General features: G+C 37.3%; 2 protein-coding genes and 1 non-coding gene across 4 annotated transcripts; 2 read left to right on the top strand and 1 right to left on the bottom strand.

Annotated features, from left to right (window-relative positions):
• Window positions 1-31,907: 31,907 nt before the first annotated feature.
• Window positions 31,908-34,629, bottom strand: LOC104246452 (F-box protein SKIP27-like). Its single transcript, XM_009802262.2, has 4 exons — window positions 34,319-34,629; window positions 33,162-33,391; window positions 33,002-33,076; window positions 31,908-32,898 (listed from the first exon to the last, which is right to left on the bottom strand). The coding sequence occupies exons 2-4, from the start codon at window positions 33,357-33,359 to the stop codon at window positions 32,689-32,691; spliced, it is 483 nt and encodes a 160-aa protein (XP_009800564.1). The 5' UTR covers window positions 33,360-33,391; window positions 34,319-34,629; the 3' UTR covers window positions 31,908-32,688.
• A 15,992-nt stretch (window positions 34,630-50,621) lies between these two features.
• TRNAD-GUC (transfer RNA aspartic acid (anticodon GUC)) lies at window positions 50,622-50,693 on the top strand. The gene has a single exon. It is a non-coding gene; the product is annotated as a tRNA-Asp (tRNA).
• Window positions 50,694-53,186: 2,493 nt separating this feature from the next.
• LOC104246450 (uncharacterized) lies at window positions 53,187-59,786 on the top strand. Of its 2 annotated transcripts, XM_009802260.2 has the most exons (7): window positions 53,187-53,304; window positions 54,131-54,190; window positions 56,223-56,341; window positions 57,518-57,657; window positions 58,530-58,680; window positions 58,765-58,924; window positions 59,390-59,786. In XM_009802260.2, exons 2-7 carry the CDS (start codon window positions 54,178-54,180, stop codon window positions 59,479-59,481), a joined length of 675 nt encoding a protein of 224 aa, XP_009800562.1. In that variant the 5' UTR covers window positions 53,187-53,304; window positions 54,131-54,177; the 3' UTR covers window positions 59,482-59,786. The 2 variants fall into 2 exon arrangements, with proteins under 2 accessions (XP_009800562.1, XP_009800563.1); XM_009802261.2 differs by lacking the exons at window positions 53,187-53,304; window positions 54,131-54,190 and having other exon boundaries at window positions 57,514-57,657.
• The last annotated feature ends 1,162 nt before the right edge of the window (window positions 59,787-60,948 follow it).

The raw sequence follows: 60,948 nt of genomic DNA on the forward strand, positions 1-60,948 counted from the left end.
TTTGTTCATCGTGAACGCGATGGGGCTCGCGAACGCGAAGAAGGATCGCCTGGGCAGTGTATAAGTTTCAAATAATTTGTTCGGCTCATTTCATCTCATTTCCTCCATGGGAGCCGACCTAGGAGCGATTTTGGAGCTTCATCTTCATCATCCATATCAAGGTAAGTGATTCTCACATATTGCAAGTTAAATACTTGGACTATATATATATATATATATATATTACCATGGAAACTCATGGAAAATTAGTGAAAACTTGGGGTTTTGGTAGAAACCTAGAAATTGGTATTTTTGAATTTTAATCACGAATTTGGGCATGGAATTGAGAGTAAATTATATATTTGAGTTCGTGAGGTTATGGGTAAAGTTTATCTTCGAAAAAAATTTGAAATCCGGGCATGTGGTCCCGAGGGTAATTTTTATCGACTTTTCGACCGGGGTTAGAAATTGTTATAAATTAGATTATAATGGGTATTTGAGCATATATTAATGGGTTTGCACAATTTTTGGCTAGATTTAGAGCGTTGTGGATCGATTTGAATCATCGAAAGGGCTTAGAAGCCGGTTATGGAACTTCGGAGCGAGGTGAGTCACCTTTCTAACCTTGTAAGAGGGAATTAACCCCATAGATGAACTAAATGATTACGTGCTTCTATTTGTTGGGGCTACATATGCACGAGGTGACGGGAATCCATATGTAGCTACTAGATATTCCTATGTCCGGGTAGTTTTAGGCTTACATCATGCCTTATTGATATTGTTATTGATTTATATTTATTGCTTGCTTTGAGAGGTAGCGAGATTGAGTTTGCTTATTAAATATTTTGAAAAGAGTGAAATTGAAGAATATACAATTTAAAAGGTTTTATTTGAACTTCATATTTTCGAAAAGAATTGAGAAATGTTATAATAGCTTAAGGAAATCTATGTGTAACCGCGTCGCATGTATGTTTCGCGAGCGGGGTAGTTTCCTTAAAAAGCTACAAGCTCAATTTCCCTTGTTTTAAAAATAATCTAGAAAGAGATATGATTTAGATGTTAAAATTATGTTTGACCGTGTCGCAAGTATGATCCGCGAGAGGAGTGATTCCTTAAATTTATATTTGACCGCGTCGCATGTATGATTCGCGAGCGGGATATTTCCTTCTACTATCCTTATGGGATCGGCCGTTCGCCTCGGCAGTTAATAGATGCATCTATGGTTTGCATCGTTTGACCCTCAGCAATGCACAATTTACTTTATGTTGGATCGGGTCATACGCCTCGGTATTTCCTCTCTCTCTCTCTCTCTCTCTCTATATATATATATATATATATATATATATATATATATATATATATATATATTATCCTCATGGAATCATGTGTAATATCTTGCAAGAAGCCAGTGTATCTGAGTTTTCCTGATTTGAATTTTTATATTTCTATATATATATATATATATATATATATATATATATATATATATATGTATGTGTGTGTGTGTGTGTGTGTGTGTGTGTGTGTGCTCCGGTTACGGAGGGACTTACTAATTGAGAGCTTGAGTATATTGTAGAGAGGGGAATTGTACCACGTATTTTATACTTGCTTGTTTCATACATTTACTCTGTCTCATTTTTATTCACTTCTTTATTGTATCTGATATTATTAGACCTCTAGTAAGTGTCGAAGTCGACCTCTCGTCACTACTTCTTCGAGGTTAGACTAGATACTTACTGGGTACGCATTGTTTTAGTACTCATACTATACTTGTTGTGCATTTTTGTTGCACAGACACATATATGTCTAGTGGCCTAGTTGGGCGCAGCAGCATGGTTGATACGGAGGCCTAGGTAAGCTGCATCTCTCGAGACGACCGACAGCTAGCAGAGTCTCCTTCAGAGTATTGTATTTTCTTTTCTATCCAAATTTATATTCCGGATAGTTATTTTATTAGTAGATTTTATCTCCGAAAAATTGCTCATGCGCTTGTGACACCGGATTCTGGGGTGATTATGGGATATTCATTGTTGAAATTGGAAAATATTATTACTTAAATTGTAAAGTTCATCTGCTACTAGTGAAAATGAAGGAAACTTTATAATTTCAAAAATACTAGAATGAGAATTCAACTAACTTCTTAGTGTTGGCTTGCCTGACAATGGTGTCTGACGCCATCACGGCCTTTAAATGGATTTTGAGTTGTGACAATGTATTCATATGTTTTTGCAATATAGTTGACCTGTTATACTTCATGTATTCAATATATTGTATATATTTAACTGTATTCAATGTAATTATATAATTTCAATATATAAATCTATTTGTAAAGATACCATTAAAAATATTTTAGTAAAGATACCACTAAAAAAGAAAGGATATATTGAATCTCTAAAGATTGCTTTATTTTTGGGGTATTTTTCGGCTGAGAATCTTTTCTATAACTGAAAATACAAATTTTGCATGTTATAATTGAGTTTGTTGAGTTATATTAGGAGTTAATCGTGTTAATTGATTCACTTACCTTTTTTAAACAGTTGAAGATCTTTTTTTTCGCAGATTTTCATTACTGTATTCACAAATACAGCTCGTGAATACATATGAATACAGTTTATGTTTAGCTGGACTTCCTTATTTTTCGCCGAGTTTTGCTACTGTATTCATGAATATAGTAGCTTGAATACATTGAATACACTCTATAATAAGTGAAAACATAGCTATAGGAAGTAATTAAGTAAATGGTAGTTATAGCAAGTTAATAGCCACTAAACAATAGTCATTTCTGAAAATTCCTTAAAAAATAATATTATATAACCTCTTTTAAAATAATAGCTGAAATATATATATATATATATATATATATATATATATATATAAAAATTTATAGCTATCAAATATAAATAATTTCGACTAAGGGTTAATAGTCATCTTTATCCAAATTTATACTATCAATTTACACCTCATAACTTTATACACATAAGGAATGGAGAACCTATTTTAATGGGGATGCATCATATTTTTATGGAGGACGTGTTATGGTTATGAGATAGCCTTGTCGGGGTAACCTAAAGTGTTTATATTATCTCTATATAATAGTTATTTATTATAAAAGCCAAGTTATTTCTAATTTTTATGTTATGTTATAATATATGTTCTTTATAATAGCACCTCATTATAACAGTAAAAAAAATATCCAAACAAACGAGGCTGTTACAGAGAGGTTTGACTGTAATATTAATCTATCCTTAACAAAATTGAGAATGTTAAGGGATCATTTAAGGACATTTTCAGAATTGGATCCTTTTTTTATAAGTACTCTGCCGGATTTTAGGGTGTATTTTTATATATTTATCATGTTTATGTTGTATAATATGTTATTAGTTTAATAGTTGTAGATTATAAAATATTTTATGAATTCATAAGTAAACATGAAAATTTCTCTATTTTCTCTTCTATAACCCCTAAATATCTGTATCTAAAAAAAATCCTAACTCCCTCTCCATCTGTCATTTGTCCTTTTCCGTGTAATTCTAATTTCTAACTAACAATTGATACACTTCCGTCACGTACATTTGAATTCAATTTCAATCTAAAAACTTTGTTATTTGTATCTTTTCCCCTTAATCAACTTAGCATATTTAATATTTAGATAAAAATCATTTACGTCCCCCAAGTTTATTCTAAAAATTAAACTCATTCTCCAATTTTGAAGAATTATCATTTTCATCAATTCATCCTACGCAATGTCTAATTTATCCTTAACATTTTCAATTCGCCATACATGTAATACCTTTTTTTATATTATTTAGATATATTTTAATGTAGGTATTTATTCATAAGTTTATGTCCTATTATATAATTTAATCTAAGTTCACTAACATTTAAATAAAATAATTATATTATGAATGTATTATAAAATGTATTGCTTTATTATTATTATTATTATTATTATTATTATTATTATTATTATTATTATATTATTATTATTATTATTTATATTAAAATGCATATAATATATATCGGTGTGTGTGTGATTTTAAGTTCCACTATTTTTATTATTCTCTATATGTATATAAATATTTGAGTTTTGATTGTTATTACTAAAAAAATTCTAAATTATAATTAAAGTTCATGCAAAGTGTAAATAGATAGTTTTTGAAAATTTATTATAAAATGAACCTCTATTTTATGCCCGCTATTTTTTTTATTACCTGCATTGCATAATTTATAAAATTGTCACTCTTTTATTCTTAATTTTGTAAATAGATTGAGTTTTGATTGCTACTAATAAAATTACTGATACAAGTAAATTATTTATAGTAATTTTTTAATTTTCTTATTTATTTTACTATTGAACATCATTAACTTATATGTTTGACTACTACTTTTTACTTTTTTTGTTTTGAAAAAGCTTTTTTAATTTATCTATAGGTAAGTCGACAATATAATTTAAAATAAAAAAATCATTATATTAAAGAATAAAAATAAGAGATAAAAATACAAGAGGGTAAAATAGGTAATTTGTGAAATTATCTTTGATATGAGGATTAGAATGATAGTTGTCCAAAGTTGGAGGATGAGTTTAATTTTTAAAGTAAACTTAAGGGTGTAAATGATTTTTACCAAATAAGGTTTAATTTTCTAAATCATTAACGAATGTTAAAGAGATAATTTGTGTTTAGACTATTTCTTTTGCTTGAAACTATTTTCTTATTTGTCCGTTTAAAAAAGAATAGTACATTTCTATAACTTTTTTAATTGGAATAACTTACAGCTATACAAATATTATGTTTAAAATCATATGTTAAACGTTCTATTATATTTAAGACTACAAATTTTAAAAATTATTCTTTTTCCCCTTAAACTCCACATTAAATAGAACTATGCCAAACAAATTGTCATGACCTGGATTTTCCATCCTCGGGAGTCGTGATGACACCTACTAATGTGAGTTAGGCAAGCCAATTATTGAACAGATTACCTTTATCCATTTTTATACCTTTTTGCATTTATAAAGCAATAATGTGAAAAACAGCGAAAATTTCATTAAGCGGAAGAAATGTAGTAAAATATCTGAAATATGAATCTAATACAACTCTTTAAGCCTTAATCACCCAGAACGGGTGTCACAGTACCACAGACGATCTAAGAGTGCTAAAATACAAAGTCTGAAAATAAAGATACATTGTTTCCGAATCAAAGAAATGAAACAGGAAATAAAGGATAGAAGAGACGCCAGGGCTTGCGGACGCCTGCAGGTCTACCTTAGATCTCCGCGTGGACCGAAGGTAGCCACCCAAATGCTATGGTCCAACAGCTCCTTCGGATCTGCACATAGTGCAGAGTGTAGTATTAGCACAACCGACCCATGTGTTGGTAAGTGTCTAGCCTAACCTCGGCGAAGTAGTGGCGAGGGTAGGACAAGACTACCAAATGAACCTGTGCAGTTATATAATATAAAGCGGAAGATAAAACAGGAATAACCAAGTAAAGATGGGAGGGGGTACATGTTGTGGGAGGGGTATCAATATCAACAGTAAATCAAGAGTAACGGCATAAGGACGGCTTAGAATTCATGGCAAAACAATAAAAAACTTGTATCCAATCTATAAACACTTTATATCAACAATTGTTGCGGCGCGCAACTCGATCCCAATATATAACAACATTATTGCGGCGTGCAACCCGATCCATATTATTTATCACTATTGCGGCGTGCAACCCGATCCACATATATCATTGTTGCGACGTGCAACCCGATCCACATATAATATTATTGCGGCGTGCAATCCGATCCACATATAATATTGTTGCGGCGTGCAACCCGATCCACATATACAATCAACAACAATCATAACAAGAGTCCCGGCAAGGGATCAATAAAGAACTACACTATCCCAGCAAGGGAATCGATAGTATAAGTAACAACGTCCTGGCAAGGGAGAGACAGCTATAACCAAACTTGTTCCAACACCTAACTACCTCAGCTAACACCAATGCTCAGTCATAAGTAATTTCCAAGAGAATAACCATAATCCTTGCTCAATACAAAGAATCATCAACTTAAGCATTCGTATTACTATCTAAGAACACAATAAATTTCAATTCAAGACTCACGGTCATGCTCGACTCCAACGTATAGATACTCGTCACCATGCCTAAACGTGGTACTCAATAAGAAACAAGTAGCAAATAGGACACAACTCCTAATCTCTCAAGCTAAGGTTAGACCAAGCACTTACCTCGATGCCACGAACACAATTCACGTCGCAACTATCGCTTTACCCCTTGATTCAACCACCAACTCGCTCGAATCTAGCCACAAGTTACTTAATTACATCAATAAACGTTAAATGAATCAATTCTAATGCATGACAATGAGTTTTCTCAAGTTTTACCCAAAAAGTCAAAAATCGCCCCCGGGTCCACATGGTCAAAACCCAAGGTTCGAACAAAACCCGATTACCCATTCCCCCACGAACCCAAATATATAATTTGTCTTGAAATCGAACCTCAAATCGAGGTCCAAATCCCCAATTTTTAAAAAACCTAGGTTCTACCCAAAACACCCAATTTTCCCCATGAAAATCATTGGTTTTGAGTTGAAATCATGTTAAAAGATGTTAATGATTGAAGGAATCAAGTTAAAATTGACTTACAATCGATTTGGAAGAAGAGTTGTTCTTGAAAAATCGCTCTAAGGAGTTTGTGTTTTGAAAAGATGTGAAAAATAGTTGATTTTCGGCTAAGTATTGCAGGTATGGGCGAACCCCGACCTCTGCTATGTTCGCATTTGCGAAAGCAGTGTCGCATTTGCCACTGAGGTCTCGCATTTGCGACTAAGGGGGATTCCAGGCAGATGTCGCATTTGCGATAGACACTTCGCATCTGCGAAGAAGGCAGCCCAGGCCACCTCTCGCATTTGCGATACATTGCTCGCATTTGCGATACATTGCTCGCATTTGCGAGACAGGCTTCGCAAATGCGAAGCCTACAGGCCTGAAGCATACCAGCAATTCCCTAAGTTAAAATTTCACTTCGTGGCCTATCCAAAACTCACTCGAGCCCTCGGGGCTCCCAACCAAACATGCACACCAATCGAAAAATATCATACGGACTTGTTCGTGCATTCAAATCATTAAGATAACATCAACAACTAGGAATTTAGCATCAAAATCATGAAAATTTCTTAAGAACTTCAAATTTCCAATTTTCTCAAAAATGATCTGATTCACGTCGTTTCAAGTCCGTTTCTTACCAAATTTCACAGACTTATCTTAAATCACATATAAGAGTTGTATCGGGCGCCAAAACCAAAATACGGGCCCGATACCATCGAGTTCTAATCACAATTCATTTTCAAATCTCATAAATAATTTCAGAAAATAATTTTTTTAAAAAATTCATTTCTTGGGCTTGGGACCTCGGAATTCGATTCCGGGCATACGCCCAAGTCCCATATTTTCCTACGGACCCTTCGGGACCGTCAAATCACGGGTCTGGGTTCGTTTACCCAAAATATTAACCAAAGTCAACTTAATTCATTTTATAATCAAAATTTACCATTTTTCTTAGATTTTCACATATTAGTTTGCTGGCTATGCGCTCGGACTGCACACGCAAATCGAGGTAAGACAAAAAGAGGTTTTTAAGGTCTTGGAACGTAGAATTCATTTTAAAAACAAGTGATGACCTAAAAGGTCATCACATTCTCCACCTCTAAAACAACCATTCGTCCTCTAACGGACAGAAGAAGGAAGTACCTGAGTCGGGGAAAAGATGGGGATAAAGGCTCCATATATCGGACTCGGACTCCCAGGTCGATGCCTCAGCAGGCTGACCTCTCCACTGAACATGAACAGAAGGAAAACTCTTGCCGGTCTAGAATAGCTACCAACTCCTCCTCATAAGACAAGTCCTTGTCCAACTGGACTGTGCTGAAATCTAACACGTGGGATGGATCGCCGTGATATTTCCGAAGCATGAACACATGAAACATTGGATGTACGGCTGATAAGCTTGGTGGCAATGCAAGTCTATAAGCCACCTCTCCCACTCGATCAAGAATCTCAAACGGGCCAATGAACCTAGGGCTAAGCTTGCCCTTCTTCCCAAATCTCATCACGCCCTTCATAGGCGACACTCAAAGCAATACCCGCTCACCGACCATGAAAACCAAATCTCAAACCTTGCGGTCGACATAGCTCTTTTGCCTGGACTGAGCTGTACGAAGCCTATCCTGAATAATCCTGACCTTGTCCAAGGCATCCTGAACCAGATCCATACCCAACAACCGAGCCTCTCCCGGCTCAAACCATCCAACCGGAGACCGACACCGCCTACCATATAAAGCCTCATAAGGAGCCATCTGAATACTCGACTGGTAGTAGTTGTTGTAGGCAAACTCTGCTAAAGGCAAAAACCGATCCCATGAGCCTCCAAAGTCAATGACACAAGCTCGGAGCATATCCTCCAAAATCTAAATAGTTCGCTCGGATTGCACCTCCGTCTGAGGATGAAACGCTGTACTCAACTCAACCCGTGTGCCCAACTCTCACTGAACATTTCCAAAAATGCGAGGTAAACTGTGTGCCTTTGTCCGAAATGATAGACACGGGCACACCATGAAGATGAAAAATCTCCCGGATATAGATCTCAGCTAACCTCTCGGAAGAATAGGAGACCGCTACAGGAATAAAATGCACTAACTTGGTCAGCCTATCAATAATAACCCATACTGCATCGAACTTCCTCTGAGTCCGTGGAGTCCAACAACGAAGTCCATAGTGATCCGCTCCCACTTCCACTCAGGAATCTCAATATTCTGGAACAAACCATCAGGCCTCTGATGCTCATACTTAACCTGCTGACAATTCAAACACCGAGCCACATATGCAACGATATCCTTCTTTATTCTTCGCCACCAATAATGTTGCCGCAAATCATGATACATCTTTGCGGTGCCCGGATGAATAGAGTACCCGGACCTATGGCCTCCTCTAAAATTAACTCTCAGAGTCCATCCACATTAGGCACACAAACTCGACCCTGCAATAAACTCCATCATTAACTAAGGTAACCTGCTTTGCACCTCCGTGATGCACCGTGTCTCTGAGGATACACAAATAAGGATCATCATACTGCCGATCTCGGATACGCTCCAATAATGAAGAACGAGCGACGATGCAAGCTAACACATGGCTGGGCTCAGAAACATCCAACCTCATGAACTGATTGGCCAAGGCCTGAACATCCAAAGCAAGCCGCCTCTCACCGACCGAAATATAAGCGAGACTGCCCATACTGGCTGACTTCCTACTCAAAGCATCGGCCACCACGTTGGCCTTTCCCGGATGATATAAGATGGTGATATCATAGTCCTTTAACAACTCCAACCACCTTCTCTGCCTCAAATTCAACTCCTTTTGCTTGAACAAATACTGGACTCTTGTGATCCGTGAACACCTCACATGCCACGCCATACAGATAATGCCTCCAAATCTTCAATGAGTGAACAATGGCTGCCAACTCCAAATCATGGACTGGATAGTTCTTTTCATGAATATTCAACTACCGCGAAGTATAGCCAATGACCTTGCCATCCTGCATCAACACCGCACCAAGTCCAATACGAGATGCATCACAATAAACTATATAAGACCCTGAACCTGTGGGCAAAATCAACACTGGTGCCGTAGTCAGAGCTGTCTTAAGCTTCTGAAAGTTCGCCTCAACTCATCTAACCATCTGAACTAGGCACCCTTTTGGGTCAACCTAGTCATCGGAGCTGCGATAGATGAAAATCCCTCCACGAACCGACGATAGTAGCCCGCCAATCCTAAGAAACTCTGAATCTCTATAGCTGATACTGGTCTAAGCCAACTCTTGATTGCCTCAATCTTCTTCGGATCAACCTAAATGCCCTCTGCTGATACAACGTGACCCAGGAATGCAACTGAACTCAACCAGAACTCACACTTTCAAAACTTATCATACAACTGACTATCCCTCAAGGTCTGAAGAACCACTCTAAGATGTTGCTCATGCTCCTCCCGGCTACGGGAATTGATCAAAATATCATCAATGAAGACTATCACGAACAAATCCAAGTAAGGCCTGAACACTCGGTTCATCAACTCCATAAAAGCTGCTGGGGCATTTGTCAACCCGAATGACATCACCAAGAACTCATAATGCTCATACCGAGTGCGGAAAGCTGTCTTAGGGACATCGGATGTTCTAATCCTCAACTGATGGTAGCTAGATCTCAAATCGATCTTCGAGAAGACCTTGGCGCCTTGAAGCTGATCAAACAAATCATCAATCCTCGGCAATGGATACTTATTATTGATTGCCACCTTATTCAACTGCCTGTAATCAATACACATTCTCATCAATCCGTCTTTTTTCTTAACAAACAACACCGGCGCACCACAAGGCAAAATACTAGGTCTAATGAAACCTTTTTCAAGCAAGTCTTGCAACTGCTCCTTCAACTCTTTCAACTCAGGTGGGGCCATATGATACGGCAAGATAGAAATGGGCCGAGTGCCCAAAGCCAAATCAATACAAAAGTCAATATCTCTGTCGGGTGGCATACCCGGAAAATCTAAAGGGAATACCTCTGGAAACTCACGAACAATGGGCACAGAATCAATAGAAGGGACCTCAACACTAGAATCACGAACATAGGCCAAATAGGCCAAACACCCCTTCTCGACCATACGCTGAGCCTTCATATATGAGATAACATTACGGGTAGAATGACAAGGAGTCCCTCTACACTCTAAACAAGGTAAATCCGGCAAGGGTAAGGTCACTGTCTTGGCATGACAGTCCAAGATAGTGTGGTAAGGTGATAACCAGTTCATCCCCAATATGATATTGAAATCAACCATGTCCAGTAGTAGAAAATCTACACGGGTCTCAAGACCCCCAATCACAACTATAAAAGTGCGATGGACTCGATCTACCATAACAGAATCACCCACCGGTGTAGACACATAAACAGGAGCATTTAAAGAATCACTAGGCATGACCAGATACAGTGCAAAATAAGATGACACATAGGAGTACGTAGACCCTGGATCAAATAAAACTGAAGCATCTCTGCCACAAACCAGAACAGTACATGTGATAACTGCATTGGAAGCCTCAGCCTCAGGCCTGGCTAGAAGAGCATAACATCGGGGCTGGGCCCCACGACCCTGGACTACATCTCTGGGATGGCCTGCTGCTGGCTGGCCTCCACTTCTATCGGCCTGAGCTCCACCTTTAATACCTCCACCTCTAACACCTCTACCCCCATCCCTAGCTAGCGGGGCGGGTGTTAGAATACCTGGTGCCTGAACCATAGTACGGGAACCCTGCTGCTGCGACTGAGTACCCACCAATCTCGGACAAGCCCTCCGGATATGCCTATACTCACTGCACTCAAAACATCTACCTAAGTGTTGTAGCTGAAAAAACTGAGACTGACCCTGGCGACCTAAATGACTATCCCGAAAACTCTGGAGCGGCGGTGCACTGATAGGAGCTGGTGGTGCACTGTAGAGATGCTGATCAAAATACTACATCTGAGGACCACGGCCACCTAAGGCACTATGAGAAACCTAAAGTGCTGATTGAAAAGGCCTAGAAGGATGGCCCCTACCATACGAATCTCTACCTCCTGACGAGGTACCACTGAATCTGCCTGAATGATGAGGCATCTTGTCCGACCCATGACCACCTCCCTACGATAAAACCATCTCAACTCTCTGGGCCACAATGGCTGCCTCCTGGAAAGATATCACACTCCCAGTCTCCCTAGGCATCTAAAAACTAATCGGCTGAATAAGTCCATCAATGAACCTTCTCACCCCCTCTCTCTCTCTCTCGGTGGGAAGTATGATAAGAGTATGATGAGCTGAGTCGATGAATCTGGTATCATACTGGATAACAGTCATAGAACCCTGCTGGAGATGCTTAAACTGCCTTTGATAGGCCACTCTCTAAGTGATGGGGAGAAACTTCTCCAGAAATAGCTGAGTAAACTACTCCCAAGTCAAGGCTGGTGATCTAACTGGTCTAGCCAAGCAATAATCTCTCCACCAAGTCTTAGAGGATCCAGAGAAGCAAAAAATAGCAAAATCGACCCCATTGGTCTCAACTATCCCCATGTTCCTGAGAACCTCGTGACAGCTGTCTAGATAATCCTGGGATCCTTAGAAGATGCACCGCTGAAAGTAGTAGTAAAGAGCTTGGTGAACCTGTCCAACCTCCACAAAGCATCGGCAGACATAGCTTCTCCATTACCAGTCTGAGTTACCACACCCGGATGAACCGATCCAACTGGCTGAATTGTTGGAGTTGGAATTGGGGAGCTACCTGCTCTGGAGTGCGAGTAGCAGGAGTCTGTCCCCTTCTCCAGCATGAGAGATGGCTGGTACTACAGGAAGCAAGCATGTCCGGGTAACACTCTCCATGAGGCCCACTAGACGGACCAGAGCATCCTGGAGTATCGGGATAGCAATAAACCCTGTTGGGACCTGAGTTGGGCCCATCAGAACTGTTGGGGCTGGAATCTTATCATCAAAATCAATCTGAGGCTCCGCTGCTGGTGCTGCTGCTCTGGGCGGAGCTCTGCCCCTACCCCGGCCTCTAGCACGACCTTGGCCTTGCCCTTTGACCCTCATGGGAGTTGCTACTGGGGGCTCGGGCTGCTAGTTAGTGGATGAGGAAGCAGGTGTTCTCGCCATCTACGAAAGAACAGAGTAGAAATTCAATTAGCATTGAGAAACCAAACTACACGACACGAAGGAATAAATGTGAAGTTTTTCCTAACTCTGTAGCCTCTGAGGGATAAATATAGATGTCTCCGTACCGATCCCTCAAACTCTACTAAGCTTTTCTGTAAACTATGAGACCTATGTAACCTAGAGCTCTGATACCAACTTGTCACGATCCGTATTTTCCACCCTCGGAAGTCCTGATGGCGCCTACTAATGTGAGCTAGGCAAGCCAATTATTGAACAGATTACCTTTATCCATTTTTATACCCTTTTGGCATTTATAAAGAAATAATGTGAAAAAAAGCGGAAGAAATATTGTAAAATATCTGAAATATGTATCTAATACAACTCTTTAAGCCTTAATCACCCAGAACTGGTGTCACAAGACCACAGACGATCTAAGAGTGCTAAATACAAAGTCTGAAAATAAAGATACACTATTTCTGAATCAAAGAAATGAAATAGGAAATAAAGGATAAAGGAGGTGCCAAGGCATGCGGACGCCTGCAGGTCTACCTAGGATCTCCCCGTGGACTGAAGGTAGCCACCAAAATTGTTACACCCTATGTTTTCGTATGTTAGAGTATCCGTAAGTCAATTGATGTAAGCTCAGAAATGAGATCAACTTTGAAAGTACGTAAAGTAAGTTAATCCTTTTATAATGGAGGTTACAAATCTTTATGATCATGAATAACGAGTACCAAAAGGGTTGGAAAGCTTAGGCGTTAAATGAATTAAAGAAAATAAGTTTCGTCGAATGTCGACAAGTTTGGAATGTTATAACCTATACTTTTAGGGTGAGACAAGGGTGATTAACATGATGATGAGGTTATTTTATGAGTTATTTTAGTCGTATAATAGTCGTGTGATATGTTTTTAAGTCAAGCAAGTTGTGGAACAAAAGTTGGAAAAGGTCATCACAAGTTACATTCAAGAATGAGTTGAAACTTAGGTTAAATGTAGCTGAGATTTTATCCCAACATACTTTGAATCAAGGGATGATCTACATATAAAATTGAAGATCTATGAGTCTAGTTTTCAACTCATTAAACCTTTTATCAATACGATCTCGTAGTATAGAGATATTTGCATTTTTGCGAGACCGCGCAGCTAGTAGGTGACAAGTAGGTGCATCACCTACTTGCCAAAAAGAGAGGCCTCAACTAAGTCGGTCAAGATGGGAATTTTAAGGGATTATAAACTCAGTTATTTCACCTATCTTTCATTATAAGAAAAACTAATTGAAACCCTGCAACTCCTCCCCAAAAATCCCATACAAACCCTAGGGTATTCCGGGTGTTACGACGCGATTCAAGTGCTGAAAAGTCCGGACAACTTGCTAGTTTCTCTTTCTCCTTCTTGTAGCTGTTTTGAGGAACTTATTTTTGATGAAAAAGGACCAGGTTTCGTGGATTATACTCAGTACAAGGTAAGTTTATGCTTATCCTTCCATTATCTATGCGTTTGTGAGTTGTAACTTGATCGTAAAGAATAGACCTAGCTAGTTTCAAAAGAATGGTATGTTGTTTGTTCTTGTGTAATGGTTGGATGGTTGTAAAGTTATTTCTAAGTTGAATTCATGGCCGGTTTATTGGATAAGAGGTATAATGATGTACTTTTGGTTGTATTTCCCTATTTGAAAGAAAAGACAAGTCGAAACGTGTTTAAGTAAACTGAAAAATTATTTTTGAGTTGATGAACTTGTGGGAATATTTTTGGGCTGTTTCGTGTTGGTATTGGGTTGTCTCTTGTACTAATATTTTAATGGAGTTTAGAGGAGGAAGGTTGTGGAGAAACACCACATAAAGACAAGGTTGTTTCTTGGTCGTTCGTCGTAACATTTTCGGGTTGGTTGACACTATTATGGTTGTCGTATTGTGTATGAAATGATAGGGGTATGTTGGGCTGTTTGTGATTGTTTTGACTAGTATGAAGTCATATATATAGGAGAGGTTCTGTCCGTTTCATTGTAAAATAGGTTGTGGTCGATACATAATAGTTACGACGCTTAAACGATAACGAGAGTGTCATTTCTCTTATTGTAGACTAAGGAGCCGTGAAATTGCATAGCTTGAGGTTGGGAAGAATATACAAGGTATGTTAAGGCACTTACTTCTTTGTTTTGGCATGATCTAAAGTGACATGAACATAAACGGTACGCTAATTCATAACGGATCTACTCCTAAAAACTAAGGTTGTCCATGTTGTTCTTTCCTTATAAAGTTATTCTAAACAAATGCGTATGATCCTTAAATCCCACTAAGGTTCATATTGATGGTAGGGATGTCCATAATGTTAATCGAAGGTGCAATGAACTTACATCACTCCGAAAGGATTAGAACATGATTCCATGAGTCGAGCATGCATTATATATATATCTATTTTACTCTACCGAGCCGCGCTATAGTCGGCCGGGTATGGCACCTATTGTGCAACCACTAATCGGTTGGGTTTACCGAGCTCTACGTGGCCGGGTACGATTCTACCGAGCCTTATGATGGCCGGGTACGTTTTTACCGAGTCCTCTTTGAGGCCGGGTATGATATGATGATGATGATGATGCCCACAGAGGCGAATGTTTTTAAAAAGTTCATGTATATATATGTATTATGAATTTCATGTCAGTAGCCCCCAGAGGCACTCAAATGTTACAGGTTGTATCTCATCTATCTCTCTTTACATTACTGTTCTTGTTTATGCTTTCCTGCCTTACATACTCGGTACATTATTCGTACTGACATCCCTTTTGCATGGGGATGTTGCGTGTCATGCCCGCAGGTCCCGATTGATAGGTTGACAGTCCTCCTAGTAGGCTATCAGCTCAGCGAAGGTGTTGGTGCACTCCACTTGCTCCGGAGTTGCCTAGTTGGTCAGTATGCTTTGGATATATATTGATTGGTATGGCGGGGCCCTGTCCCGATCTTTATGATTTTATGTACTCTAGAGGCTTGTAGATAGATGCCAGGTGTAGGGACACTTGTATGGCCTTGTCGGCCTATGTTTTGAGTTTACAAATGGTCATGTCGGACCTTATAGGCATGTATGTCACCTATATAAGTTTGTATACCATTTTGGGTCTTCATATGTTGAGTATTCACTTATGTTTTATTCTTGTTATCTCATGACCGGTTTTCTGGCTCATTTACTCATGATAGTATGATAAGAAAGATATGTTACGTTGGTACTCGGTTCAGTAAAGCATCGGGTGCCCGTCGCGGCCCTCTGATTCGGGTCGTGACAAAAGTGGTATCAGAGCAGTTCTGTCCTAGGGATTCTACAAGCCGTGTCTAGTAGAGTCTTGTTTATGGGTGTGTAGTGCACCACACTTATAAGCAGGAGGCTACAGGGCATTTAGGACTGTCACTCTTTCTTCTTATTCTAGATCGTGTGGTAGAGCTCTGTTGTAAGAATTCAAACTCCTAAATTCGACTTTAGTCATAATACAATGATACCTACATTTAAAAAGATGGTTATTAAAAGATTGTATGTGGCTGTGAAAGTGTTGAGTTAGAGGAGCTCGATTTTGCATGATGCATATGATGGGTAAATATAAGGTCTTTAGTAGATCATGTGTGTATTAAGAAGTGTAAGCTTCTCGATAAGGAGCCTTAAGGCAAAGAATATCTATCCACCCTTAAAGGCAATGAAAGATTCAAAAGATAGATACAAGTTTCAACAAGTAAAAGGAGCAAGATGGGAAGGGTACAAGGCACCTAATTAATGAAGATTATCGGTATTTTCATCTCCGGCAGAAAAATATAAGCATTGTAAGTTACCCTCAACAGTAACAGAGGTATGTATAATTGACCATACCCATATCAAATATACCCTATTGGGGGCTAACATGTGTAGATTAAGAAAAGGAAGAGATATCAGGATCCGGTTGGGGTTAGGATAACCCATAATGGTGAATTGATTGTTTGTGTTAGTTGACAATTTCTGAAGGACAATGCAAATGTTCTAATAAATCTCCTTGTGAGATACCCAGATGGCGCACTCTAAATTAGTACAGCTAGATATGAGTACTATAAATATAGCCACTGGAAGCCTTGATGGGATAAATATTACCTTAGCAAGGCTCGTGTCCCTAGGAGAGAGAATTTTAGGCATCCCGAAGAGCCAGTGAGATAAAGCAAGGGGAGCTAAAAGCAAAAGAATGTCTTGTTGATGTTTTCAGAATAAAGTGATAGACATAAATGCTAGTAGGAAAATAAGAATAGAGTTAATGAAGAATTATGAGTAAGATGTCCACATGGATGATAACGGTGGAAAAAATATGATGATGAAAATGACAGAATTATAGAGTCTATAGTTAAGTGAAGGAAAATGATGAGAGGTGACAGGCCTTGAAACAACAAAGGAGTATAGGCCATAAAGTCATATCTTCTTTTTGAGAAATAAGTTCGCAACTCTAACGCGATTACCAGCAGGAAAAGATATACCCCAGAGTAGTAGAAATCAGTATGGGCTGGTAAACAAGATAAACTAAACGTGAACTAGGGACTAAATGATATGATAATAGTCGGCATCATGAGAATTTCAGAGGTTGCGTCCCGGCAATAATAGAATGGATGACAAAAGAATTCCCTTTAATGGTCATTCAGGAAGTCGCTTCCCTAAAGCAAGCAATATGAGCAAAGTTAAGCTTAAGGGACTATGTGAGCCAGTTACACTAAGTGTCATCCTCGCGAGCAAGGAATTTTAATATCCTTGGTACAAAAAGCATTACCACAAGGCGAGTAAGGGTAATCGATGATGTGAAAAGACGTCAAATATATAGAAGTAAAATATCTATTGGTAGATCGTCGTAGCTCCAGCTCTTAGTACTTCTCTAAAGGGAGGAATATGGAGTGATGTGGCATGAAGTCAGAATTTAGTGGTTCTACTAATTATGGAGTGGTAGAAGAATAATGCGGTAATATGAAAAAGGGATGAGATTGTACTTATTCAAAGCCTACAGGTATGCTACGATATCAGTGCATTATACAAACACGACGTCAAGGAAAGGAAGTACGGGTTCCTACCCGAAATGTCATTGATAGATCAGAGGCCAGTTCATGAGGTAAGTTTAAACAAAGGAAATAACCCAAGAAAGATTACGCGGAAAATTAATGTGAGGATAGGCCAACGAGTATTTGGGATTTGATTAAGGAAGAGCCCAGTTATGGCTAAATAGGAGGTTATAGACGAGTCAACAGACCATGCAAGATAAACGTAGTGAATCCTAATATAGTGAATTCAGTCTCGCAAATATGACATCATAAACCTTGAGAAATGCTCAGATAGGAGTTGGGGTATTTAAAGGTATTGTATAAGTATTACGGGAATAATGTAGGGTGCCACTAAGGAGATAATCAAAATCTGATTTTACAAGTAATCCTACGAGCACAACGGCACGGAGGTATGTAAGTAAGGATGTTTGTAGGCGAGTAAGAATATCAAAAAATTCCTTCGAGTATACAGTATAACAAGATCACAACTTTACAAGATCCAAAGATCTCCTAAGTACTACCACGAAAGACTAGCTGAGGAAATAAGGAAGAAGGTTTTCACCTAAGCATAGTGACCTAAAAAGGAAATGATCTTTGATATTGTAACAGCAGTCTCACTATAATATTGCATGCACTCCATAAGAAAGTGGCACCTATCATGGCTAATGAACAGAAAAAAAAGGAAAAAAAACATCAAAGGTGATACTTGAGAGCATACGAGTTACAGGGAATTCCAGTGTTCGTGGGCACTATGAAGAGCCAAGTATCCATGTAGCAAGTGGCAGAACGACCAGAAAAAGTAATTATTTACATTTAAAGACAGCTGAGAATGCGCAAAAGGGAATCTAAGGTGCTAGCAAGTTAAAGGAAGGTTCTGAGTAGAATAAATAAATATGTGTAGGTCGCAAGAGAAAGTATAGTAGAGTGAAAAGGTTTTGGGTAGATGTGAGTAAGGGTGAGAAAAGGTGAGTTAGAAGCTGATAAAAATAGGTAAGACCTCGGTATTAAGCCCATCAAACAAGAGAGCTGATGGTTTATATATATTATAAAAGGCTCAGTATAGCTTGAATTAACACGGAGGAGTCTAAGACTAGGAGCATTTAGAAGAGATGGAATGCTCCTCTGGTCATAATGTAAGGGTGTAATAGTGGCAAATTATAAAAGGATGATATATAGGCCTTCATTTGAGTAATGATTCAAAGAGAAGAGATTTCATGGATGGCACGGGACTAGGATACCCCCATAAGACGAATCACATTGGGATGCTATGAAATACGGTTATTGAAGTATAGTATTGTCCCTAGGTGGATTAGGAAAACCACTTCAAATGTTCCCCGATGAGACGTGAGACTTGTGGCAATGTATTACGTAAGAGGTTTCAAGTTATCAGTGGTGGATTATAGATTAACATTAAGGTAAATCAATAATAGATGGATAAAGATTTCAAAGTATGAGAGGAGATTATGATGTCATTCTTTAGATGAACAGTAATAAGGATTATACATATAGGATAAGCGGTGAGAGAGTAACCTGAAGTTGGGTGGCAGACCTCGATAATAGTAAACCAAAGTAAGAGTTATTGTATAATATGACCTACCTAGTTGTATTAAAGCCATAAGCATAGATAACTGAGGCTATGAAACAAGATATAGCAAAAGTCGTAAGTTTAACAAAGTACCGAGTGAAGAACTTCAGTATACCCATAGATACCCAGACGGACAACATATCAAGCTTTGTACATGTTTACAACATGCTACCAAGAGATTGGATAAAAGATGGAGAGAAAAAAAGAGTCTCATAGGCGCACATACAAGGAAAAAGTCGTACAGGCTGCATGACAAAAAAGAGCAACAGTTACGAGATTGGAAGGGGTCCGACCACAAGTCATGGTATGAGAAAGAGGACTAAAGGGGGAATACCCTAGACTTTGGATTTATTCAAAGAATAGTTGCCTACATGGCTAAAAGAGTATTAAAGTGTTCATAAGAGCTATGGGTTATGAAAATAATAAGTGGATCAGTCAACATTCGAGGACGAATGTTCTAAAGGGGTGAATGATGTTACACCCTATGTTTTCGTATGTTAGAGTATCCGTAAGTAAATTGATGTAAGCTCATAAATGAGATCAACTTTGAAAGTACGTAAAGTTAGTTAATCCTTTTATAATGGAGGTTACAAATCTTTATGATCATGAATAACGAGTACCAAAAGGGTTGGAAATCTTAGGCGCTAAATGAATTAAAGAAAATAAGTTTCGTCGAATGTCGACAAGTTTGGAATGTTATAACCTATACTTTTAGGGTGATACAAGGGTGATTAACATGATGATGAGGTTATGTTATGAGTTAGTTTAGTCGTATGATAGTCTTGTGATATGTTTTTAAGTCAAGCAAGTTGTGGAACAAAAGTTGGAAAAGGTCATCACAAGTTACATTCAAGAATGAGTTGAAACTTAGGTTAAATGTAGCTGGGATTTTCTCCCAACATATTGAATCAAGGTATGATATACATATGAAATTGAAGATTTATGAGTCTAGTTTTCATCTCATTAAACCTTTTATCAATACGATCTCGGAGTATAGAGATATTCGCATTTTCGCGAAACCGCGCAGCTAGTAGGTGACAAGTAGGTGCATCACCTACTTGCCAAAAAGAGAGGCCTCAACTAAGTCGGTCAAGAGGGGAATTTTAAGGGATTATAAACTCAGTTATTTCACCTATATTTCATACCAAGAAAACCTAATTGAAACCCTACAACTCCTCCCCAAAAATCCCACACAAACCCTAGGGTATTCCGGGTGTTACGACGCGATTCAAGTGCTGAAAAGTCCGGACAGCTTGATAGTTTCTCTTTCTCCTTCTTGTAGCCATTTTGAGGAACTTATTTTTTATGAAAAAGGACCAGGTTTCGTGGATTATACTCAGTACAAGGTAAGTTTATGCTTCTCCTTCCATTATCTATGCGTTTGCGAGTTGTAACTCGATCGTAAAGAATAGACCTAGCTAGTTTCGAAAGAATGGTATGTTGTTTGTTCTTGTGTAATGGTTGGATGGTTGTAAAGTTATTTCTAAGTTGAATTCATGGCCGGTTTATTGGATAAGAGGTATAATTATGTACTTTTGGTTGTATTTCCCAATTTGAAAGAAAAGACAAGTCGAAACGTGTTTCAGTAAACTAAAAAATTATTTTTGAGTTGATGAACTTGTGGGAATATTTTTGGGCTGTTTCTTGTTGGTATTGGGTTGTCTCTTTTACCAATATTTTTATGGAGTTGAGAGGAGGAAGGTTGAAGAGAAACACCACATAATGACAAGGTTGTTTGTTGGTCATTCGTCGTAACATTTTCGGGTTGGTTGACACTATTATGGTTGTCGTGTTGTGTATGAAGTGATAGGGGTATGTTAGGTTGTCGTGTTGGGAAGAATATACAAGGTATGTTAAGGCACTTACTTCTTTCTTTTGGCATGATCTAAAGTGACATGAACATAAACGGTACGCTAATTCATAACGGATCTACTCCTAGAAACTAAGGTTGTCCATGTTGTTCTTTCCTTATAAAGTTATTCTAAACAAGTGTGTATGATCCTTAAATCCCACTAAGGTTCATATTGATGGTAGGGATGTCCATAATGTTAATTGAAGGTGCAATGACCTTACATCACTCCGAAAGGGTTAGAACGTGATTCCATGAGTCGAGCATGCATTATATATATGTATCTATTTTACTCTACCGAGTCGCGCTATAGTCGGCCGGGTATGGCACCTATTGTGCAACTACTAATCAGTTGGGTTTACCGAGCTCCACGTGGCCGGGGACGATTCTACCGAGCCTTATGATGGCCGGGTACGTTTTTACCGAGTCCTCTTTGAGGCCGGGTACGATATGATGATGATGATGATGATGCCCACAGAGGCGAATGTTTTTAAAAAGTTCATGTATATATATGTATTATGCATTTCATGTCAATAGCCCCCAGAGGCACTCAGATGTTACAGGTTGTATCTCCTCTATCTCTCTTTACATTACTGTTCTTGTTTATGCTTTCCTGCCTTACATACTCGGTACTTTATTCGTACTGACATCCCTTTTGCCTGGGGATGCTGCGTGTCATGCCCGCAGGTCCCGATTGATACGTTGATAGTTCTCCTAGTAGGCTATCAGCTCAGCGAAGGTGTTGGTGCACTCCACTTGCTCCGGAGTTGCCTGTTGGTCAGTATGCTTTAGATATATATTCATTGGTATGGCGGGGCCCTATCCCGATCTTTATGATTTTATGTACTCTTAGAGGCCTGTAGATAGATGCCAGGTGTAGGGACACTTGTATGGCCTTGTCGGCCTATGTTTTGAGTTTACAAATGGTCATGTCGGCCTTATAGGCACGTATGTCACCTATATAAGTTTGTATATCATTTTGGGTCTTCATATGTTGAGTATTCCCTTATGTTTTATTCTTGTTATCTCATGACCGGTTTTCTGGCTCATTTACTCATGATAGTATGATAAGAAAGATATGTTACGTTGGTACTCGGTTGAGTAAAGCACCGGGTGCCCGTCGCGGCCCTCTGATTCGGGTCGTGACAAAAATGCTATGGTCCAAGAGCTGCTCCGGGATCTGCACATAGTGTAGAGTGTAGTATCAGCACAACCGACCCCATGTGCTGTAAGTGCCTAGCCTAACCTCGGCGAAGTAGTGACGAGGCTAGGACCAGACTACTAAATAAACCTGTGCAGTTATATAATATACAACGGAAGATAAAACAGGAATAACCAAGAAAAGATGGGAGGGGGGTACATGCTGCGGGGGGAGGGGGGTGTATCAATATCAACAGTAAATCAAGAGTAACGGCATAAGGACAGCTTAGAATTCACGGCAAAACAATAAGAAACTTGTATCCAATCTATAAACACTTTATATCAACAATTGTTGCGGCGCGCAATCCGATCCCAATATATAACAACATTATTGCGGCGTGTAACCCGATCCATATCATTTATCACTGTTGCGGCGTGCAACCTGATCCACATATATCATTGTTGCGGTGTGCACCCCGATCCACATATATCATTGTTGTGGCGTGTAACCCGATCCACATATAATATTGTTGCGGCGTGCAATCCGATCCACATATAATATTGTTGCAGCGTACAATCCGATCCACATATACAATCAACAACAATCATAACAAAAGTCTCGGCAAGGGATCAATAAAGAACTATACTATCCCGACAAGGGAATCGATAGTATAAGTAACTACGTCCCGGCAAGGGAGAGACGGCTATAACCAAAATTGTTCCAACACCTAACTACCTCAGCTAACACCAATGCTCAGTCATAAGTAATTTCCACGAGAATAACCATAATCCTTGTTCAATACAAAGAATCATCAACTTAAGCATCCGTATTATTATCTAAGAACACAATAAATTTCAATTCAAGACTCACGGTCATGCTCGACACCAACGTATAGATACTCGTCACCATGCCTATACGTGGTACTCAACGAAAAACAAGTAGCAAATAGGACACAACTCCTAATCCCTCAAGCTAAGGTTAGACCAAACACTTACCTCGATGCCACGAACATAATTCACGTCTCAACTATCGCTTTACTAGCGCTTTACCCCTTGATTCCACCACCAATTCGCTCGAATCTAGTCTCAAGTTACTTAATTACATCAATAAACGCTAAATGAATCAATTCTAATGCATGAAAATGAGTTTTCTCAAGTTTTACCCAAAAAGTCAAAAATCGTCCCCGAGCCCACATGGTCAAAACCCTAGGTTCGAACCAAAACCCGATTACTCATTCCCCCACGAACTCAAATATATAATTTGTTTTGAAATCGGACCTTAAATCGAGGTCCAAATCCCCAAATTTTTGAAAAACCTAGGTTCTACCCAAAACATCCAAATTCCTCCATGAAAATCATTGGTTTTGAGTTGAAATCATGTTAAAAGATATTAATGATTGAAGGAGACGAGTTAAAATTAACTTACAATCAATTTGGAAGAAGAGTTGTTCTTGAAAAATCGCCCTAAGGAGTTTGTGTTTTGAAAAGATGTAAAAAATAGTTGATTTTCGGCTAAGTATAAAAATTACAGGTTGCAGGTATGGGAATTGCGAACCCCGACCTTTGCTATGTTCGCATTTGCGAAAGCAGTGTCGCATTTGCGACTGAGGTCTCACATTTGCGACTAAGGGGAATTACAGGCAGATGTCGCATTTGCGATAGACACTTCGCCTTTGCAAAGAAGGCAGCCCAGGCCACCTCTCGCATTTGCGATACATTGCTCGCATTTGCGAGACAGGCTTCGCAAATGCGAAGCCTGCAGGCCTAAAGCATACCAGCAATTCCCTAAGTTAAAATTTCACTCTGTGGCCTATCCAAAACTCACTCGAGCCCTCGGGGCTCCCAACCAAACATGCACACCAATCTAAAAACATCATACGGACTTGCTCGTGCATTCAAATCACTAAGATAACATCAACAACTAGGAATTTAGCATCAAAATCTTGAAATTTTCTTAAGATCTTCAAATTTCCAAATTTCTCAAAAATAATCTGATTCACGTCGTTTCAAGTCCATTTCTTACCAAATTTCACAGACTTATCTTAAATCACATATAAGACCTGTACCGCGCGCCAGAACCAAAATACGGACCCGATACCATCGAGTTCTAATCACAATTCATTTCCAAATCTCATAAATAACTTCAGAAAATAATTTTCTTTAAAAATTTACTTCAACTTAATCATTTTATAATCAAAATTTATCATTTTTCACAGATTTTCACATATTAGCTTTCCGGCTATGCGCCCGGACTGCGCACGCAAATCGAGGTGAGACAGAAGAGGTTTTTAAGGCCTCGAAACGCAGAATTCATTTTAAAAACAGGTGATGAGTCATCACACAAATTAGGGCCTGTTTGGACATAAAAAATTCATTTTTTTTCAACTTTTTTAGTTTGGAATCGGTGTTTGGCCATGAAAATTTAAATTTCATCTGAAGTTGAATTTAAGAATCTTTCGAAAATTTGAAAAACTCCAAAAAACGGTTTTTCAAAATTTTACTTCAAATCACTTACAAAACTCAAAAAACAACTCCAAATTATATCCATCAAACACAAATCTAATTTTCAAATATTATTTTCACTTAAAAAAATATTTTATTTTTGCCCTCTAAATGAGTACAAACAAACTTCAATTAGACCTGACTCTACCTCTGGTTGGCTTGACTTTATGAAAGCTTGCAACAATCCCTAAATCTTAATTAAAGCCAATCAAGGCTTTAACAATGCCATGAAGGCCGCAAAGTCTTTACTTTTAAATTATGCTTTTTTTACGGAGCTTTAATATTAGTGGACTTCACGTGTTTAAAAGTTTTGAAAAAAAAAAAAAAAAAAGCTTATATGTACCCTTAATTATTTTATTAGTATGATTTAAAAATATCTTCGTATTTGGAACTTCATTAGGATAAAAGTTAACAATAAGAATTTTTTCTAATAATGAGAATAAAATTGGACCAAAAATATGATGGATGAGAAAATTGCTAAATTTCAAATTATACATGAGCAAATTTTAACTTGTGCTCCTGCCTCCTAGGCTAATTAATAATTACCGCCAAAAAACACTTGTACCGCATGGACAGAGACAAAGAATTTGTCTTAAACGAAATCTTAATTCAGCTTAAGATTCTCTGTTTTGTCTCATTTCATCTTAGGATTCCCTATTTTCTATTACTTTAATGTTTTACTAATTCGTGTTAGTTATTTTTCTGTTTTCCTCTCAACTTGGAATGTCGGAAAATTATGACAACTTGATATTATAATTAGAGAGTGAAAATAACACTCTTCGGTTGCCCCGTTGGTTTGGAGGGTGGTAATCCATATGGATGATCTAGGATCGAATTCTCCCTCCAATGTCTTCTGAGTTAAGTCTGTCGCACCGAATTTGCCTAGTGCGATTTATATCCCCTTTACAGTTTGCAGGCCATTACACAAGGAGAATTTATCTAATGCACATAAAGTACTCCCACAAAATGCTCACCCGAAAGGCAGACCCATTGTCAAGCTCCCATTAGCTTGCCATTAATTTTAAATCCACTAGTGATTACTAATAGGAGAACCAAACACTTATACGTTTTCAAACTACTTGCACACGTTTAGTAAATACAAAAAAGTATTTATGAGTTAAAATCAACGAAAAATCATAAACCGGTCACCTCTAACTTATGCTTTTTTAACTACAGTCAACCCTTCTATAATAGTCTTGTTTGATTCGATATTTTTTGATTTGGTGAATGACTGTTGTACCCCTATAACAATATTTGACATTTAAATATTTTTTGGCTTTTATCAATAAACATTATCTAAAAATCAATTACTTTTACTTTTTTAATGTTACATATAAAAGATAAACAAAATTATTCAAATTGAAAATCTAAAAAGATATATATATTTCACTAGTTAAATATCGAAGAAAGTTAATACATTATTAATAAATTCATAAGCAAATGTATACAGATTTAAACTCTAAGACAGATATTTTAAAGCTACCTAGAAAAATAAATTCTTTCAAGATTGATGGAAGAACTTTGTAATTATAGCTTATTTTGTAAATTTATTCTTTTACTAGGGATATAATACTTGAATTAGCAAATATTCGTGTCGTAATTTTCAGCAAAAAGTATCCAATAGTTTTCCCTTGAAGACAATCTAAGAGCTTAATAATTAAATTTTCTATCTAAATATTTTTTAAAATTTGTCCAATGGAAAAGATATCATGTGCAAATCCTCAAATCTTATGTCTTATGCAAGATAGAGACTTTGTTTATTGGAAAAGATTGTGGGTATATTTTTAAAACTATTATTAGTAATCTTAATGATTCTGTTATAAATATGGATGTTGTTGTTATAGGTAAAAAAAACTGTTATAGAAAGGTAAAATATAACTTTAAAAATTAGTTCTAAGGAAAACTTGACTTTCATAGTGAATGACTGCTATATATGGATGTTGTTATAGAAATGTCTAACTTTACCACCACAATTGTTTTAATCAGTACTCCCTCCGGTTCAGAATAAGTGACCAGTTTCCTGCACGCTCATTAAGAAAATGCTAAATCCTATACAAAAATACCTAGTATGACTAAACTACCCTTATTAAATATTGGTCACATAGTTATAGTGAGGAGTGAGAACACTTTTTAAGGATATGCACATAAGGGTAAAAGAGTAAAAACAAATTGCATTTTTTCTTGATTACTTAACTGGACACTTATTTTGAACCAAAATAAAATAGTAAACTGATCATTTATTGTGAACCGGAGGGAGTAGCTTACAAGGCACTTTGAGGTCACATATTTAAATCCTGTCTTCGCAAATTATTTTTAGGTTGACTCAATTAATTGTAATAATTAATTCTCACCCTTCAATTTTGACGGTGAAGGAACTTTTACTATTATCTTTAATATTTCTGTAATCCCCTAAATACTTGTACCAAAAGAAAACTATAGCTCCGTCTCTATTTAATTTCAATCTAAATATTTATTCTTACATTTTTCTTCTTATTCAACTAGCTTATTTAATTTTTTAAAATATCCACGGACATAAAGCATCGATTCTCACTTAAAACTCGGTTATTGTAATAACCCAATTTTTTTAATATTTATTAATTGCGAGGTTAGTGAATTAATTTATTTATGGCTATTGAAAAAGTACTAAAATACTGAAAGATGATTTAATATAACATATAAGATACTGTATTAAATAGGTGGTTAGTGAGCCAATTACATATTATAAATTTTAAAGTGGAAGGAAGTGAATTTAGTTAGTATTTAAAAGGTTAATAAGTGGGTCAAGCTCACCACTTACTCATTGGTTAGATATTATAATCGGTATCCTTAGTTTGGTAGAAAAAGAAATAATTGAGGTTTACTTATATATATATATATATATATATATATCGATGTTACTATATCGATAGCACTGGAATTTTTCCACGAGAAGGGAACGACGGGCGGCGGCGATAGCACTGGAAAAATAAACACGATTCACAAACAGGTATCATATCGATGTTACTGTAGTTCACTTGCTATTTATTAGCATTGATTATGTTATGGTAATAAAAATAGTGATGATTGGGAAGTAAAAAGTGATAGCATTCATGAGTAAGCCAATAATTAGGGGAGACAATCTTGAATTTAGATTAATGGAGTTAAAGTATAAAATATGGGGTTTAGATCACTGCACTGGTAACATAGTGATTTAACTAATGATGTTGTAATTATTGAATAGTAATTTGTAATAGCATAAGAATAAAGTAGTCAATTTTGTTAGTATGAGAAACCATTACTTGGGAACTGCTGGCTTATATATGAGACCATTGTTTCCGCATTTTTTCTACTGTTGAAAATGCCACGTTTGATATTAGTCGTGTATAGATTTTTATTAATTGAATTGAGGGATGACCTTAATTTTGACACGTCCTAAGATTATGGAAACTGTTCACCTAGACTAATTAGGACGTGTTATTCAATATTTTGGATAGATTGAGGCCATTAGAGGCCGTTTGATTGGTGGACTAGACGTGGCAAAGTTGCAAAACTTCTCGATAACGAGGTAAGTGAGACTTTAAGCTTTGATGTTTGCTTTTCTAAAATCCGTTTTGAAAATATATTTTGTCTACCTGGTCCATGTGTTGGGACAAGTGTGCGCTTGGCAGAATCAGTGGTCATTGACTAGCCGCAAATATATATTATTTTGTACAAAGCTAAAGCATTTAATAAGTGATTTGTGATGCGGTGTGGCGTAGCCTCGTGCTATGGCGTTGGGGCGTTAGAAATTATTTCTTCGCTGTCGTTATATATTTGGGGCATTGTGTATGCCGCCGTGATAGGTTTGGGGCATTGTGTATGCCGCCGTAATATATTTGGGGCATTGTGTATGCCGCCGTGATAGATTTGGGGCATTGTTATGCCGTCGTGGACTCGTCGTGGTGTTTGGTTAATTTCCTACACTGCCATTAATGACAAGTCCTTAGTGTAGATTGTGTTGAGATATATATAGTATTGTTGTTGAATAATTGTCTAGGCCTTATAGAGTAACTATATGGTGAAAGAATTTTTGTGCATATTATTTCTGTGCTCTTTGTGTGTTTGTATTTTCTAACATTTGTTCCAGAGGTATTCAGAGTGGTGGGTCAAGGATCTTACTGGGTTATATTTACGTATAACTCACTCCTTACCTGCATGTTTATGCAGATACTATTGCTGAGGACGAGGCTAGTGGCTAACGAGTTCGTTGAGTGGATTCTATTGCTGAGGTGAGCCGTCGCATTGTTCGTGGAGGCCGCTATTTCAGCTCTACCTATCTTATGTTTATTATTTCTTTCGGGTTTGCATGCCCGTCAGTCAAACTTCTATTACTCTGTTAGATGCTCTGTGGTCTTAGTATGAAATTTGGGTTAGAGATTCATTGTTTGAGTGCTCGTTAGAATTTATAAATAGATTATGGCTTTAATTGGATAATTACTTCGTATTTAGTGATATTTAATGCATTTGGACTTGTACGTGTTTCTCTCAGTGCTTATATAAAAGGTTAAGTACATGAATTTGTTCGCCTGGCGAGTGGTGTTAGCTGGGTGCCAGTCAGGTCTTAGGGGTAGTTTGGGACGTGACAGTTATATTATACTCCTTGGCTTCTCTGGCGATATGAACGTATTTAAGTAATTGTCATTCTGTAAGACCATAATGAAAACGCAATTTTTGTTTTTCTTCTAGACGAATACGATATTGAGATTTTTTCCCGGAATGCGATTGGTTTCTAAGATCACTTCCGTTCCTAGGCTTTTTATTAGTTAGTCCTGGTAAAGCCCCTAGGCGGCGTATTTTTTTGAAACGAGGTCCTCGGTAACGCGATATAAAGACTCCTTATTCTTATTTCTTATTTAGTATTTCGAATTAATTCTTATTTCTATTTATTTTATTTTTTATTCAATTTTATTTTACCGAATAAACCTAAGCTAAAACTAAACTGAACTACATGAAGCGAAGTTTACTCAATCCGTTTCAATGTATGTGAACCTATTTGTCTGGGCACAAAGTGTAAGAAAAGAGAAAAAACTTTTGAACTTGTAGTATAAAATGAAGCACATATATTTTGTGTAGCTATAAATCATTACATAAAGGTAAATTGTTTTCAAATAAGAAAAGATGTCATTCTTTTTTGCACGGACTAAAAAGAAAATTGGTTCACATAAATTGAAACGGAGAGAGTAACAAATTGAACTTCACTCTTCTTATGTTCGGCTCTATTATAAAATCTTGATTGGATTCACCTTGGACTCAATAAGGCAATGGTTTTCTTTTTCTTCATAATTTCTTTACAACCATTTTTTTTCCATGACTGCTGGGATCAAGTTTTCTTGAGTCGAGAACTTATCGAAAATAGTTTATCTATTTTTATAAGGTAGGGTAAGATTTGCGTACACCCCATACCTTACTCATAAAATTTTACTAGTTATGTTATTGTTGTTGTTGTTCTGTTTTGCGCTTGAACACAGATTTGATTGAAATTTTAAAAAAATATGGGTTGAAGTTCGTTTTTTCTTGCCAGTGTATCCCCTTTCCAGCAAAATCAGACTTGCCAGCAGAAAGTGTTTATGAACAACAAGAAGTGAGAGGTTTACAAGCTGGCTATAAATTTCTAAATCATGATTAAAGCTAATCAAGGCTTTAACAATGCCGCAAATTCTACCAATAGTTATATGATTTACAAGCTGTGCCCACAATACCAATATTAAAATACTCCCTCCTTTGTTTTGAAATACAATAAATACAACTTTTTCACCTCATTCTCAGTGCAATCAGAAGACTATATATTTTCTCTCGGGTACATATTATTTGTCATTTTGACAAATTAAATTCATTTTAAAATATTTGTCATTTTTTAGAAAGCAAAACAAAATTTACTTATTACTCTGTTTTTTTTTTTAATTTATCCTACTGCTCCAGTTAGTGGTGATAATTAAGCAAAACATTTATGAGATAAAGGAAGTGTAGACAATATTTTTATATAACAACAAATCCAATATTTAATCCCACAACTATGATCTGGGGAGGATAATATATACGCAGACCTTACCCCTACTTGGTAAAGGTAGAGAGGTTGTCTCTGATAGACCTCGGCTCAAGAAAAAAAAAAGGAAACAGTAACAACAACAAGAAAATATGATTATTGAAGTGATCGAAACAAGTAGTAGACAATATTCTTATACTTAAGGTTATTAAAATGTCTTTCTAAAAGAATATACAAAAATCTTATAAGACAAATAATATGGACATCAAGTATTTCTCGGTAAGGATATCTATGAATTTCAAACTTACATGCAAAATACATGTACTAAACTTTTGAGGAGTTCCCATTAAGTCACCTGCAATATAGCTACCCAGAAATCTTAGCAAACAATTTTAAGTTGTTTATTACAAGTGACCAGAATAGGGGTTAATTAATAAATGAACCAAATGTTAGTGCCAAAAACATGGACAAAGACAGAATTTGTCTTGTAACATGTCTTATTTCAGCTTAGGATTCCCTATTTTGTCTTTGCTTCTCTGTCACTAAGCAACTGGAAACATTAACACATGCTTCTGATGCATTTGGAAAGGAAATTAAGTTCTAAATACCCATAATTTTAGACTCTTATGCATCAAACTATAGGAGAAAAAAAAATAATCCGGTCCGGTGCACAAGGCATCTCGCATTCACGCAAGGTCTAGAGAGACGCTTGTTGGCATTCCAGTTTTCCTTCTCCTTTCAGGGCCCCGAAAGAGAATCCAGTACTTCTTACTTCTTGGTCGTGAATATCTGAATTGGCTGTTTGTTGTTCAAGAATTCTTGTTTAGGCAGTTCATACCATCCATACATAGTGTTTTGATATAAGATTTCAATTCTTCCGTGTTTCAGCAGTAGCATATTATTCCATGAAGCTTAGGTCCAAAATATGAAAGAAACAAGCGTTTCCACGACTCTCACCCCAAAGGGTGTGATATAAACAACCTACTCTAATGACAACATTAGTGACTGCTTCTACGGCTCGAGATGATAAAATGATCTAAATAGTAATAAACCAATGAAGAACTCAAACATTTTGGGGTAATAGAAGTGGAAAACAGAACACATTTTTATTTCATTAAACATAAATCTGTAGTATTAGTACCACAAGAATGCGTGGAATTCCATATGTACAACTGAAATTCTTATGAAATCAGAAGTGCCAGAGCAGCCCCTTCAAATAGAATCCCTAAAACTAACTATCAATACAAACAATCAAGCCCATCTTCAATGATAGAGTTGAAAAACAATGGCTTGTAAAAATTTGTTGTGACATGTAAACCTGGTTCGCATCGCTGTCGTGCTTGGTCCATTCGTTGATCTCTGTTCAACCATTATAGTGTATGTGCAATCTAAGCTCCCCTTGAGTTGGACTTCCTCTGCGCGCTAGGCGTTCCTGTGGTTCGCAAGTAGGAAAAAGAATGTGGCATCTAGCACGAGGATGATAAAGAGAGAGCTCCGTCTAACGATGAAACAGTGTATTGACGGCGGCTCAAATCTGGTGACAATTCTCCACTCATGTCCTTCCAGAACTGGGCAAGTGATCTTCAAGTGCATCTCCCCGAACCTTTCTTCCCGGTGAGATATCAGATCAAGCACTTCCTTTTGAAAAAGATTTCCTTCTTGAGTTTCTACTTATATTGCGCAAACTCTCCAAAATGTTGTTGCACCCGTGTCAGATCCGCCAAAAATGCACTACTTTTGAAGGATCCGACATGCATCCCCCGACATTTCGGACAGTCCGAGCAACATAGGTTTCTACTACAATAATAGCTATACATGATCTGTTTTTAGTTCTACACCTCAGTTTCCAATTGTATAAATAACTCTCTCTATGGCCAATTTTCTTCGCCATCCGAGGCAAACAAGGCTACAGAGATCTCAGCCAGCCTTTTCCTGCTCAATCGAGACCTGGTAATCTTCGACAGCTTTGGAGCATTTGGTGGTTCTACCTCATCAGTATCCACATCAAAAACATTCCGAAAAGGAAGAGTCTTTCTCGGTGTACTAAATTCAAAATGCAATCTTTTCGCAATCAGAGTCTGCTCATACATACATCAAAAAACAACAGGTCATCAATACTTAGATTAATTGCTACTTCCTCAATCGATATTTGACAATATTTCATAAAAAATTAACACTTACCACTTCTCTAATTGCCGTTGATACATGAAACAGACTCTTCAAATCATCATGATCAACTCCACACACTATCCTTATCTGCATAAAGAAGCACATCTGTTTCAGCAAAATTAAGCTCACATCTCCTAAACTATACACAAAAAGAAATAGATTCTGTACTAACCAAGATATCTTTAGGCAAGGATTCAAGACCAGATTTCTCGTTCGTAGAAAATGAGTTCTGACCGCAGAATCTTTTCGTGGGCATTGTTGAAATGAAATCAACGTCTACTGCATTCGATAAAGTGACTCGTTTTCGCCCAAACGAGGTACTCCTCACAATGCCTAACCCCATATTTTCACAATTGTTCAACAATGCCATTTTCTTCTTCTTCTTCTGCAGAGAAACCCCAACTGCAAGATCCAATTTTTTTTCACCAAAGCAGACAACAAAACCAATTAGTATTACCCATTAACCAAGAAACACAAAATCCAATTAAACTCTAAGCATAATCTAACACTAAATAGTGAAATCTTTGAAAATGGACCAAATTATAAAGACCCCAAAATCCCAAAACCAAATCTTAGGAAATGGACATAACTATAATCAACAACAGCAGCAAAACCAATATAATCCTACAAGTGGGGCCAGAAAAGGTAATATGTAACCAATTAGTACTATTATCCAATAAGGAATCAACCCCCAAACTCAGCAAACTGAATAAAGAATCCAATAATCAAGAAACCATAATCTTATTAAGCATAATCTATCACTAAAAATGAAATTTTTAGAAATGGATTAAACTGTAATTACCCCAAAAAAACAAAACCAATCTAATAATCAATATCTAAAAGATATTCTGTATAAACTGAACCAACTGTATAGACAGCAGAAACTTTTACTTAATAAAAATTAATATTAATAATTAATAATATTTATTAAAAACAGCAAACTGAGGTACTCCTCACAAAGCCTAACACCAAACTTTCACACACACAAACACACAAACCAACTGCAAGATCCAATTTTTTCAATCAAAGCAGACAAACAAAAAGAATAACCAATTAGTATTATCCAATAATCAACCCCTAAATTCAGCAAAATGAACAAAGTATTCAATAATCAAAGAAACCATAATCTAATTAAACTCTAAGCATAATCTACCACTAAATAATGAAAATCTTATATCCAACTTTATAAATGTACTAAACAACAAACCCCAAAAACACAAAAAAAAAAATATCACAAAAATCAAAACTAATCTATCAATCAATACCTAAAAGAGATTCTGTATATATTGCAGAAACAGCAAAATGTATGTATATATATTGGATACAGACCTTGAAGTAGAACCCTAATTGAAGGCAGAAGTAATAAATTTTGATAATGAAGTAAACGGTTTGTTTCTAAACAAGGAAACAAGAATCACTGGCCAACTGAAACTTCTCTTCAACTTGCTGGAAATGAGTCAAGTTTTTACCCTATATACACACAGTTTTTTTTAATTGTTTTCTTTTTAGTTTTCCTCCCCAAATGGTTTTCTTTGCTTCTAAGAAATACTTTTTTTTTAAAATTGTTGTGATAATAGGGATTATATATGCTATTCAAATTGAGAGAAAAAGATTCGATTTGGATTTATAGAAAGAGAATCGAATTTTCCGGTAAAAGATTTTGGTATGTTATTAATAGTCTGGTTTTTGGTATGGCCAAGTTTTTTTTCTTTTTTTTGCTTAAAAGTATTTTTTTTTAGGGTTAAAATAGCACGGGCTAGTCAGTTTTCGGACTGGTTATTCAAAAATAGTCAGTATTTGCCAAGTTATTAAAAAATAGTCATTATTTTGCTGCAACAGAGACCGATCCAGCATAATATACTGGAGTTCGGTGCACTTGTGTATGAACTTCCAACATATTATGCTGGACCGGTATATTATACTGGAGTATTTTTCTGGATTTTGAACAGTGTTTTCGTTCAGATTTATCTTTACATAAAAAGTGGCTAAATTTCGATTACTTTTGAAACTGTGGCTATTTTTGAATGACCACTTGTAAATCTAGTTATTTTTTGAATTTTTTCCTTTTTTAGGTAACAGTGTTTTTTTAAAAATTAAGGTGTTTAGCCAAGCATTTAGAGAAAAAAAATACTTTTAAATAAAAGCACAAATATTTCTGAGAGCAGAAAAAAATAGCGTCTTTCCAAAAGTATATTTTTTTAGAAAAATGCACGTAAAATTTTTTTTAAAGCTTAGCTAAACACTAATTATTCTTAAATTTTTTTAAAAATTATTAGTCAAATACAAACTTTGTATTTTTTAAAAAAATTTAAAATAAGCCGATTTTAAAGTTTTAGCAAACATGCTATAAATATGGGAGGGAGTTAAAAAAAAAAAAAAAAGTAAAATTAGCCGTTTTAGATGGCTACCGTCACTGTTAGTGTGTGAAAATGTTAGTGATTTGTTCTGTACACGTCAGCACGTCGGTAGCTTATCTAACACGTTGCACTAGGGCGGACATATATCGGGTAAAATCGATAACCCAACCGAAAAAAGCTTATTGGATTATCGGTATCGGGTTATTAGATTAACGGTTCGGTAATGATTTAGTGTTATTTTACTATTAGTTTATCGGTTCGGGTCTCGATTTGTCCATTTTTATTAACGATTTAACCGATAATCCAATAAACTTTATAAAAATATAATTTTACCCTTAGATATATAAATTTTCTAGTTTTCCCAATTCCCTATCTGTTGTTGTAACCCTCCCAAATTTTTCGTTGAACATATAGAGAAAATTTATCATATTCTTTATACGCTATACATTATCACTCATTACTTTTTCCCTCTATAATTTAGATTGAGTTATCTTATCCGGTAAACTGATAACCAAACCGATAACGATCAACAACTGATTAATCGATAACAGATAACCAATATCTTATCGGTTTGGTTATCGGATTAGCATACGTATAAACCGATAAGCTAAACCAATAACATTCACAACCGAACCGAACCGACCGATGTCCACCCCTACGATCCACAAACTTAACACGTCTTTAAATTAATTTTAAATTTAAAAGTTGTAAAAAGTTTGATGTTTGTGGGAAGAAAAAATTAAAGAATAATGCGTGATTTTTAACTTTCGAAAGGTATAAGGTAGACTCACGAATTTTAAAAGGGAATTCAAAAGAATGTAAAACGTTAATGTATCGTAATATTTTGTGCTATTTTTGTCATTATAGAGTATATTTTTTTAGTTTACGGAGATTTCAAAATTTTAATGTATAGAAAGTAATTTGACTTCTATTTTAATTATACAGTGTAACTTTTGGATGAAAAGAATTTAATCCCCTTTTTAAAATGTGACTCCTCTATTAAGTGAGTTCTTTTCGATTTCAAGTTCAATTTTAAGGTTTTTTTTTTAATTTATAAAAAATATTTTACTGCCTAAGTTCAATTTCTGTATAGCGAACTCAGAATAATCAGATTAGTATATTTCGAAATGAAATACTTAGAAAGCATGTCTTTTAGACAAATTTCTATCATCTAATTATAATTAATTAATATTTATTCGTTTTAATTTAAGATTCTATATAGAAATAATAATTTAATTTGATTAGAAGGACCAAATGATTAGTTCTCTTTTAAAACAGTGGAGTGGGTGAGGTAGTTCAACTTGTAAATTGCAAATTGCAATGGAAAAAGAAATTTAAATGGGCGGCTGAGGACTGACTCAGACGGGGGAAACAGTGAAAAACGGCTGTAATTCTTTTTCACACTGTGGGTATTTAGGTCAAAATCTGTTCAACGCGGCTACCAGCTGGGGGCAGTTAAAAAGGTTGCACACACGATAATGACCACTTGGTTCTTTATCCTTTTTTTTTCTTTTTTCTTTTTGTGATATATATTATTTTGATTATGTGTCATTTATTATTAAGGGTTTCTTAATTTTAGAGCTCGAACTCGAAACACTAGAGATAGAAGAATCTTATCCACAACTTTTACCCTATTCCTTGATGATTTTTTTTCTCTTTTGTACTTCATTCATCTCATTTTATATAAAATTATTTGATTAAATACTAAGTGTTCAATTGCGTGTATATCTCAAAGTGGATTATATCCCCTAGAAAGTTTGTAGGTAGTGCCATTGACATGAAAAAATTTTGTTTTTGGTTTTTCAGTTACAAATTGTGTTGGATATGAGAAATATTCCATAAAAGTTATTTTCTTTCAAAATGTTTTCTGCTGGTTAGTGAATGAAACATATTTAATATCTCTAGTGTGTAGACGTAGTCAATTTCTAGCACTCAGTATGCATTGCTATTATAACATATATTAAATGTATTAGTCCCTAAGCATTAAATCACGGTGACTGAAAGTATAACAAAATGATGAGGTGGACCTAAAATTATATGGAGTGAGATTTTTTTTAAAAATACCTGCACTTACTTGAAACTAAAGCAAATTTTTAAAAATATATGACCTAATGAAAGCAAAAATAATGCTTACTAGCAATAACGACTACTTGAGATTAAAATTACTTAATATTATTGTTTGACTCAAAAGATATCGAAACTTTTTTGAACAAATCAATCAAAGAAGATGAAGGGGTAAATCTTAGTCAAATATAATTAATCCCGGATCAATGAGCTAATAGCATGGATCGTATATAAGATAAAAGAGATGTAAATGATCTTATTGAAATTCTATATTGTGTTTCCCATCGATCGATTGGGAGATAGCTTTACATTTTCTTCTATAGATTACTTCTTTCCTATCAAGAATACAAGAAGAGAGCTTCGGAGAGAGAATGGAGGGAGCAACCCCCCTAATCGAAGGTTTTCCCTTACTATATATAGTCGAGGCACCCTTGCTCTTTGCTTGGTCCGACGCTCGCCTGCCTCCAATGTGTCTTAGTCCTCCCTTTAGGCGCTCCTCCTTCCAACTCGATGGATATCGGGAAAAGGGTGTAGAGTGGACTATGTTATCTTTCACTGCCTGGTCTCTTAGGCGGGACGTTGATCAGTTCGGTCGTGACGGTCAGATTTTGACCAATACAATTAGTCCCTCCGTCTGTCGGGATCGTCCTCACGGATCATGATCGCTACGAAGTCGAGCTAAATCTGACTTCTGACTTCTCATTCCTTAGCTACATTACTTGGGTTTTTAGGCGGGGTGGTGGCGTTCTTTCGATACCCATGGACCGTTGCGGCGGTTTCGGAACCGAAACGCCGTTTGGCATCAAAGCATCATTTCGTGGTTATTGTCATTATGACACACATTCCTGGGGAACTGAAACATTTCGTGCCCTATCAAATTCGTTTGGCGACTCTTGAGTTTCGTGCTCGGGGGATTTATGTCTCTTATAAATAGAGGGAGTTTATCATTCGATTGACACACTTCTTTACCTTTTGCTTGAGAGAATTCTGCAGATATATTTTCCTTCTGACACTCTAAGTTTTCATTTGCCTTTAATTAACCGAAAATCTCCATCTTTTCTTCCCGATGTCTTTTTGCCGCCTCATCTGTACAAAATGGCTGGTGATTTCTCTCGCACCGATCTTCCCGCCACAGTTTCGGCACCGGAAAGTGCTGCTCAGGCCACCGGAGGGGTAGATGCGGTGGAAGATGAGGAGGTCTCATCGATGGTTGAGATCCTACCTCGTTCCGGGAGAGAGTTGATCGACTTCAGTACTCGCACCGGGGTGGAACCAGAACCTGTCCACTCCATTGTGAGAGAGAGGGACATTGCAGAGTTGAAAGAAAAGGTGGGAAATCCCCAATTACGTTGATATGCGGCCGGCAGTGGGGAACGACATAGTTCATTTCGACCGCCCTAGGTATTGCGTGTTCTATGCCTACCCCTTTCTTATTGGTATACACTTCCTCTTCCTTTGTTGGCGGTGGATTTTTGCCGTTTTTACGAGGTATGCCCCACTCAACTTTCGCCGTATTTGTACAAGTTATTCCTTATGCTGCTTAAGTTCGCAGAACTTGCCGGTTGTGAGGTCACTTTGGGCCATATGCTCAGCATCTTCGCCCCTCAACTTATTCGCGGTACGATGATTCACATGCGTCCTTGGGGGTCGAAGAGTCTGGTGGTGAAGATGGACGACAAGACTAACCGTCATTTCTACGAGAACTATTTTTACGTGCGCACTGCGCACATTGTGGTGGACCCAACGGGATCCCTGAGAAGTGGAACTTTGCACGTAAGTTTTTGTATTTTCAGTCGGTGAGATGCCCGACCGTTTTCTGTTATGGTACTAAACTTTATCATGTCTTTGCAGCTGAGAAATTGCCCCCTCCGCCTGTCAAAGGTATTCGCGAATGGGTGAGTGTCATCCTTCCTCATATAGTAGGGGTTCACACATGGTCGACCTTTTATGAAAGGTTCGGACGCAGACCTCTTACAGGTGAGATGACGTTTCTGTTTGCTATTCTTCTGCTCTTTTTACTTAGCTCTTATGTGTCGTTTGTCGATGTTAGGGAGAGTGTGGAGAGCAAGGGCTCCTTCATTATCTTTTCAGCAACCGGCCTCATCTACTTACCCTGTCGCGGTACCCATCGCCTGACCTTCGTCGAGGACTGCTTCAGTTGAATCCGTGGCCTTGGTTACTCCTGCGAGGGCCACGTCTCAGGCAGAAGTCCCGAGCCGCATTGCTCGCCCGATGGGTAAATCTTCGTCTACTAGGGAAGAGGAGGGGCCATCGAAGAGACGACGAGTGGAGTTTGAAACTGCGCCCCCAAAAGTGATTCATCTAGATGACTCTCCTACAATGGGATCTGGAGAGGGGGTTGTCGTGGCTCCCCCCGTAGGGACGGAACCAGCCGTTACCTCGGCTCAATCAAAGATTCCCACCATTGTCGGTGGTTAGCAACCTGTCGTGGCAGAAGATCAGACTTCTGGGGCCGCCGTTATAGTTTCGGGCGTACCCTCATCCTCTGCAGTTGGTCGTGCTTCCTCTTCGACTGCTAAAAGAGGGAAAGGCGTGGTGGTCGACGATTATGAATCCGAATCGGACCTCAACCCTGATGATGTCAGGATGTTGAGGAGGGCCTTACTCACTCGGTGGTTCGTGCGAGAGGCTCAGCTCGTATTCTTGAGATCCCTTCTGATACCAATCTTTTAGGGGACACGGATGATCTGGTGCCGCAGTTCAGCATGTTATGCTCCGCAGCCGAGAATGCGGCCCTTCGGTCTGTTCCTGATATTGATTTAATGGATGAGGTGACCGTTATGGGCTTAAGGGTATGTTATGCTTACTTTCGCTTTTCCGTCGCATTTCTTGATGATACGATCCTGACCCGTCTTAACATTTTTCAGATGTATATGGTGGAAGTGGAAAGCATTCGCAGGGCCAACATTTGGGCCAAGATTTTCTTGAAGATGTTGGAGAAATATCGTCGCTACCGCAACAAGTGCCATGAGATGCATGAGCGGCTGAAGACAAACCCCGATAATTGGGCTCTTGGTGAGGAGTTGGAGAAAAGGGACCAGGAGTTGATGCAAGTTATCCGCAACAAGAGTGTGCTTAAGGAGCAGCTTTGAATGAAGGACGAGGAGCTCGAGTTGGGCAAGGGAGTCGCTGCAGAATGTGAGCATCTGCAGGAGAAATTGAGGTCAATGCAGTCGGAGATGGATCAGAACTTGATCGAGATCGAGGCGATGAGCGTGGAATGGATGGGGAAATTGACCGCGCTGGAGAACAAGGTCGCTGGGTTGGAGAGCATCGAGAGTGCTTGGTCCGTAGCTTCGGTGAGGGCGGTGGCCCTGGAGAACACCATCCATGTCCTCCAGCCTGAACATGAGTTGGAAAGAGCGACGACTACCCTCATGGAGGCAAGGCTCGAGAAGTGCATCAACGATATTGATCAAAAGGTATCGGTATTGGGAGATCGGGTCGCACTAGAGGCAGAAAATGGGCGTCTGTTGGCTCAGATTGAATCTTCCTCCACCGCCGTTCACCGCCATATGCACGAGCTTTGGGTTTACGCCGAAGCCCAGCGGGATATATATAAGAGTTTGTGGGAGGCGGGAACTGTGATTGAGGCTGCATATGAAGAAGCGTGAGTGAAAACGCGGGAGGATCGCGTCAATTGCGGGTATGATGCGGCGACGCCTGAAGCCAATGGGGGTACGGATGATGATGAGTGAAGACTTCTTGGAGATGGTGATGGTGATGGCTGTCGCGCCCCCTTTTCCTCACGAAATCGGGTTTATGACATTCGAGAGGACAACTCGTTCCCTTTTGGGAATTGGGTTTGGATTGAAGAGTCGCCACCTAATGATTAAAGTGCATTAGGACACTAAGAAGGATTTTGATTTAGAAAACCAGAGATTGGGTAAGGGCTAAAAATTATCTCGAGGGGAAGGTGTTAGGCACCCCTCGAGATCTACTAGTGTGGTTCCCGACTATGCTACAATTGTGACTTTAAGTGCGAACAACAAATAGACACATAAGGTTTTCCAATACAAAGAGGGTTTTCACATAATGGTTGCAAGTAGTTGAAGTTGAGAGAAAATAGAGAAAAGCTGAAGTTGAAGTAGTTAAAAGAGTTCTGAAAATAAAGCAAACAAGTAAGAAAAAAGGAAGGGGGTCCTAGGTTTACAAATAATATGGATCACATCAATGCAATACCCGATAATCACTCCTCAAAAGAGGGGTTACACGTGGTATTGGCGCACCGGTCATCATATCCATATCTACCATTTCCCACCCCGTTAAGATATTAAAGCACGAAATGGTTTCGTTACTTATTGCATGCTATTACCCGCCCCGATTCTATCAGTCCCGGAGGCATTTGAGACTACTAGTCATAAAGGGAAGGGAGATTTGGGCTTTTTGGTTTAAAAGGATAAAATCTAAGGCGACAATCAAAAACACGTAGAGCAGTTATGGGGAAACATATAACAGTTAAAGGCTCAAATAGACCTCCTCAACTTAAATACAGATTGTTTAGCATGTCTTGCACGTACTGATTATGGTCTAATTAAACTTAAAAGGGTGAGGTAGGCTGATTTATTACATACTTCAGATAAGAAATCCGAATCAGACTTGCCTGCTGGTTGTAATTAACGAAGTCTGATTTAGCTAGCTCATTTACCTTATGGCTTGCTTAGGTGAAACCTATAGGCAATGATATCTATTAATGCGGAAGTATACTGATTCTAGAGAAGAGGACTTATTAGTTACAGAAAACATAAGTTATGCAAATATTAAGCAATGTTACTACTGATTTTTAGACTTATAAGCAAGATAGACGATTTAGATTTGGTTGATTACTCCTATAGGCATGCTTTCTAGGCGTTATTGATTTTTAAACGTTTATAGAAGTGCAGAAGCCCTATAGGCATGGTATCTAGAATGTTGATTGTTAGTTAAACCTATAAACCATTTGCCTAGTGATAGATGCATATGCAGAATTCAGGAAGTCCTATAGGCATGTTATCTATATGATATGCAACATTTGGGAATTCAGAACCTATAGACATGTTTTCTATATAAAATGCAGATCATATAGACATGGTTTCTACGTGAAAATGCAGATCCTATAGACATGGTTTCTACGTGAAAATGCAGATCCTATAGACATAGAATCTATATGAAATGCAGAAACCTATAGACATGATTTTTATGAAATGCAGAAGTGCAGAAACCTATAGACATGGTTTCTACATATGATGCAGAAGCGACAGCTATAAGCAGGATATGGGTGCAGAAATATAACAACTCCCTATGAACATGATATCTACCCCTTTTGCATGCATGATTGACCCTCCCCTTTTCACTAAAACCCCCATAAGTTATTACAAATTATTACAGCCCGAGAAAACGAATAAAAATTACATCAGAAACTTAAAATTCCAACCAAGGAGAGCCTGATTCAGACTTCTGTCTGAAGCATGAAGTAAACCAACTCCGAAGATCAAATTTCCAAAGCCTTTCTCTTATTTGGGATGTGTCAGAGTTCCCTAAGAGTCTCAAAGTGGACTCCGGGCAGTGCTTACACCCAAATATATTACAGAATTGAGTTATAGTGCAGTGTGGAAGGGCCAGCCTTGAATGTCCAAGTTCAGAGGGAACTCAAGGTCCCAAAGCAAGGCTCATAGGAGGGGGGCAGAACTTAGAATCTAAGAGAGAGTGTAAGTGCACAGAGGGGATTCTAGGGGAAAGCCAAGACAAGCTAGTAGTCATACCTAGCAATTGGAGTGCCGGCACACCCCAACCAGCCTGTTAGCCACATTGTTTGGGAGTTAGGATCCCCTAAGGGATCAAGTCCAGACATGAGCAAAAACTTGGATGGTGCCATGTTCTGAACTTCAACTCAAACACATAGAAGGGGACAAGGGTGCGGGGATTCACCGTAGAAACATATGCTAATTAACATTAAACATAGGCAGTAAAGCAAACAGGGGTGTAGAAGCTGTAAAATAAACACATTGGGATGAGGCTGAAAATCAAACTAGAACATACCAGTTTCAGGGAAACAAAAAAAGAAACCAGTAGTCTTGTGAAGCCAAAGTGCAAGCAAATAGTCAGAATGCTATGAATAGAGAACTATGATACTTGAGTAGTATAAAAGTGTTAAATTGAGAGTGTGTTGGTGAGAAAGGAGTCATGCCCCTTTTATAGTGTAGAAGGCAAGCAGAGTAAGGTAGGAGAATAGTTTTAAAATCAATTACAAAAGTTCCCCTTTAATTGAGGGATTTTGATTTCAAACGGGTAAAATAATTAAGGAAAAGGATTGATCAAAACCTTTTCCAAAGCAGTACAAGAAGGGTAAATACACAGAGATTTATTTAAGACAAAAGTCTGGTAGCACACGATTTGTGCAAATAAGGAAAGGAAATCAATTAACAGCTAGTAAATCACAAAATCTGAATTTTGGTATAAATGAATCCAGTCAGAAAAGGTGAAGAAAGGTTTTACTTAAGGAAGATCAGTTACAATCAATCAAACCTAAAAAAAGGATTCTGAATCAATCATAAGTTGGAAAACCTTTTTGAAAGAAAGAATTGATCACACATATAAAAACATACAGCCATGTTTAAGCATGAAGAGCTGCCATGCTAATCAGTAGAAGAGTCTAGCATAAAAGAGAAAGTTCAGAGTCGTAAGCAAAGAAATTAAAACTTAGTTCACAGACTCGGGATGAGTCTGAGAGAGTCAAGGGTTCCAAAATAGAACCCTAGTCCAAACACAAGATCAAAACTCGCCAAAACCCCCAAATTCTAGGGTTTCCCAACTCGAATCAGACACAGAGACGAGGAGGCAAATAATTGAAACAGGCTCAGAGGTCTCTTTCAGAGACTCATGAGAAAACAAACAGATACAATAGCGAGTTTGAAGCAACAGAGTGAAGAAACTGATTCGAAGCATAGTGAGAGTAGAGGGAACATGTTTAAGAAAAACCTTTTAGAAGGGACTTAAACAGGGTTCAGAAGAGAAAAAAGATAGTATAGCATTTAAGAAAACAGTAGAAGAAACATGTTTAAAGGGAACTCAAACAAAGGTCCAGTAAAAGGCAAACAAAGAATTTAAGAACTCAGTAGGAAATACATACAGTAGGAGAACACAAAATACTAGAAAAGTATATCAATAAAACATATACGAAAACACAACAGGATAAACATATGAGCATGGTGTAGAAACACAGTAGAAAGACAAAGCACAGAAGAACATATATAGTAGAAAAAAACATAAGAAAGCAGTAGAAGCACATGCGTGACAAATACACACAAAGAAAAAGGAATAGAAAAGCCGGAAAAAACATTTTGTACTTTTCAGAAACCCTAAATCGAGGAGAAGTAATTTTTTAAAGAAAAATTGGGGAAACGTTTAAGAACTCAAGTAGATCACAGATATAGAACCGATTTAAGAAAATAATTAGAGAAAACCTCGAATAGCTAGGATTTCAGAGGAACCCTAAAGCGAGAAAGGCTTGGAAAAGGTCCGATCTGAGTTGGATAAGTCAGACATAGGCTCATAATGCTTGGATACGCCGGAGCAAGGCCGGAGGGGCCGTAGAACCTTGAATCAGAGAAGATCTGAATGGACACCATAGAGGTCAGACCTCAAAACTTCGAACACCAAGCATTTAAGAGCGGAGGGAGGTGAGTATAGGCCATCCATGGCCTGAGAGGCCATAGATTTTGGTGAGATTGAGGTTGAAAATGGTAGAAGACGATTAGGGTTTCAAGAACCTTCGAGAGAGTTTGAGAGAGGGAGGGTATTCAGAGGCGGCTGATAGAAATAAAATGAGGTAGGGTTAGGGGTGTGGGCGGATTAAAAAAGGAAAGGGGAATTCGTGGCCGTTGATCAAAATGATCAACGACCTGGATTAAAAAGGGAGCCGGGCGGGTTGGATAAATGGGTCAGGGGTTGGGTTAAATAGAAATTGGTCCAGTCCATTTGTGATTCAAAATTGGGTCAATTAGGGGGATCAATTTGGCTATAATTGAAATGAAATAGGGCCAGATTTTAAATAGCCAGTTTTTCCCCTTTTATTTTATAAAGATAGTAAAAATGACTTCTGAAAATAAATTAAAAGTATTGAGTCAATTAATAATATATAAATATTGATTTAAAAATATTTTAACCAATTTCATAATTATAAAATGCTATTAATTCTTAAAATAGGCTAAAATTGCAATTATATGCAATTTAGCTTTTAAAATACCAAATAAATTTGAAAAAATGTATAAAAATTACCCTAGATATATTTTGGTATAAATATGAGAATAGAATAAGTTATTCACTAAAATAATAATTTTTGGAATAATTATTGGTTTTAATATTAAAATGGGCAATAAATTGATTTAAAAATCCTGTAAAAATCGGAAAAATACTAAGATACTTGAGCATACTTATATAAGTTATTTTGAAAGTATTTGCATGTAAAAATACATAGGAAAAAATTGGGTATCAACAATGGCGGTGATGACGTCGAATGAAGGATGTTGTTTTTTCATGTTCTTACTTCCAATTGTTTTTTATAGTTGTTCGTCGTCTGTTGTCATTGTTTCTTTCCCTTTCCCTTTTAATTCTTTTTTCTATTGTTGTCTTGGCCGTATGTAAGAGACGATAGTCTGCGCAATGACTTTGTATAAAGAAGAGTTTTTCTTCGTTATTTGCCTTGTACTTCACCTTTATTTTCACTACTTATGGCTATGGTGCGAGATAGATGCTTGTATGGCGAGTCCTGGTTTTTCTTTCCCTTTATACCTCCTCACGGCTTTTGGCCTTAGAATATTTCGGGTTTCCTCTTGGGCGATGTCCCCTGGCCTCAAAAGGTGCTATTTCGAACTAATCAAAATAGTGACCCGTCATCATTCGATCGAGGTCGAACTCTTTTTGTTGGCGAAGGCCCTTGGCCTTAGGGGTATTATTTCGAACTTATTGAAATAACAACCCGTCTTCGCTCGATCGAGGTCGAACTCTTCTCTTTTTGGCGAAGGCCCTTGGCCTTAAAGGGAGTTATTTCAAACTTATCGAAATAGTGACCCATCATCATTCGACCGAGGTCGAACTCTTTTCTCTTTGGCGAAGGCCGTTGGCCTTAAAGGGTGTTATTTCGAACTTATCGAAATAAAAACCCGTCGTCGTTCGATCGAGGTCGAACTCCTTTCGTTGGCGAAGGACCTTGGCCTTAGGGTGTTATTTCGAACTTATCAAAATAGTGACCCGTCATCATTCGACCGAGGTCAAACTTTTTTATCTTTGGCGAAGGCCCTTGGCCTTAAAGGGTGTTATTTTGAACTTATCAAAATAGTAACCCATCGTCACTCGATCGAGGTCGAACTCTTCTCTTTTTGGCGAAGACCCCTGGCCTTAAAGGGTGTTATTTTAAACTTATCGAAATAGCAACCCGTCGTCGTTCGATCGAGGTCGAACTCTTCTCTTTTTGGCGAAGCCCCTTGTCCTTAAAGGGTGTTATTTCGAACTTATTGAAATAGTAACCCGTCGCCATTTGATCGAGGTCGAACTCTTCTCTTTTTGGCGAAGGCCCTTGGACTTAAAGGGTTTTATTTCAAACTTATCTAACTAGCAACCCGTCGTCATTCGATCGAGGTAGAACTCTTCTCTTTTTGGCGAAGGCCAGAATGTATCAAAATAGCAACCCGTCGTCGTTCAATCGAGGTCGAACTCTTCTCTTTTTGGCGAAGGCCCTTGGCCTTAAAGGGTGTTATTTCGAACTTATCGAAATAGCAACCCGTCGTTGTTCGATCGAGGTTGAACTCTTCTCTTTTTGGTGAAGGCCCTTGGACTTAAAGGGTGTTATTTCGAACTTATCGAAATAGCAACCCGTCGTCGTTCGATCGAGGTCGAATTCTTCTCTTTTTGGCGAAGGCCCTTGGCCTTAAAGGGTGTTATTTTAGCAAACCGTTGTCATTCGATCGAGGTCGAGCTCTTCTCTTTTTGGCAAAGAACCTTGGCCTTAAAGGGTGTTATTTCAAACTTATCGAAATAACAACCTGTCGTCGTTCGATTGAGGTCAAACTCTTCTCTTTTTGGCGAAGGCTATTGGCCTTAAAGGGTATTATTTTGAACTTATCGAAATAGTAACCCGTCGTCATTCGATCAAGGTCGAACTCTTCTCTTTTTGGCGAAGGCCCTTGGCCTTAAAGGGTGTTATTTCAAACTTATCAAAATAGCAACCCGTCATCGTACGTTCGAGGTCGAACTCTTCTCTTTTGGTGAAGGCCCTTGGCCTTAAAGGGTGTTATTTCGAACTTATCAAAATAGTAACTCATTGTCGTTCGATCGAGGTCGAACTCTTCTCTTTTTGGCGAAGGCCCTTGGACTTAAAGGGTGTTATTTCAAACTTATCAAAATAGCAACCCGTCGTCATTTGATCGAGGTCGAACTCTTCTCTTTTTGGCGAAGGCCCTTGGCCTTAAAGGGTGTTATTTCGAACTTATCGAAATAGTAACCCGTCCTCGTTCGATTGAGGTCAAACACTTCTCTTTTGGTGAAGGCCCTTGGCCTTAAAGGGTGTTATTTCGAACTTATCGAAATAGAAACTCGTCACCGTTCGATTGAGGTCGAACTCTTCTCTTTTTGGTGAAGGCCCTTAGCCTTAACGGGTGTTATTTCAAACTTATCGAAATAGAAACCCGTCGTCGTTCGATCAAGGTCGAACTCTTCTCTTTTTGGCGAAGGCCCTTGGCCTTAAAAGGTGTTATTTCGAACTTATCAAAAATAGTAACCCGTCATCATTCGATCGAGTTCGAACTCTTCTCTTGTTGGTGAAGGCCCTTGACCTTAAAGGGTGTTATTTCGAACTTATCGAAATAGCAACCTGTCGTCAGTCCCAGTTTTTAGAGAGCCAGATATCTTCTGGGAGAGTCCCAGTTCATTTGATATTGCTCGCAATGGAGGGTGCAACGTCAGAGAATGTGAAACGTTGTTGTTTCTCTTAGGTTCGTTCTGCGCACATATTGTAGTTTCCTCGTCTGTCTCTCGCCTTTCGGTTTGGGGGTTTCACCGGTGGGTGGTATCACAGTTGTTTTGCAGTAGTTTTTCGTCCTTTTCACTGAGGTATTTCTTTATTCGTTCGCATGCGCGACCTTTGTGTCCCTACTTGAGCAGAGAGCAAAATGTGAGTTAGAGTGATACTTTCCTTGCCCCCGCTCGGTGGTCCGATGGAGGAGAACAGGTTGGTAACATTGTTCGTCTTGTTTGGCATATCAATGGTTGATGGGGTGAAGATTTATAAGTTTGGTAATTTTGCTCGGCTCTCCTCCCCCTACCACACTGCGCCTTTGTCTCGTGTGGATTGAGTTTTTCCTTCGCGCTCCTTTGGTGGGTGATCGTATTTCTTGCCTTTGATCTGGGAGAGACTAGGAAATTTCACTAAGAAATCCCCACAGACGGCACCAAATTGTTTGGCTCAAAAGATATCGAAACCTTTTTGAACAAATCAATCAAAGAAGATGAATGGGTAAATCTTAGTCAGACATAATTAACCCCGGATCAAAGAGCTAATAGCATGATTCATATATAAGATAAAAGAGATGTAAATGGTCTTATTGAAATTCTATATTGTGTTTCCCGTCGATCGAATGGGGAGATAGCTTTACATTTTCTTCTATAGATTACTTATTTCCTATCAAGAATACAAGAAGAGAGCTTCGGAGAGAGAAAGGAGGGAGCAACCCCCCTAATCGAAGGTTTTCCCTTACTATATATAGTCAAGACACCCTTGCTCTTTGCTTGGTTCGATGCTCACCTGCCTCTAATGTGTCTTAGTCGTCCTTTTAGGCGCTGCTCCTTCCGACTCGACAGATGTCGGGAAAAGGGTGCAGAGTGGACTATGTTATTTTTCACTGACCGGTCTCTTAGGGGGGACGTTGATCAGTTCGGTCGTGACGGTCAGATTTTGACCAATACAATTACTATGTACTATGGTTACATTATGCCTAGTATGTTAGGAGTGATAATCTCTACGGTTCGCAATTACTGAATATTGAAATGAAATAAATCCAAATAGAGCGATATGGAGTATAAAAATTCATACACGAGCAACCTCAAATACTTTATAACTGAGTCATAGCTATTACAATATCGTCATTTTCGAATGATATCAATTTAAATATATGGAATAGATTCGAAGGGTTCATATAGCACACTCCAAACTATCTGGAATTAAGATAGAATTTATTGGTTTAATGGTTAAAAATTTAGTTTAGTAGAGAAAACATCATATTAAAATCTAAAATCTAAGTATATATGTAATTAATTTGAGTTCCTCCAAGTTGTGTAGAAAAAAAAAAATTATGCATAAAATGACGTCAATTGCATTGAAATGTTTCAAAAAACAAAGTCATATAAATTCAAAAAAGATAGTAGTAGTTCAAATCGAAGCAAGCACAAACCATCCTAGTACCCTACATAGCTATCTCATTAATTTAGAAGTAATATACAATAAGTTAAAATTCGGGTGTCATTTGGTTCAACTAAAATATGATGTTATATCAGGTGGAGTTGGACCAACTACCCCATTTCTCAAAATACAATTTCTTGCTTTATTGATGGTGTTCTCTACAAATCGCTTGTTTATAACTATTTTCTAATTCATGGGACAATAGGGAGGACGGGTGCGGGTTAAATCCTATGCGGGGCGAGGCGGGAAAGCTCTTATGAAGGTGTTGCGGGACAAAGGCTGGTTGAAATTTTTATGGGTAAAGTCAAACTCGCCCGGCACTCGCCCTGTCATGCTACGCCTCACTGTCATCCCTAAACCACAAGGAGTAGTTAATTGAGAATGTGCCATGGTTGAGCATGTAAGCGCTGAATTTTGACGATCTTGATTTTATTATATACCTTTGATTTACATTTGGCTCTATTTGGAAAATGGAACTCGATTACAAGTTTGAGAAAAAATAGGAAAACAAGAACGTGTACAATGACAGATCCTCTAAACTAACTATGACTTTAAATTATCATTGGTGAAAAAAAAATTCTAATCCATTACAAAGTTTAAAATTTGAAAATTTTCAATAATAAGGAATTAAAAATCTTGAAAACCTTTAGTTTATAATTTCTGTAAGCTTTGTATTTGGACAGGTTTTATTTTAAGAGATATTTTGAAGTTGGCCTTTTCCTTGTATTTATTTATTAGCTGGGTAGTTTACAACAGCAAGGTCGTTGTAGTATAGTGGTAAGTATTCCCGCCTGTCACGCGGGTGACCCGGGTTCGATCCCCGGCAACGGCGTAATATTTTTAGTTTTGGCCTTTTTTCCCCTGTCCCAGAACCTTTTCTTCCATGTTGGACTTTACACCAAATAATTTATGTTAAAACAAAAAGGCAAAAGTTGAAAGAACATGCTTTCCTTCAAAAATATGTGAGGAATCAATAATTCTAGAAAGTTTCCCCACCATTATTTGCATTTAATAATTGACATGCGATCTGATCTTTCATGTTCCTCAAAAGTATTTTCCTTTAAAGTTCTGCAACCAGACCAATCTGCAGAATTTTACAACTCATTTTTGGGTATAAAATTGAGTTTTACTTAAGTGCATAAGATGGATTGAGATGAACAACTTAAGTGCGGGGAAGCTGTAACCGAGACTATCCCTTTATTCTGAAGCAAAAGTAGCCGAAGAAACAAGCGCCCGAAGCAGGTCAAACATACTCGAACAACAACAACAACAACAATCCAGTATAATCCCACTTAGTGGGATCTGGGGAGGGTAGTGTGTACGCAGACCTTACCCCTACCCTAGGGTAGAGAGACTGTTTCCAAATAGAAACCCGACATCCTTCCCTCCAAGAACTTCCCACCTTGCTCTTGGGGAAACTCAAACTCACAACCTGTCGGTTGGAAGTGAGGGTTGCTTACCATCAGAGCAACCCCTCTTATCTCAAACATACTCGAAGACGTGGTAAAATATGCAGTTTCATATCATTTGTAAAGATCATCTGAAAGCAATTAATCCTCTCTAGTTATTTCATTGAATTTGTTCTTTATTCCTTAGAGCCCGTTTGACTTAGCTGATTTAGAGTAGCTGATAAATATTAGGTGCTGAAAAATACTTTTAAGTGCTGAAACTGATTTAAAAAATAAACAGTTACGTGTTTGGATAAAAGTGCTGAATTTAATAATAAGCAGCTGAAGAACTGGGTGTACGAAGAGTTTTGTTTTAAAAAGAAGTATTTTAGGGATAAAATAGTAAATATTTTGGTCAAACCTAAAGTGCTTATAAGCTGAAATTTGATAAGTTGGGGGAGACCAACTTATGACTTTTGGCTTATTTTTGGCTTATAAGTACTTAACTTATAAGCACTTTTAATTTTATCAAACGCGTAGATAAGCCAAAAAGTACTTATAAGCTAGTTTGACCAGCTTATAAGCTTAGCCAAAAATGCGTAGATAAGCCAAAAAGTACTTATAAGCTAGTTTGACCAGCTTATAAGCTTAGCCAAACACCCTCTTAGTAACATTGCCTTTTGTCTTTGGGATTATACGTCGTTCCATCATTGTAGCCCCTTGAGGCCTACTTTTGCTCTACTTTCTTGCTTACCTTTTATTAGTAATTAAATACTTATTCACGTCGGATGTTTATATCAAGTCAATGAATATGTAATATACGTTTTTATCTACACTCTTCTTAGCTACGGTTAAATGATATGTATCTTTACTTTGATTTGTTGCTTTTTAACGTTAATTATTTAGTTAGATGTAAACACCAGTAGCGATAAATATTTACGCTTTTTTTCTCACTTCATTACATTAGTGCCATTATACTTTCTATTATCTCAATTTATATATGTCACATTTTCTTTTTTAGTCTATCCTAAAAAGATATCACCTTTTATCTTAATGAGATTGATTTACAGTCACATATATTATCTAAAACTTATTTTATACAACAAATTTTAAGAATCTTTATTTTATTCGTGGCTAGTCAAATGATACTACGCATGAATTGAGACAAATGAAGTATGTAATATCATCACATAGTATGATGATTAGTGATGATCCTTGAATATTTGATTTTTCTGGTTTGTATTTTTTGCATACTTTCTATATAGTGGTGTTCCTCGTTATGATTAGTAAGATAAGGCCTAGCCCCTTTACTTGTACTCTTTTATTTGAGTTTTTTTTAATAAGCCACTTAAGTACTTCGCCTTATGATATATTAACTTAATTTTTTTTATCGAGAGACAAAAGATACTCTTTATTAAGGTGAATGAGAAAACTTGAGAATAAAAGAACTTCTTAATTATAACTAAGAGAGACCGTCAATCCCTCCATCCGTACTCCTTTAGTGAACTTGTTCAATGCGAATTTGAATTAATCGACTAATAATTTGTGAATACTTGATGTCTAAACTAGGAAAAAAAACCAAGTGCAACGAAAAGCATTCATGTAATTATAGCTCAAAGCAAGCATCTACAACATTTGATGGAAAAAGAAAAGCTTCTTTTTCTTATAGACTTAAGACATATAGCTTATGAAAGATTTTAAAAATTTTATTCATTTTTTTCAGAAAAAGATTTAGACATTACTTTTATGATTAAGATCTATTTTTAAGAAAATGTTAAATTTTTTAAAGAGAAATAATATATTTAGAGGGAAGAGAGTGGAGTATCGTTTTATTAGTTGAGTAGTTATCAATCACATTCATAAATCGACCCGGTTCGTCAAATAAAAACCGGTCCAGAAAAACCGTTATATCCGGTTGACGGTTGAACAGTAACCCTAAACCGGACCAGATTCTGTGTTGTTCTAACTTTTCTTCTTCCTAAAGCTCTTTAGCTACTCATCCATAACAATATCTTCCTCTTCGGTCACTTATTTTCTGGCCGCAATATCAAACAGGTGCTTGTTTTTCCCTTAATTATTGATGTTTTATGTGTAATTAAGTAATTTGGCATTATATATATACATATAGCAATAAGTTAGTACGATTTTACAAACAAAAACTGCAACTTAATTCCAAATCCCAAACTAGCAGTGAAAACTTATCCGCATTAGGTGTTTACATCATAGTAAGTGTTTATATCATGGCAATAAATGCAATACATGTGTTTTTCATTTAGATATATGTATCCTCACTTCAATTTTGAACTGCAAAGGTAAATTGTATGGTTTGGTGTAAACCCGGTACAAGTAAGTTTCTACTGGAATAGAGTTCTCTATGTTGATTTCGCTCTATTTGGGCCAGTTCCAATAATTCATTTTGCCCTTCCTGAGCCGAGGATCTATTGGAAACAACCTCTCTACCTGCATTAGGTAGGGTAAGGTAGGCCTTCAAACTACCCTCCCCAGACCCCACCAGTTGGGATCATACTAGGTTTGTTGTTGTTGTTGTTGTCGTTGGTCCAGTTCCAGTAATTGATAATGATGGTTAAATGCATGGTTGGTGTAAACACTCAGTACGAGTAAGTATTTCCCAGTATGAGTTCACTATATCCTTTTTCTCTCTATTTAGGCAAGTTTATTTCCAATATTCAATATTTTGCGCGCACATTGTGTGGGATTATCCATCTTCTTGTTCTAGATGCCATAAAGGAAATTTGAAGTCATTTGTTTCGGCCTTGCTTGAATTTTTGTTAGGCGTTAATTTGTGCTTTTTGAATTTTGGCTTGTTTATGGTTTGGTCTTCTTTTGAAACTGACTGAAGTCTTCCTATCTGCTTATGCAGATATTCAATCTGATATTGTTGGTGTGATCAAAGATAATCAAATAAACATGGAGGATTGGGGTAAGTAGATATTTCTCGATTTAATACTCCCTTAATTACTTTTCTCGTGAAAGAAAGTAATTTTTACTGATGTTTGAAGGTATTACTTTATATAAGTTGTAGTATGGGACCGCCCCTCTACCCTTTCCCGCTTAAATACCAGGCTTTGTATCTGTGGTAGAGTTGAACCATGACATGTGCCTAACCCACACTTCACGTGCCACTCTTTTACCACTAGACCAAAGCCCTGGTGTCTGAAAATCTGTGTTGCTCTGACTCTCCAAAAATGTTGTCACAACCGTGCCGGATCCTCAAAAGTACGTTACTTTTGGAGGATCCAACACGCACCTGGCGGCATGTATGAAGAGTCTGAGCAACATAGCTGAAAATATATTCTGTTGCTATTATATTATTATACTAGTGGTTGAGCCAATGTGGCCTTATAACAAAAGATTTCTCCTTGCCATTTGTGTCTTCAATTAGCAGTGTGCAGGCAGTAATGGTATTTGAAGATGATTACTGAGCATTGTCTTCTGTTTTTAGTTTCTCTCTTGCCAAATCTATTAATCTGTCAATATGAGGAATCATTGCTTCTTCTTTCCACCCTTTGGATTGCATTAATCTGCAGCTTGAAAAAATGAAAACAAATAAGTTATGTTATAGCCTTAATTCCTGAAAAAGGTGGAGCTATGGAGTTAAAGGATTTTAGACTCATTAGTTTGGTGGGCAGTGTGTATAAGATTATTGCTAAACTGTTAGCTAAAAGGTTGAAAATATTTCTGTAATCTGACGCATAGAAGGCTTCTGTAAGGGAGAGACTAGAGAGAAATCATTGATGCAACTCCGATATAGCTAATGAGAGCCGTGATGCTTGAGTGAACAAGGTGAAGATGGGTTAATTCGCGAATTGACTATGGAGAAGGCTTATGGCCATTTTCCCTTTGTTGTGTTGACTTGGTTTCTGAGAGAAATAGGTTAGGTGGATTAGATACTGCAATATCACTGTCAAGTTTAAAGGTTGAAAAAAGACTATCTACTAGGAAGGAACAGTACCTCTCTTTGGGCTATAGTTTAACTCGCAGTGTATTGGATAGACTTCAACTTTTATCGTGTCCCTGTTTCCTTTTCCATTGATGATAGAGAATCTTTGGACAGAAGGAAATTTTGTTTAATGAAGTGGAAACTATGGTGCAACCTTAAATGTAGGATGTAATGGGGGTGAAGAATTTGAGGCAACAAAGAACACTTACTTGTTTTGACACTTACATCGGGTTAGGTGCTTGTTTGGAGTTTTCTCTTGTTTGGTGAGACATTTATATGGTTGTTTAGGCTTATATGTACTATTTAGAGGACTTCAAGTTTTAGAGAACTCCTAATTTTTGTTTTTAAAAGACAAATTATTTAGTATTGGAATGACATGGGCCTGAATAGAGCAGATTGGATATAGGGGGTTCATATAGTAGATATAAACTAGTTTAGAATTGAGGCATAGTTGATTGATTGATCGGATAACGTGGTTGTGATTATGAAGGTCCAAGTTTACTAGGAGGGGGCATTGATACATATTATAGGAGGGGGTGGATACTAGTGCATCGTGTATGTTTCATATTTACAGGGTTTTGTTGTGCTTGGGGGAAAATAAGCTGACTATGAAGACCATCTAATGACTTGATAATGCCATTACTGCTGCATTAAGAATTTTATGAGAATAAAGGCCATCCAATAACCTGCTAATGCCATAATTATTCTATTAATAATTTTCACCACATGCTTGTGGGTGATTAAGAACTAAAGCCACTTCACTTGGATTCACTGCTAAAGCATTTATGATTGTACATAATTGTGTACAAACAGCTATACACCCAAAGAAGTATAGAATCAGTGTCAGCTTGGTTGAAAAACTGAAGGAAGTTGGTGATGAACATTAGGCATTTACTATACATATTATCTCTGTATTGAAGAACTGTGATGTTCAGTTTTCTTGACAAATTTTAATAGTTGTGAGAGACATTGTTGTTCGGTAGATATTAATAACTAGTATACGCCATTTCAGAGGATGAACAGATTCCAGATCTTCTCAAAAAGGATCAACCAAGGAGTAAATGGGATGATGAAGATGCTGAAGATAATGATATAAAGGAATCTTGGGAAGATGAAGATGAGACTACTCCGGTAGGGTTAATGAGTTATCGATTTCTGGCTTCCATATCGTGAACATCCTTGCAGTATTCATTATTTGTTGAAGCATATGTGTCTAATTATGCATTAATTGCCTAGAAATAGGGTGTTCGCTAAGTCTCCGAAAAAATTCGGAAGTGTTTTTTGGATTTTCGAGTAATTCCTGACATTTACACATCTTGCTTCTATTCCTCGTGTCACTGCATGGATATGTCTATTAATAACCTTACACAGATAGATGCAAAAGACTCTATTTTGAAGGGATTATTGAGTGCATATTTTTGGCATGTTTTGCAGGCAAACCTGGAAGTGTAATCTGATTTGTGGTCTCTTTTGTTATTTATTTTGCTTTTGTATCACTTTATATACATTGAGGCTAAGTGCATGCCATTTTTTTGGATAAATTGCTTATATGCATGTATTTTATATAGTAATCCTCCAAGTAATTAAGTGAAGCTATACGAGAATGGTTCTTAAGCAAAGATCTTTTTGTTCAGACGTCTTTGCAGAGTCAAAGAAATTTTTTACTATATCCAATAGTCTAAAAACATCATAGGTTCTAGAGGATTACTGTACCATATTATTGTCTAGTGTGGTGGAGAATATTGTAGTTCTCGTTTCCTTTCCTTCAAAATCTAGCTGTTCTAATTTTTCAAAGTTAGAGTTGGGTTGCCTGGACAGATGATAGTGAAACTATGTTACAGATCCTAGAATCTTTTATATAGATAGCCAGGTTTTCCCCCCTCCTTTTTACCAACTTTTGGATGTAATCACAACACTTCTTTAGTGATGGTGTTCTTAACATCAATAATATTTACCAATTCAAAGGGAAAAAAGAAGCTGGGTTGCCTGGTGAAAGGCAAACTCTAAATGCCCCGGGTAATGGTAGGACTGAAGTCCTATGCGGTTAACACTTTTGTTTTTGTTAATATTTTAAATTATTTTTGTGATGAAAGTTCATTAAAAATATTGTATTATGTTTTGGGCACACACTAGTAGCGATTGCGATGTGCTCCTGCTTCACATCAATTCTTTGGTTATCATATTGTGGTGATGTCTCCTGGATGCTACTCTTTTTATGGAATGTATTCCACTTCTTGGCGTTATTGACTTACATATTATGAATTGACCCCCCCAAAAAATAGAACTTACATATTTTGAATCAGTCAGGTGCCTAAACCAGAACCGCCTGTTGAGAAGCCCTCCAAGAAGCCTACTGCAAAATCTAGTGAAGAAAAAGGCAAGAAAGTAGCAGTTGATAGAGACGAGGTACCTCTAGATCCAGTAGCAGAAAAATTACGTCAGCAAAGGTAAAAGCAGTTTGCACATATTGTCTTTATTAATTTGTAGTTCATGCCTCGTATTTAAGGTGAGAAACAGAACTCAATAATCTAGCCGATAGCATATTACCAGTTTTATTAAAAGGCGTTGCTTCTTCGCTTAAAGTGATTGCAAAGCAAGAGGTTATCCCTTCATGGGTTAATCAATGTGCTTCATATAAGTATGCTTTCAAATAATGACACTATAAGTGATCACAATGAGAAACAACCGATTCGTTGAATCTCAACTTTGGAGAGTCGGATTAATATTGGCATTATCGTTTATTGGATGCTGAAATTAGTTATTTAAACTGCAATTTTGTTATCACTGTACTAAATTCATATATGTTCGATATTTCTGAATAATCCATAAATTGTGCGCTTCACTTCAAAGAAACGTGTGCTTCACTCTGCTTCCCTCTTGAAGTCCCTTGGACCTTGTCGCTTTTTTTTGCGATTTTCGCGTTTAAGCACTAGAAGTTACTGTCATTCTGCAGCAACATATTAGGTTTAAAGTGGAATACATTGTAAATTCTTACTGTTGCATAATGTTTCTTTTGCTGGTATTCTAGATGCAATTGCAGTATGTCGATTGGGTGGTTATGTGTGGCTGGCCTTCTGAGCTGCCATTTTTCAAGCAATACCTTCTACTTTTTTTAATTGAAAAGCTATCTATCATCCTTACGTGATGAAAAAGTATTGTCTTCCATTATGTTGTCTTGCTATGTGATTAATGTGCAGCATCACACCATCTTTTACTGGTATGTTTAGCAGAAATAAGCAAGATCTGCTCTATGATATGAGCAGTGTGACATGTATACTTGTTAGCCATCTCGAAACCTCATCTCATTTCTCTTTTACAGGCTTGTGGAAGAAGCTGATTATAGGTCCACTGCAGAACTGTTTGCTAAGAAAGGCGGCGATGATAAAACCCTTGATAGTTTCATTCCTAAATCTGAGAGTGATTTCTCGGAATATGCTGAGCTTATTTCTCATAAGCTGCGACCGTATGAGGTTTGCTAAGTTTGTTTTATCTGTAGTTATCTCAGTTGTCGATTGTTGGGACTTCACTCAGGAATTATGCTTTATTTCTTGTAGAAAAGCTACCACTACATTGGATTGCTCAAGGATGTTATGAGACTGTCCATGACTGCATTGAATGGGCAAGACGCTAACGAAGTTTCCAAGTCTGTTAATGCAATTTCTAACGAGAAGATTAAAGAAGAAAAAGAAGCGAACACGAGCAAGAAGAAAACAGGTATTGCTATAGCCACTTTTATATGCTTGAAATGTAGAACTAATTCGGTGGTGGCCGCAGTGTTGTTAAAGGCTCATTTGAGGTGCGCTTAAGCCCTGAAGCTCAAAAAAGCTCAGGGTATGCGCTTCGCCTAACTTAGACTGTGCTTTAGTGTAGGCAAGGCACTAAGGCCCACGCCTCATTGCCAATAAGTTCTATCTTGAATAGAGTAGTACAAAACAATAAATATAATTGGCTAAAAGATATTATTATTTTTTAAGGAAATCATGATGAATGAACTTGTTACTTTTTTTCTTGCATTACATATATACTTTTATTTTTTTCTTTATTGCGCCCATTTTAACTAAAGCTCACACTTTAACTGCGCTTTATGCTTAAAACCTTGATAGACCTGTGTGCTTTTTAACGCTTTTCGCCGTTGACAACGCTGGGTGGCAGAGATTTAAACAGTCTTATTTTTTACAGGTGCGAAAAAGAAGCAGCTACAAGTTGATCGGGCAGATGACGATGCAGTAATTAACGCTTATGATGGTTATGATGATTATGATTTCATGTGATAGGAGAACATAGCAAATCGCTGAATCAAATTCATTTAAGGCCTATTTGTTTTAACATTTCAAGTTTAGACATGTAGAGGATTTTGGATATACAAGTACAAAGATGAGAAGGATAACGCAGCCTGTATTCAATCCCAATTCCGGAGGCTTATTTAGTGTGCAAAATTCATCCTTTTATTCTTTTTATTATCTAAGGATAATTATAGACTTCCTCGGGTTTGTGGTTGTAATATGAATATTCCTTGTGATTTGCGATATTACGCTCCACTCTAACAATTATTGAAGCCTGTTTTGGATTTGGATAAGAGGGTGTTTGGATTGGCTTATTTTAAGTGCTTATTGGCTTGTAAGCACTTTTTTTTTAGTTTGTGTTGTGTTTGACAATACTAAAAAGTGCTTAAAATCACTTACTTTTTGGCATGGAAAGTATAAAAATAAGCCAAAAGCCAAAAATTGAGTATTATCAACTTATTGTTTTTGGCTTTTAGCTTAAAAATTACTTTTTATAAGTCAATCCAAATACCCTTTTCTTCACTTACTTGTAATATTGTATCATATACCAACTAAAATTTCTCGTGAAGTTACCGAATGTATTATATTCTTTTTTTTAATCTCCGTAATTGATCGTAATATTATAAAATTCTAGTCTTTTAATTATGTAATTACGAGGATGAATAGGGAATCTTGGCGTAACTGGTAAAGTTATTGTCATGTGATCAGGGGGTCACTGGTTCGAGCTGTGGAAATAGCCTCTTGCAAAAATGCAGGGTAAGGTTGCCTACAATAGATCCTTGTGGTTTGGCCCTTTCTCAGACCTTGTGCATAGCGGGAGCTTAGTGCACCGGGCTGCCCTTCTACGAGGATGAATAGGAAAAATACAATTAAGGTCATTGAACTCCAAATTTATTCAAGTGTGTGAATTAGTTCCTTCAATTCGTTTTGCAATTTTGGTAGCAATACTTTTCAACAAACCAATTGAATATTTTTTATCCATTAAAATTATTACATATCTTTTTCATTTAATTATTATGTATTTTTATTTGTTTTGAACTTTCTATTTATTCCCGAACGTACAAGAAAAGGTAGAACCTTTGGGAGATACTTTCGTTCTACTTTACTATAGCAGTTTTAGATCTGTCGGTCGCTCTTTTACAAGTGCTCGTCTAGCTTCCTCTCCTTGATCTCTTCTTTTTGTTTTTAGCCGGATTTGGCCTTTTAGCCATCCCTTCGATCAAATAGAGCTTCCTATCCTACATTTTTCTTTTTTTCCCACATAGCGATATTCCTTTGCTACTTCTTTTGTCGGCTAATTGAAAAAAATCAAACTACACGAAAGTTGTCCCTTTTTTTTTTTTTATGTAGATTTACCCATCACAGAGATGCACAGAGGCAGCTCTACCCAAACTTTTCTGGTTCACCCCAACATTCCCCACTTGTCCGACATTTGTTGAGCAGTTTTTGGATATC

Source organism: Nicotiana sylvestris, chromosome 9 (assembly GCF_000393655.2).
Source record: "Nicotiana sylvestris chromosome 9, ASM39365v2, whole genome shotgun sequence".
In the NCBI taxonomy this organism is placed as follows: Eukaryota; Viridiplantae; Streptophyta; class Magnoliopsida; order Solanales; family Solanaceae; genus Nicotiana; species Nicotiana sylvestris.

Excerpts from the sequence above, each read along its gene's own strand:
- LOC104246452 (XM_009802262.2), bottom strand. The coding sequence starts at position 33,359 with ATGGCATTGTTGAACAATTGTGAAAATATGGGGTTAGGCATTGTGAGG. Across the intron at positions 33,077-33,161 it reads CCTTGCCTAAAGATATCTTG|ATAAGGATAGTGTGTGGAGT; the intron begins GTTAGTACAGAA and ends TTCTTTATGCAG. Across the intron at positions 32,899-33,001 it reads CAACGGCAATTAGAGAAGTG|ACTCTGATTGCGAAAAGATT; the intron begins GTAAGTGTTAAT and ends ATGTATGAGCAG.
- LOC104246450 (XM_009802260.2), top strand. Across the intron at positions 56,342-57,517 it reads ATGAAGATGAGACTACTCCG|GTGCCTAAACCAGAACCGCC; the intron begins GTAGGGTTAATG and ends TGAATCAGTCAG. Across the intron at positions 58,925-59,389 it reads CACGAGCAAGAAGAAAACAG|GTGCGAAAAAGAAGCAGCTA; the intron begins GTATTGCTATAG and ends TATTTTTTACAG.